The sequence below is a fragment of the Macaca nemestrina genome, chromosome 2 (genome assembly GCF_043159975.1).
Source record: "Macaca nemestrina isolate mMacNem1 chromosome 2, mMacNem.hap1, whole genome shotgun sequence".
NCBI lineage: Eukaryota > Metazoa > Chordata > Mammalia > Primates > Cercopithecidae > Macaca > Macaca nemestrina.
In genome coordinates this window covers 180,717,041-180,789,129 of record NC_092126.1, presented here as the reverse complement: position 1 = coordinate 180,789,129, position 72,089 = coordinate 180,717,041, and positions in this window count along the sequence as shown.

Sequence of the window (72,089 nt, the reverse complement as noted above, 5' to 3'; positions counted from 1 at the left end):
CCCTTCATGCTAAAAACGCTCAATAAATTCGGTATTGATGGAACGTACCTCAAAATCATAAGAGCTATTTATGACAAACCCACAGCCAATATCATACTGAATGGGCAAAAACTGGAAAAATTCCCTTTGAAAACTGGCACAAGACAGGGATGCCCTCTCTCACCACTCCTATTCAACATAGTGTTGGAAGTTCTGGCTAGGGCAATCAGGCAAGAGAAAGAAATCAAGGGTATTCAGTTAGGAAAAGAAGAAGTCAAATTGTCCCTGTTTGCAGATGACATGATTGTATATTTAGAAAACCCCATTGTCTCAGCCCAAAATCTCCTTAAGCTGATAAGCAACTTCAGCAAAGTCTCAGGATACAAAATTAATGTGCAAAAATCACAAGCATTCTTATACACCAGTAACAGACAAACAGAGAGCCAAATCAGGAATGAACTTCCATTCACAATTGCTTCAAAGAGAATCAAATACCTAGGAATCCAACTTACAAGGGATGTAAAGGACCTCTTCAAGGAGAACTACAAACCACTGCTCAGTGAAATCAAAGAGGACACAAACAAATGGAAGAACATACCATGCTCATGGATAGGAAGAATCAATATTGTGAAAATGGCCATACTGCCCAAGGTAATTTATAGATTCAATGCCATCCCCATCAAGCTACCAATGACTTTCTTCACAGAATTGGAAAAAACTACTTTAAAGTTCATATGGAACCAAAAAAGAGCCCGCATCTCCAAGACAATCCTAAGTCAAAAGAACAAAGCTGGAGGCATCACGCTACCTGACTTCAAACTCTACTACAAGGCTACAGTAACCAAAACAGCATGGTACTGGTACCAAAACAGAGATATAGACCAATGGAACAGAACAGAGCCCTCAGAAATAATACCACACATCTACAGCCATCTGATCTTTGACAAACCTGAGAGAAACAAGAAATGGGGAAAGGATTCCCTATTTAATAAATGGTGCTGGGAAAATTGGCTAGCCATAAGTAGAAAGCTGAAACTGGATCCTTTCCTTACTCCTTATACGAAAATTAATTCAAGATGGATTAGAGACTTAAATGTTAGACCTAATACCATAAAAATCCTAGAGGAAAACCTAGGTAGTACCATTCAGGACATAGGCATGGGCAAAGACTTCATGTCTAAAACACCAAAAGCAACGGCAGCAAAAGCCAAAATTGACAAATGGGATCTAATTAAACTAAAGAGCTTCTGCACAGCAAAAGACACTACCATCAGAGTGAACAGGCAACCTACAGAATGGGAGAAAAGTTTTGCAATCTACTCATCTGACAAAGGGCTAATATCCAGAACCTACAAAGAACTCCAACAAATTTACAAGAAAAAAACAAACAACCCCATCAAAAAGTGGGCAAAGGATATGAACAGACATTTCTCAAAAGAAGACATGCATACAGCCAACAGACACATGAAAAAATGCTCATCATCACTGGCCATCAGAGAAATGCAAATCAAAACCACAATGAGATACCATCTCACACCAGTTAGAATGGCAATCATTAAAAAGTCAGGAAACAACAGGTGCTGGAGAGGATGTGGAGAAATAGGAACACTTTTACACTGTTGGTGGGACTGTAAACTAGTTCAACCATTATGGAAAACAGTATGGCGATTCCTCAAGGATCTAGAACTAGATGTACCATATGACCCAGCCATCCCATTACTGGGTATATACCCAAAGGATTATAAATTATGCTACTATAAAGACACATGCACACGTATGTTTATTGCAGCACTATTCACAATAGCAAAGACTTGGAATCAACCCAAATGTCCATCAGTGACAGATTGGATTAAGAAAATGTGGCACATATACACCATGGAATACTATGCAGCCATAAAAAAGGATGAGTTTGAGTCCTTTGTAGGGACTTGGATGCAGCTGGAATCCATCATTCTTAGCAAACTATCACAAGAACAGAAAACCAAACACCGCATGTTCTCACTCATAGGTGGGAACTGAACAATGAGATCACTCGGACTCAGGAAGGGGAACATCACACACCGGGGCCTATCATGGGGAGGGGGGAGGGGGGAGGGGGGAGGGATTGCATTGGGAGTTATACCTGATGTAAATGACGCGTTGATGGGTGCAGCACAGCAACATGGCACAAGTATACATATGTAACAAACCTGCATGTTATGCACATGTACCCTACAACTTAAAGTATAATAATAATAAATAAATTTAAAAAAAAAAAAAAAAAAAAAAAAAAAAAAAAAAAAAGAAGGACATAGCCAGGATAAGCCAAAAAAAAAAAAAAAAAAAAAAAAAAAAAAAAAAAAAATGTCTCCCACAATTTATATATTGAAGTCTTAACCCTCTATGTATCCCAGAATGGGTCCACATTTAGAGATACAACCTTCAAAGATTTGTAACTTTGAACCTACAAAGATACAAACTTACAAGAGGTAAGTAGGGTAAAATGAGATTATATGAGTGAGACCTAATTCAATATGACTGCTATCCTTATTAGAAGAAGGAGAAATGCCAAGGACACCCATGCATAGAGAAAAGGCCACATGTGAGAACCCAGTGAGAAGGTGGCCATCTGTTAGCCAAGGAGAAAGGCTTCCAGTGAAACAAAACTTGCAAACACCTTCATCTTGGACTTCCAGTTTCCGGGAATGTGAGAAAGTAGATTCCTGTTGTTTCAGCCACCCAGTCTGTGGTATTCTGTTATGGCAGCATTGGCAAACTAATATGGTAAGTATGGAAGAAGGGAAGCAACTGAATAACTTACAATTAAATTCTTGTCTTTTAGTGCGTCTGATTCTATGGACTGTCATCTTCACAAATGCTTTTAGCTTTTTTTTTTTTTTTTTTTTTTTTAACTTTTTAGGTGAAAATGGAGGGCAAATAAAGATCGAGTGAGTTCAATGTCTTTCTCCAAGTGAGATATGGCCCTGGTAAAGTGTTTTACAATGAGGAGCAGGGTTTTGTTATCAAGAATGCTTTGGTTGTATTTCACAATGGTGAATATTCTCCTTTCTCTATCAGAGGATCAAAGGGTCCATCTTAGTGTGAACTTGGTGGGATTCTTAGAGGGAAAACTCAGGAAAGTGCAAGGGCTTCCTTAATACTGCTGCTTCCAGGAATTTCTCACTTCCGTGCTTTTCATAGTCAGCCTCCAACCGTTTGTCAACATCACCAGGAAGTGTCCCTACCAGTTAATGGCTCCCATGGGTTCTGTTCCAGATAGGCAGGACTTACTGTGATTCTCATGTCCCACCTGTCTCTTCAGTGTTCAGGGTGGTGGTTTTCCTCATCACTGATTTTTAGTCTATTCAGTGTTTTCTTGTGAGGAAGGGAGTGATGACTTCTAAGGTCACTATATGTCAAAGCTGAAACCAGAAATTCCCAGAGACACTTTTTAAATCCGGAAGTTGGTAATCTAAGTCCTGTGCTCCTAACAGCTTTGAGCCTAAATATGTTGATCCACTATACTTTCCAAATCAAGTCTCTGCTTTTAAGAATTGGTGTGTTGATGAGTACTTGATTCAGTTTGTGAATATGCAAATACTTAATGCATATTATATATATGAAGAATACAAATAAGCTGTAAGTACCACTGCAACATGTAGGCAACTTGCTGAACGTAGGATACAAATTCCATGAGGACAAATACTTCTGTCTTTTTATTTATTACTTTCCTTCCAGAGCATAGGACTATACTCTACAGGCATTAAGTTTTCAGTAAATATTTGCTGAATAAATAGTTATTCAAAGGAAATCCAGGATGGCGACTTGAGCATGGGTAAAAGAAAGTGATTTATTCCTAGAAGTGGCAACAGTGGGAAAAATCTTACATATTTTCAACTGTCAGGGCATAATCCCCCCAAAGTTGATCCTTTCAATCCTCTTTTCTTTTTTACACTTCACTCTTACATAATTTTGTAAAAGTACTTATTACAAAAATGTTTTATACCATACGACCTTCGCTATGTGTCTGAGCTATGAAGCATTATCTGTACCAAACACCACTACTTGTATTTCCAAATTTTTAACTTTGTAAACTCACTATTTCAGTTGCGCAGTCTTTTATTTAACACCATTATTACTCCCTTTTGGACACAGGAAAAAATATTTCTTCTTCATTACCATCATCATCTTCTTTCCCTTCTTCATCTTCTTTATTTCAGTGATTTCCTCCATACCTGGTATTAAGATGAGGAAATCTTAGACGTTATGAAGGATTCATGGGTTTGTTCTAACAGCAAAGTGTGATTCCTCCAAGGGTCATTGGATCATAATGACTGATGAAGATGTAAACTAATTTTTAAGACTATGAACTTGCAAAGTAATTTTAATTTTAGGTAATTATTTATTTTACCATTGTTGCTGATGAATTTTGGAAATGAGTTTTCAGAGACTCAGTACAGGAATGAACCATATTGATTCTCTTGTCCGTCAGTTCCAAGTTTTCTGAGTGACAGTAACAAATGAGTTCCCCTTTTTATTTTATTTTCTCCAAAATGGGGATGCTAAATATCAATATACTTCACCTAAATAATTTTGCTTCTCTGAAGACTGTATAATGCCATTTTTAAAGAAATAAACACAAAAGTCAGTGCAAAACTAGTACACATTAAATGTAACTAAGTAATCCATTGTTGCAATGAGAACCGAAATACTCTTCACAAATAAGAGACTGAAGGTGTGAAGGAAATCATAAATTGTGCAGGGAGAATGAACAAATAAGAAACGAGCTTCACTGAATACTGAGGACCAATGTAATACTTATCTTGAAAAGCAAAATTTGTAATCATTACTTTCATACTTTCCTATATAGGACATACGTTATACAATCACATAAAAAACCGGTACGTGTAATCACTGGGTTATTTTTTTAGTTCAGTTTTTAGTTCCTGCTATTGTTTCTTTTTGAAGCATGTTTTTATGATTGCAGAATCTATAAGAAGAGTACATGCAGAATCTACAAGAAGAGTACATTCTGAATTATTTGATTACTCAAATGATAAAATAGTAAAGTCTAATCTTTTGCTTTTTAAAAATATTTGACATTTTTAAAAAAGTAAATAATATACATTAAGAATTATTTCTTTATTTTTTTAACTTTTGTTCTAGGTGTAGAGGTTCATGTCCAGTCTTGTTCTGTAGGTAAACTCATGTCATGGGGGTTTGATGTACAGATTATTTTGTCACCTGAGTATTAAGCCTAGAACACAATAGTTATTTTTTCTGCTCTTTTTCCTCCTCCTACCCTCCACCCTCTTGTAAACCCTTGTGTCTCTTGTTCCCCTCTTTGTGTCTGTGTGTTCTCATCACTTAGCTCTTTCTTATTAGTAAGAACATGTGGTATTTGGTTTTCTGTTCCTGCATTAATTTGCTAAGGATAATGGTGTCTAGCTTCATTGACATTTCTGCTATGAACTTTATCTCATTCTTTTTTACAACTGCATATGTACTACATTTTCTTCATCCAGTCTTCCACTGATGGTCATTGAGGTTGATTCTATGTCTTTGCTATTGTCAGTAGTGCTGCAAGGAACATATGTGTGTATGTGTTTTTATGATAGAACAATTTATAATGCTTTGGATATATACCCAGTAATGCGATTGCTGGGTTGAATAGTTGTTCTGTTTTTAGCTCCTTGAGGAATCACCACACTGCTTTCCAAAATAGTTGAACTAATTTCTACTCCCATCTGTGGTATTTAAGCATTCTCTTATCTCCACAACCTTGTCAGCATCTGTTATTTTTTGACTTTTTAATAATAGCCATTTTAACTGGTGAGAGATGGCGTCTCATTGTGGTTTGATATGAATTTGGGAAAAGGACAGTCTAGTCAATAACTGGTGTTAGAGAAACTGAATATCCACATGCAAAAAGAATGAAATTAGACCTTTCTCTCTCACTGTATACAAAAATCAACTCAAACAGATTGGGGACCCAAATATAAGATCTGAAACTATGAAACATATGGAAGAATACATAGGAGAAAAGCTCCCTGATGTTGGTTTGGGCAATAATTTTTGAATATGACCTCAGATTCATAGGTCACAAAAGCAAAGGATACACAAATGGAATTACAGCAAACTAAAAAGATTCCTCACTGAGTGTAGAAACAACCTACAGAATGGGAGGAAATATTTGCAAAGGATACATCTAATGAGGGGTTGATATCCAAAAATACATAAAAACTCAAATAACTCGATAGCAAATAACCCAATTAAGCAATGGGCAAAAGATCTGAATAGACACTTTTCAAAAGAAGATATGCAGATGGACCAAAGGTATGTGAAAATATGTTCAGCATCACTAATCACCAGGGCAATGCAAATCAAAACCACAATGAGATATCACCTCACTTCTGTTAGAATGACTATTACAAAAAGACAAAAGATAACAAGCACAGTGAGGATGTAGAATAAAGGGAGCCCTGGTACACTATTAGGGGAAATATAAACTGATATAGTCATTATGGAAAACACCATGCAGGTTTCTAAAAATATTAAAAATAGAAGCACCATATTACCATATTATCCAGCAATCCTACTAGTGGGTATTTATCTCAAGGAAGTAAAATCAGCATGTTAAAAATGTATTTGTACTTCCATGTTTATTGTATCACTCTTCACAGTAGCCAAGATACAGAATAAACCTAAGTGTCTATCCATGGATGAATAGATAAAGAAAATGTGGCATATATACACAATGGAATACTATTCAGCCATAAAAAGAGTAAAATCCTGTCATTTGTGATAACATGGATGAACCTGGAGAACCTATGTTAAGAGAAATAAGCCAGTCATAGAAAAACAAATACTGCAGGATATCTCTCATATGTAAAATCTGAAAAAAAGTTGATATCATAGAAGTAGAGAGTAGAATGGTAGTTACCAGAGGCTGAGGCGGTTAGGTGGGAGAGGAAAATGGGGAGATGTTGACTAAAGGATGTGCGTTTAGTTACACGGGAGGAATACATTTAAGAGATTTATAGTATGGTGACTATAACTGATGACAATATATTATATTCTTGAAAAAACAGTGACTATTAAGTGCCAAGATAGTGAATATTAAGTGTTCTCACCACAAAAAATAACGTGAGGTAATGCATTTGTTAATTAAACTATTCCACAATGTATGCATACTTTAAAACATCATGCTGTACATGGTCAATACATCATTTAGTAAGGCTTTAACTTATTTACAACAAGCTTTACTGAAGATCTATATCTAGATGGAAATAGGATAAAGATAACTATATATTTTCAGTATCTTAGACAGCAAAAGCAAAAGTAATGATTCAGAATGCTACTCAGGTTTCTTAAATAAGGTAATATACTAAAATCATGGTTTTAAAAATAGTTCTGTTAAAATATTCATGCAATTTATTGATTCCTCATGTAAAAGATAAATATGTCTTAATGGTCAGATAATTGCACTCCTCTCTCAATTTGCATTGTCTAATTCACCTATTTTTTTTCATTCTGTACTATTACCTATCACAACTTCATGTGTGAGAGGTAGAAAAAAATATTAGGTAAGTGCTTAAATTCTGAAGAAACCATTTTTCCCTGTTTTGTTCTGGGAAGTTCTACAACATGAACGTTGTTACTATAAGTCACTTTAAAATATGGCCCAGTTGCTGCTTTAGATATATTCATAATGGTTACAAGTGGCTGTTTGTTCCATATCCACAACTCATGCTATTATACACTACAAGATGAGATATTATTTTAATACTTCTACAAAGACTTAAGAATGCATTCAGGAATGTTCAATCAATTAGAAATAAGTCCCCTAAGGATAGCACAAAGGATTTTTTTTTTCATTTCTAATAGTCAAAACAACTTGTTTTTGGTTAAATGTTGCAGATCAACCAACAGCCTTAAAGATTGATGGCCTCTCAAATCCCTAAAACTGGCCAGTGAGTGTGATCACTCCACGAAATTCCATCTCTTTTTTGACGAATGATTTCTTCAAAAGCATGGAAAAGAAAAAACAGTGTTTTGTTTTCTTTTAATACTTAGCACCCTTTGGAACTACAAGATCTCTGGAGAGTACAGTTTTCCCCTTCTCTCCTTCCCTTCTTCTTTTTCTTTTTCAGCAAACATACTGGGCACTTATATTGGTCACATATTCCAGGAGCCGTGCTGCATTCTGAGAATACAAGCATGAATGAGACATTGTTTCTTATCCACCAGTGTCTCATAATCTATTAAGTGAAATGAATAACTAAGAAGAAAAGCACCAGAGAGTATCACATGCTCTATGACAGATCTTACTTATTATTTAAAAAAGTTAACAAAACACTTACTTGAAAGTTTTTACCAAATATGTACCATATGTTCAATTTTGTAGAAGTTTCTACTAGATGAATGTACTGAAAAGAAAGTGGTCACTTTTACCATTTAATACTGAAGCAAGCAAACTTCTAACTACAATTGAAAACTATGTATTTTACTAATATATAATTAATGACATATTCAGTGAAAAGACCTATAATTTAAAAAAATCCTCAACCTGAAGATCTGTATTTGATGAATTAAAAGTTATAAGAATGAGACCACGTAGCAGAATATAAAAATAATTTAAATACAACAGCAGAATACTGATTGTTAAGCAAGTCAAATTTTATCCACAGCATCACTTCTATAGTCCCCCTTGTGGGGATTAAAGTGGTTTCTTGGTTATATATTTAGTTTTACATCGTATTTTTTCTGGTCCTTGTTTGTACATTATTAACTCTTACACTTCTTCCTCTTAAGTAAAAAAAAAAAAAAAATGCATCAAGATCAATGTATCATTTTAAAATGCTAGATACCAGTTATTTTTCTTCTATGGGGTTTTTCTTCAGAAAACTCTCAAATAGAAGCAGTCCTTGATTATGCACAAATCATTTAATACTTGGCCTTCCATCCGAAATTTCTAAAAATACTATTAATTAGTGTTAAAATTAGTCTGCTAATGCAAGATTTGTGAAGTGGGATAGAAAACCCATTTTAATATTATATTAATCAGTTATTGTGAAATATCTTTTAAAATTATTTCCCTGACTATGTAAACATGTAAAGTATGAAATAATCCTTATTCATAATAATAAAACTCATATTTATATTTCATCACTATTAGTGGTGAAATATAGTATTTTGGCAGAGGTATTTCTATTCTTGTATATTTCTTACGTACTTAATATCATACTATATATACATAGCTTTCATCATCCTTTTTAAATTACCGTAATAAACTTTTCTGTATCTCATGAAAATATTCAAATTTAACAGCTGTGTTATATTATATGATATGAATTTATTTCTCAGCTCTTGGATTTTTAAAGTTGAATTCACATTTCAAAATGTTAAGTATTTCCTTTTGTGATTTCGAGCTTTCTATCTATTTTCTTCTTTGCTTACTGTTATCTCAACACTGCTACAATTAAGGAAGTGCCTACTACCCTTATGAAAGGCCCGTCTTCCACTTGTGCTCCAGATCCTGTTCTTTTTCATCTTTCAAGGCCATCGTTTCTGAAATTTCTCTCTTTGGCAACAACAATTTCTCCCTCTCTCTTGTATTATCTTGATCAATATAAAACATTCTTTGGGGTCTTCCATCTGTTAAAAAATCCTGCTTTAAAAAATATAGCCACATTTTCCTATTTGTTTTACAGCACAGTTTCTTATAGTAGCTGTCAGTAGCTTCATATCCACTTCTCAACTTTCGTTTATCAAGTTCAGCCAGACTTCTGCTCCTGACCACTCCACTGTATCTGCTTTTACCCAATCATCAATGGGCTTCATATTTTCAAATACAGTGAACCCTTCTCAGCTTTCAAATTACCTCATCTCCAGGCTTATTCTATCCAGGTTGACAATTGCATTTTTGAAAACTAATATTATTCTAGGCTTCTTGTATATTGTACGGTATTGTATTTCCTTCTGACTCCCTGACTGCTCCTTCTTAGTTTTCTTTGCTGAGCTGTTTCTTTAGATCTCTGGATATTTCAGGACTTAAATTACTTTCCATTTCTTTCTGGATTTATTGCCTTTTCTAGAAAATCTTATCCATTGCGTTGGCTTTAAATATCTAAGTGATAATAACATCCCTAGTCCTGATCTTGTCCCTGAACTCCAGACTCACAACCAGCTGTTACTTTAAATCTCCACTTAAGTGTCTAATAAATATCTCAAAGCTAACTAAACTACATAAAACCTTGGTCCACAAACTCTTTTGCTTATGCAACTGTAGTACTGTTACCACCATCTACCAGTTCCTTAAGCCAAAAACAAATGAGGTGGTATTGATTCCTCTCTTATCTTAAGCTAGGCAGCCAATGTACCCCAAATCCTATCAGTTCAAACTCATCATGTTCCCAATCCCTGTAATCCTCTTCATCTCTCCTAGTGTCACTCATTGCCTAGTTTGCATGCTTGACTGCTTACAAATCACTTGCCAGAACTATTTTTAAAATCAGAAATTATTATTTTTTCACTTATCCGGTTAACTAACCCACTCTGTTTGTTTCCTGTTGTTTTTACTACAAAATCTATATTCATCACCCTGGCATTTTGGATCCTGAATTAGACCCTGCATATCCCTGTGACTTCATCTCATACAACAATCGTTGCATTGCTGATGCCAGTCTCACTGTCACTTTTCTTTTTCTTGCTGTTGCCCTAATATGCCAAGTTGTATAACCTCTATGTCTGTTTTTTACATTTGACATGTCTTTCCCTTTATAGTGGCTGGCTCCTATTATTTTATAATTTCTAAGACTAAATATCACTTTTCTACTAAGGCTTTCTCTTAGTCTCCAATAAAAAGTAGTTCCTCAGTCTCTTCATCACATTGTCTGATTTTATTTTCATCCTGGCACTGATACTTTATTATTTATTCATTTATTTATTATGCTTTTAATTTTTTTGTCTTCTCTTAAAATGTCAGCTCCACGAAGCAATCACCTTACTGTATTCTTCTCTGATTTATCTCCAGTGCCTAGAAAATGTGTGAAATAAATATTCAGTGCGTAAGTGCATTTTGTACACCTTTGCATGCATTTTTGGTATTTCTTATAACAGATCTCTATAAATAAAATAATCGGGTTCTAAGCCATTTGTTTTCTAGGAAGCTTGTACCTAAATTAGGGTGTCCAGATTTAACAAATAAGAAATATTAGACTTTTTTATCCATTCGTCTATCAATGGACACCTAGGTTGCTTCCATATCTTGGCTTTTGTGAATGCTGCTGCTATAAATATAAGAGTGCAGAAATCTTTTCAAGACACTGATCTCGTTTCTTTTGGATATATGCAGAAGTTGGATTGCTGGATCATGGTGGTTGTAATTCTCATTTTGGAAGAGGTTTCATGCAGTTTTTCATAACAGCTTTACTAATTTTAATTCCCACCAAGAGTGTACAAGCGTTCTCTTTTCTCCACATCCTTGCCAAAACTTCTCTCTGACCTGTTTGACAATAGACATCCTAACAAATGTAGGGTGATGTCTCATTGTAGTTTTGACTTGCGTTTCTCTGATGACTAAGTTGTATTGAACATTTTTTCATATCCTAATTGACCATTTATGCGTTTTCTTTTGAGAAGTGACTTAGGCGGCTTTTATAAAGAAGGACATTTTGTCATTTGCAACAACAGGATGCTGCTGCTGTACATTATGCTAAGTGAATAAGCCAGGCACAGAAAGACAAATGCTACATGATATGGTTTGGCTCTGTGTCCCCACCCAAATCTCATCTTGAATTATAATCCCCCTGTGTCCAGGGAGAGACGTGATGAGAGATGATTGGATCATAGGAGTGGTTTCCCCCATGCTGTTCTCATGATAGTGAGGGAGTTATCACAAGAACTGATGGTTTTAAAAGTGTTTGACAGTTCCCCCTTCACTCTTGCTCTCTCTTGCTGCCTTGTGAAGACGATGCCTGTTTTCCCTTCACCTTCTACCGTGATTGTAAGTTTCCTGTCTTCCCATCCATGTGGAACTCTGAGTCAATTAAATCTCTTTCCTTTATAAATTACCAAGTCTCAGGTAGTATCTTTATAGCAGTGTGAAAACAGACTAATACGCTGCATCATCTCACTTGTATGTGGAATTTAAAAAAGTAAAACTCATAGAAACAGAGAATAGAAGACCGGTTACCAGAGGTCAGAGAGTGAGGCAGATAGGCAGATGTTGGTCAAAGAGTATGAACATTCAGATACAAGATGCATAAGTTTTGGAGACGTAATGCATAGCATTGTGACTACACTTAATAATAATGTAGACTTGAAATTTGTGAGGAGAGTAGATCTTAAGTATTCTCATCACAAAAAGAAAAATTGATAATGATATAAGGTGATAGGTATGCCAGTTATAATAGTTTGGGGCTGGCAATCATTTCACAATGTGTGCATGCATAAAAATGTCACATTGTGCTCCTTAAATACAGTCATGTGCCACATTAACACATTTTGGTTGACAGTGGACCACATATACGATAGTGGTCCCATAATATTATAATACTGTGTTTTTACTGTACCTTTTATATGTTTAGATATTTAGATATACAAATACTTATCATTGTGCTACAATGGCCTATAGTGTTTAGTACAGTAATATGCTGTGCAGGTTTTAGCCTAGGAGCAATAGGCTATACCATATAACCTAGGTGTGTAGTTGGCTATATGATCTGGGTTTACAATCTAAAGTGTTCCCACAATGACATCACCTAATTATGTGTTTCTCTGAAGGCATCTCTGTTGTTAAAGAACACATGGCTGTATATATAATTTCTGACAATTATAGTTCAATAAAGCTGGAAAAAGAGAAAGGAAATATGACACTCAGTTAAATTAGATTTTTAGATAAACAATGACTATTTAGTATAAGTATGCTCTATGCCATATTTGGCACACACTTGTGCTAAAAAATTTACTTATTGTATACTGGAAATTCAAATTCAATGGAGCATCTTGTGTGTTACCTGACAACATTAACCGATATGTATTTTTAACCAAAGTTGATACAAATAATGATGACTTGTTTCCCTTTTCATCACTTATAAATATGCATTAACTGAACACATACACAGATGGACAAAGGCCATTGAGTATAAAAGAAAGATGAATATCTATACTTAGATTACAATCTATTTCACAAAGTATAACTTTTATTTCATTGACATTGTGCTTGAAGCTGTAGTCATTTTATGCGATGCCCCAGGTGCTCAATAGAAGTGTTTTTGAATCCATGTGAGTCTTAATTAGATCATGAAGTTGCTTTGATCTGATTGGACTTTGTGAACTATTATTCTCTCCAGATAAGCAATAATACTGAGGAAATCCATTTCTTGCTGGGGTGATGTGATATGCGTGTCGAAGAATAAGCAGAGGCCTGGCTCATTTGTCTGGGGAATTAAGACAACATTATGAGAATCAAAATCTTGAATGTGTTAGGTTACTGAGGATCCTCAGAAAACATTAGGAGTATCTCTGGAAAAAGAGTTTCCTAACATAAAACTTTCTAAATATTCACTTAAAACTTTGTGTCTCTGTGTTTTTATCTTTCTCTATAAAGAAATTTAATCATCTAAGTAGACATAAGATTAAGTTCTTAAAAAAATTACTAGCAAAGAAAGTTTAATGTGAAATTTAACTGTTGCTGTTGTGTTACTGTAAACTCATGTAAGAAACATGCTGACTAGAAGTGTGAGAATGATATCAAGATATATTTTTGTCATGTTTTTCTTTATTAATCCATTATAAGATTCTAACATTTTAGGAACTCAAAAAGGAAATATAAAAACCTAGGAGTCACATTAAATGAAATAGCATTGAACACTCTAAAGTAAAAATGATTCTCATTAGGGGGTCTCTGCATTTTGAAAGCCTTAAAATTAAAAATGCTGTAAGTAATTTTTATAAATAGCTGAAATTTTTGGTTTATACTAGATTAGAGACTGCATTAGGTGGTGAGAGCATCCCGTCTATTGTACTCAACCGTAAAGGTTTGACTGTTCAATTTAGAATTTTCATAAAATGTAATATTATCAGAGTTCTTACTATTATTAATTGTCAATGTCTTTTTTCATCTGTGACTTAAGTCAGCTGGGTTTGCCATTATCATGAGCAGCAGTGAGGGGAAGGAAAGTACAAAGGCACTATAGTGAGACGTCTGACCCCACCAGTCTGTAACCATTTCACCATTGTATTCAGAATTATAAAATAAATAACTGTATTTCAATCACATCATTATAAGTGGTAGCCATAGTTAATGTGAAGTGCTTACCATGGTGTGTAGAAATAGATACTGTTTGATATTTAAACCAGCATCTGAACTTTCCACCACCTATAAATGAAATTTGTCTAATAATGAATGTCTCAGACAATCCACCATGAATTTGAAAATAGAAGCTAGTGACTCATGCAGCATCACCTGTTCCCCTTTTCCTCTATGCCTTCATGCCCTCAAATGTCAGCATTCAAGTTCAAGGTATCAAGGAAAGAGCAAGTTCCCTGGTCTCAGAGGATCTAGGTTTGAACTATGTAGAGGAGAAAAGATTTCTTTCCCTACTCATTACTAGGTTCATAGCTGAGGCACCTATAACAAAAGACAGATTAACAAGCATAGACATTTATTTAATATAAGTTTTATGTAATTTGGGAGGCTTCAGAAATTAAGACCCAAATAAACAGGGAAACCTGTGTTTTTTTTATGTTTAGTTTGATGAAGAAATGGATAGTTGTAGAGAAGTGTGATTAGACAAAGGAGGTCTAATCAAATGGTAATAAACTGGAGGGAACTTAGAAGCGTCTATTTGTTCAGATTCTTCTCTGTTATCTTCAGAGATTAGGGTATTGTTTTTAATTGGGTATGGAGTGGGCATCTCTGGAATGAAGATTTTGTAAACTGCTTCAGAAGAGAAGGACCAGAAAAAGATGAGAGTGGCTTTCCTGCCTTTGTTATTTTCTCACATGCGAAAATACCATATTTTGGAGTAGCATGTCTGGAACCTCATCTACTTTATACTATTAACCACATCTCAGCAAACAACAATAACTCCATTGAATTCTAATTTGTATTTATAATAAGAATCCTTGATTATTTAATGAGGAAAAAAGTAACCTAAGAAAAGCACTTATCATCATCCTTTACATTTATAATAGGGATTCAAAAAATATTCTGTTACTCCTCCTCCCAAGTCCTAGAGTCACTATACTTTATTAATGCTTTACTCTTACTGAGTGCATATTATGTATCAGAAAATATCGAATGGCTTCATTTATGGTGTTGCTTTTTATCCTCACCATGCTTTTATGAAGTAGTTTCTATGATTTCTATTATTCCTGTTTACAGGGGAGAAAAACAAGACATCAAAGTTCAAAGATGTTAGTTACCTCTGGGTGTTTCTTTGCTCCCTTAACCACATAACTGCTTACCATTTGGGAATATAAGGTTTTGGATACATATTACACTAAATAATACTCTATATTTTTCCATTAACTATGTTTCAATTCAAGTATTCAAAGTGTATTAGTTGTCTCAGTATAATGCACTATATAGGCACTATGGAAAAATATACATCTAACTAAGAGTCTCTTATCTCAAGAAACTCAAAATTGGAAGCAATCCTTATTAGTTCCAACCTCAAATCCATTGACTGAACCATGAGTCTTATTTTATAATCACTTAGAACAAAACGAAGACAACAACCATATTGTATTCTCTTGGGCTATTAGAAATCAGAAATTACTAATATAAATTGCCAAGACATGCAGCTGAGAATTTATGCACATGCTAATGAAATCTGGTCACCAGGGCAATTTACTGAAGTTAAGGCAACTCAATTAGAAGAAAAAGAATAATGGATATGGAATTAACTCTAATGTGTAATTTTAATAGTAGATGTAAAGAGTTCAGCTTACTTTCTATACTGCAGGAGGAGATTATAAAATTTAGACATGAATTTATTGATATTTAATCCTGATTATAATAAAAACTTGAAAAAAATAAGAGCATTTAATTCTGTTTCCCATAAGCATTGGGATTTTGAAATGAGAGTTTTATTTTATTTTTAAATGAAGATCAAGTGTTCTTCTTTGGTTATAAGAGAAGCCCTAGAGTCATATTGTAATAAAATGTAATTAAAAACTGATAAATTAGTAAACTTTGTGCAGCTTAAAATAAGCCTTCTCATACAGGACAATGAACACTACACGAATGCAGTTGTCTGCTATAATCTCTATGCTGCTCAGGGCCTGAATTCCAGCATCATTTTAAATTTTGAAATAATGGAGACATTAGACAGAGTGACTTCACAATATTGAGCAGTATACTTTCAGATATAGAATGAAAAACTAATTCCATTTTTTTCAGAGCTATAATAAGAACTAGATTGTTAAGGAGGCATTTAGATTATTCATTTATTTCAAGGAGTAAGATCACTGTATTAGATTGAATGTGAAATTATTTCACTCTTTGGTTGTTGATTGGCCAACATTATCTACTGAATTTTATGTATTAATACAGACAGTGAGTTATCTATGTTTTTAACACAGAAACATTGGTTATAAATGAACAAAAATATATTGGATCTAAATATTTCTATCTGTCAAAGGCATTTCTTTGACATATTCCATTCTACCTATCAAAATACTCAAATCCTCTATTAAAATAAATACTAAAAACAGTTCCTGGCTAAATACTAACGTAATTGAATTTAAACTAAACATGTCAGAATATTATCTATCACATTAGCACTGTTTGACTCAATTTTATTATCCAAGATGTTGTGCATTTATTTCAATTTTTCTGCAGTTGCCCAAAATATTTTGTGAACTTAATTTGGAAATTATCAATAGACTTAGAAGCATGTCTATTTGAATACTCAGAATTAAACAGAAAAATGAAGTTTTGGAACTCGTCTTTTGGGAAAACAATTATATATGAATATATATATGTCTGTGCTGTGTAAAAGATTGTGGATTAATAAATACAGTATCATTAACTCTGGTTATTTCAGGAGAAGGGAGTTGAAAAATAGAAAACTTATATTTTATTTAATATTTCTTGAAATTGTTTTCATTGGAATGATGAAAATCACATATATAATTAAGGAAAAAACCAATGAAGTTATATTTGAAGATGTGTAAATACGAAAATTACAAAAAAAGAAAATGCCTTCCTCCTCATAGTGATAGGGCTCGGATGAGTGGAGAAACACCAGGGTTCTTCATCTCGATTCTAATTAGAAAAACGCCAGGGACACACGTGGAGTAGCTTTAAGGAGCAGAAAGTTTAATAGGCAAGAAAGAAGGGGAAAGAAAGAAAGAAGTTCCCCTATACAGAGACAGAGGGAGGGTGGCTCCAAAGCCGAGAGAGGTGTTATATATGAAGTTTCAGTGCCGCAAAAGAAATAGTGCTCAAATATAAAATTTTCTTCTTAATTCTCAGCAAGGCAAGTTACTTCTACAGAAGGGTGCACCCTTACAGATGGAGCAATGGTGAGCGCATACTTGGACAAGGCGGGGGAAGTGGTTCTTATCCCCAACGCACATGGCCCTGCTGCTGTGTCGCTCCCCTATTGGCTAGGGTTAGACCAGCACAGGCTAAACTGATTCCGATTGGCTAATTAAAGAGAATGAGGAAGTGAGTGCTTTGGCGGGAGTCAGAGCAGAGCAGGTAGCAGGTAATTGGAAGGAGTTAGGGTGGAGCAGGTGATTGCAATGTAGGGTGGAGCAGGTGATCAAAATGAGTCAGGGTGGAGTAGGTAATTGAAAAAGGTTGCTTTACGAGGAAGTTAAGTTTAAAAGTAGAAGGCAAAGAATTGAACATACTGACATATTAATTCTTTGAAAAGAAATTTTGAACTCACATCTAACAGAAGGAACCCCGCCTTCAGGTAATACTAGCCTGCTATATTTGATGGCTGGAAGAGAGGGTGTCTGATTTGCTTAGGGTTCGGGGGTTGGTCTGACTAGGCAGGTCACTCATGTAGCCTGTGAAAAAACTAGCCTTCCACCCTAGCCTTTTAATATGCAAATGTAGAGCACCGTGATGTTCCGCACACTTGGGGATGTGTGGGGGCCGGCATGTCGCCAGGCACATATGGGAACAAGGGCAAAAGGACAACGGTGGGAATCTCCATGTTGGGTGGACCCAGTTTCCAATGCCTTGCATTTGCATATCAAAGGTTGCCTGCCCTGCCCGGGTCTAAGACCCAGGGCTTTCATACTAGACAGGAGCTGCGAAAAATCTTCCAAGGACCCCTTTTTCCCTCTCTCTCCTAAAAGAATTTCTTAATAATTCCTACCTCAATATGGAATAAATATGTTGATTGTCATCACAGCCCTATAGGAAAAATCTTCCAAGGACCCCTTTTTTCCTCGCTCTGTCTAAAATAATTTCTTAATAACTCCTACCTCAATAGGGAATAAATATCTTGATTATCATCACAACCCTATCCTGAGAAACTGAGATGTTTAGAGTTGTTACTTTCTAAATAACACACAGCTACTAAATGTTAAGTCAAACTTTCTGATCTATGTCCAAGACCTATGTTTTTAGCCTCTATATGATACTCCTATTACTTCCCAAAAAAACCTCATTGTAATTTTTTTCTGAAATTATATATTTTTATTTGTCCTGGAGAATAAGGTAAAAATAACTTTAAAGCCTTTCTTTGATTGAGATATCTTTCTTGCTATATTGAAGATATGCGACTGCTTCATTAAGAGGTTATTCTTTGTGTCTGACTTATTTTTCTCAACATAGTGTTTTAGAAATTCATTCATGTTGTTTTTTATAGCTGCAGTTCATACCTTTTTATTTCTGGGCAGTATCTATTCCATGAATATACCACAATTTGTTTATCTCATCTCCTTTTGTGGGCATTTGGGTTGTTTCCAGGTTTTGGCTATTATACGTAATGCTGCTGTGATGATTCTTTCACAGGTGTTTTTGAGGACACATTCTCCTCACTCCGAATTTTCTCAGGTAAACACCTAGGAATGGAATTGCTGGGATACAAGGTAAGAAACTGCCAATGAGTTTTCCAGAGTTGTGCCACTCTACAGTCTCATCAGCAATGTGTAAGAGTTCCAACCTGTGTATGTCACTCATATTTTCCTCTTTCTCTCAGAAACTGTGCAGAGCTTTTTGAATAAGCAATAAGAACACAAACAGCACTTCACTCTGACTTATACAAGAGTGTAATGCAATTGAAATCGAGAGTAAAGTCAAACTTCCTTTCTATAGCATTTCCTATTAGATCATATTGTGAAATGGTTCTTAACAATGGCTGAAGTTACTACCAAAACATTCTTCATAAATAAACTAACTCATAAATGTCAGGTATAGACATGCATGAAGGGATAGATTGTCCAAAGTGGAAGAGTGTGATAGTAATGACTATTTGAATGCACATGTGAGACAGCCTTAAAGATGCCTTTGACTAGTGGGGATTGAGCACAGAGTTTTAGAAAGTCTACAGATAAAGGCTGAGCCAGCAAAATATCATTATGAATCCCTGCCACAGCATTCAAGGAAAATATTAATATCTGATTGGACTTTAATGCTGCCTGATAAAGATAGATAAACACAAGCATTTTGCATATGGCCCACACGTATACACAACTACAGAAAGTAAAATGACCCTCTCTCATAAAATCCAAAGCTTACTTCCTTACTACTTTTCTTTACAACTAGTTTTTAAGGAGTTACAGTGTCCGGTGCTGGGGGTGGGGATGAATGTCAGGATTATTATTGCAGTTGACAAGTGGGGCAGCTAAGTTTTTCTAGTAGCTTGAAAAAAAATGCTTTGTGATGCTCTTTGGTTAACTTAATAGCATAGATAAACTAAAATAAACATGTAAGCAAACAATTCTTTTGTCTTTATTATATATATTTGTTTCTTGAAATTTCCAATAATTAATCTAGAAAAGGTTACTACATAGTATTTTTGCAGAAAGATAACTTTTACAGAATAAGTACATTATTGTTACCGTAAAAGTACTACTTCAGTGATTACTCATTTCTAAGACAAACATAAAAAGTGTATGGCCTTATATTAATACACATTTTTTCCCCAAAGTGTTTATGTGGATGTTGGTTATTTGAATATGTTTAACACACATTAAATGCATGTGCTTGTTAGTCCAAACCCTGGATCTGTGTAACATCATACATTAATGCATAATAAAATCATAATATGTCCGTGTTGGAAAAAAGTCACCCTGTAATACTGTGTCTAATATTGGGACTATAGTGAAAATAATTTCAAGCTCTAATTTAGATTTCCAGGAATATATTTGCCATGCCTTGACAGCATTAGAACACATTCTCACAGATTTCCTGGGCCCTATTTACTTTGGCTCTTGTGGTGTCTCTGGCAATGGGAATGATATTAAAGTGTGATCTGGGCTTACTTACAAAGGAATAAAAGTTGTATCCCAGTCACCTATCATAATAATTCATGTCGATAAGTGGAAGAGATAATACCTTGCCAGACAAAAAGTAATATCCTATATTAAACTAATTTTAGAGAAACTTTAAAAATGCATAAGAAATTTGAGGAACAAAGTCCTTTATAAATACCTGATTTGGAATAGAGAAGATATGTGCCTGAAACAGATGATCAGATGATTTTAAGCAGTCAAGAGTTGGAAGCTATTTCTCTTGCTTCTACTTTTTCATTCCTTTTCTCTCTCTCACACATGTACACACAACACACACACACACACACACACACTTCCTATTATTGCTTGTCTTTTCCTGTTTTCACTGACTTATGCCATTATGAGAAACAGAAAAAAATCCATCATAACAGGAACTTTGTGACACACACACCAAACAATACAAAACAAACGGCACACACAAAGCAAAGCTTAAAAAACAAATGTGAAAACAATGGAATCCAGTCTATTCCTGATACTCTTGGTAGTAGGAACAGTTTGAGAGTCATGCCCAAGTTTTCTGATGGAAAATATGTGAATTCTTGTTATTTACTCTATACTTCTTTCAGTCTAAGATACAAAGTCATAGAAAGAAAATCCAGTTAACCATGTTAAGGTCACTTCACTTCTTCCAAAGTACAGAGAGAGAGCAAGATCTGAAGTGAAAGCACCAGTCACCAGAAATGGCAGCAGGAAAGATGGAGCTACTGTTTTCAAAAGGAAACCAAATGCAATTAGGATGATGAGCAGATATTGAGGACTGTAAACAAACAAAATTCTACGAAACTCTTCCAAACATATAATTCTGCCTTTATAAGCTGAAGATAAGTGGCTTTGAATCAGCTACTAATACAGATTTTTGAAAAATGACTGCCCTCACTAGGAAAAAAGCAAATTACAACAACAGCAAAACAGAAAGTAAATGTGTTGGGAATTGGGAAATACAGATTAGATATTGATAAAGAACCTCCCAACCCCATCATTCTGACCATAGTTTGAATCCTGGCTCTCTCTCTTGAATGTTTTGTGATCTGGGACATCTTACTCTCTTCTCTGATCCTCAGATTTATTATTTTTCAATGGAAAAAAATTTTACCTTCCTCAAACAGTTATACAAAATTAGCTACAATATATGAGACTACTTTGCACAGTGCCTGACATAGTCAATTATTAATATGTGATTGCTACCATAAATATATTATTACTTAATAATTATTATATAATTTATCATTAAAACAGGAATATATTATTATTTTTATTATTATAGAAAGGTTGACTGACTTCTATCAAGTATATTCTATATTTTTTCAGGCAGGAAGAAGAATTATTAATGAAAATAATTGTTTCACTTTCCTTAATGTACTTAAAAAAGTGTTATCTATCTAAAAGATGCCAACGAAGCTTTTTTCTTTTCCTGAAGGTAATATTTCCATTGGTTTCCATCAATCAATAAACAAAAAATGGAGGGCACACACAGTGGTGGATGGAATGCTCAAATACATTACAAAATGAACAAGTAAACACATAGAGGATAAAGTGAATGGATATTATCTCATCAGAGTACAATAGTTTTCTTTTGTCTTCCGTACTAACTTTTTTCAGGATCCGCATGCTAGAGAAATTTAATTGTATTCTTCTTAAAGAGTTTTTATGGAGATGCTCCTCTTCTTTTAGTCTAGTGTCTAGTCAAGTATAGCATCTTGCTAAGGAAAACTGAATGTGCGGTATTGATGATTACATGAGTCTGCTGTAGCTGCCATAATGAAGTACCACAGACTGGGTGGCTTAAACAGTAGAAATTTATTTTCTCACAGTCTGGAAGCTAGAAGTCCAAGATCAAGGTAATGCTGAGACTGATTTCCTCTGAGGCCTTACCACTTTGGCTTGCACACGTAATCTTCTTTTGTGTCTTCACGTGGTCTTTTCTTTGTGTGTCTATGTTCCAAACTCTTTTTATAAGGAACCCAATCATATTATATTAAGGCCTATCCTAGTTACCCATTTTACCTTAGTTCCCTATTTAAAGTCCTTATTTCCAAACAAAGTCACATGCTGAGGCATTAAGAATTAGGGCTTCAATGTCTACATTTTGGGAAGACACAATTCAGCTCACAAAATAAAAAAGACTTTTAAAACTCTCTAGAAATTTATTTAAGAAAACTCTGAACTGGAGTCATTTACTCCCTAGAAAAACCATTTACTACATTTCTCTCTCAAGGCTCTTAACATCACATTTTAAGTTGTGGAAAAAAAATTATTATGAAGTGTTTCAAAAAAATATACTTCTATGAATTTTTCATAATGAATAGAAATCCTAACCAGAAACTTAACACTTTTCCTATAATCATGGCTAATTTTCAAAAATGTATACAAACAGTTCATAACTACTTTTTTCTTCCCAATGTCATGGACCTTTGCTGGTGAAACTGTATTGGTTAAATATCAGACAATAAGTGTAAGCTCACTGATTTATTCATGGATCTATTGTACAAATTAGATTATGATATTATATTATTATGCTAAACACCCTAGTTATGTCCTGAAATTTAACTGTGAAATCACTTTATCAGAGGACCACAACTGACTTATAGTACATAAACTAAATTAAAATAGCTGTGCCTCCTTTCCCTTTTGATATTCTCACTTTCATAGTTATAAAATTTATAGATAATCTCTGTTAAAATCAGCCTTTTGATCTGACATTAGATGGTATTTAACTTAGTTTTGTCATATCCTAACCGAAGCTTTGTTTACTGTTGAATGATTTTTTCAGTATTGTTGATAATCGCCTACTAACACAACTCGGTTACAGCATGTGGGACTATGTGATGGAAATCTATACTTTAAAAAATCGCTCACTACTTAAATAGCAGTCATCTTGCTTTAAATCTTTTCATAATATAAAAAGTCAGTAAGGGCATATCAAGATGATATATTATCTGTTTTGGGCATTTTAAAGTTTCTCCATGCAAAAGAATTCCTTTCACAAATGCCAACTATGCTAAAATGCAAAGCATCAACCTAATAAAATAGTGCATATGGCCATTCAATTAGATTATTCTTTCTCTCTTAAAGGAGCATTGCAACTAACAGGCATAATTGCCTTTGAGAGCTTGGGACAAGTTTATTTCCACCCAAGATGTTTTATATGTCATTTAAGCAATGAGAACTTTCTGGGGGTAATGCTTTTACACTTTAATTAGAGAGTAGAACTCTGATTTTAATACTTAAACAGCCCACCAAAATGGAAATTGTAAATATTTTTGAAGAAGAAATACCAGCAGAATTGTGCTAAACACTACTCTTAAAATATTGTAAATATAACATGTGCTAGGTTTAATTAAATTCTATTATCCATCAGTAAGGCTACATACCTGGCAACAATAGTGAACAGATGTATAAATACTGTAGGAGACTCTTTTGCTGAAAATCTGTGAAGATTTTGCTCAGTCAGCATGTACAACCTCCTGCTAGAGGATGTTCTACTTTTACAAATTGTGACAAACATTCTAACTTTTTCATGGAAAGATAAATCTTGGAGCCTTTCTTCATGGGATCATATTTTCTCTCCTTAAAATTTAAATTTAGTCTACTTTTTTTGTAGTATATGTAAACAATAGTCTATGCTGCAGTGATATCAGATGAATTTAGGAAACAAAATATCTTAGAAATACACCCAAAATAAATAGGCGTCTGAGAAAAATCAAAATTTCTGTATAAACATTTGTGCCTATTAAGAATGTATAGCATGTAGCGGTGTGTATTTTATTAGTAGTGTTTAAATCTGTCTATTCCAGAAAGATTTACAGAAGAGTTACAGAGTACATACAATTTGGGGTCAGGTGTAAGAAGAAATGGTAACAGATTATATCATACTCCCCGGGAGCCTGTGGTCACTGGGTCTTGTGTAGGAAGTACAGGAAGTAGCGTGTCTCTTCTGTTCAAATTCTCATGCCTTCTGTTGCCCTTATCCCTACAGTGGGTGGGGGGCGGAGTGAAGACATCCAAAATATTTGTCACAAAAACTGTCCCCATGCCTACTCCATTTGGTAATACCAGGAATTCCTCTGATGGCACCACTCTATCCAATGATAGATCCAAGCTTCCATCCATAGTGTCTAGGCTATCTGTCATGCTTATAAACCATGATAGCAATAGCCTGCAGATGGAGAGACAGCATAAAGAGGAAACTTTTTATTCAAGAAATGCCATTCTTGGGTTTTTGGAATTACCACTTTTCCTCACTAATTGTTCTAATTAAGTCTGTAAATTCTCAGGCATCATATATTCCACAAGTGCTCCAAGGTTTCTAGAAGTAAGTGACTCACTATTACCTTGCTGTTTCTGTTCTTGGTAATCTCTGTTGAACCTTTTACCAAAAGCAAAATGGAGAAGATAGGCAAAAGATACAAATTGATGATGAAATGAGAAATAGAGAAGCAAAGAAGGGTTTGGGGGCAGAGATGAGGGTAGACAATAAGCAGAAGGAAAGAGAACAATGTGGAATTACTAAGGGATATAAAAGAAATGGCCACATGTGTGATCTCGTCCTATTTTCCTTGCCTGCACTCTAAGAACACCATACATCACCAGTGTGTGATCTATGTGTCATATATATATGCATGCATATGTGTGTGTCTGTACAAACACACATATGTTAGTCCTGAAAAATGATACAAATCTGTGTTGGTAATAGGCTCTGGGGATTTGAGAGCCCAGAATCCTATGAGAGGCTACTCAAGTAATAAGTAACTTTCCCAAGCTCTAGTTAGTCTAATTTTTCTCCTTGCAGTGTTCCCTCATTTTTAAATTTCAACAATGATGAAGTAAAAAAGGAAAAAAATTCTCCAATCCTCACCAAGTTCCAGCATTCACCAGGAGATCTCTCCTGTGGCCTGGCACAGAATTGGTTCGACAGCACTCTTTAGAGGATAGTCTAACTTGTCTCTGGGAGGGCAACACTTTCGTTTAACCTGTAACTGTGTTTAGAAAAATATTTGTAAAATTCTGATTCTGACCTGTCACCTTGGTGGGTTACTTTAAAATGGATTTCAATCGCAAGGTAAAACACAAACTCTGCAGTCTGAAATTCCATATCCTCCCCATACAATGTACTTACTGACTGCCTTTGCAAATGTATCTCCAGCTATTTCAGCAATTCCAAAAGAAATGCCTCCCCCCTCCTTTGATCTGCCTACTGAGCCATGCTAATCATTTCCACTTCTGAGCCTTTCTTCAGAGTATCCCTCTCATCTGAGCCCTCTTCTTCTCTTGGCCCATTCAAATCCCATCAACTCTTTTGAATACAATGTGTATCCCACCTTCTCTGAGATCCTATCTTCTGAATATATAGTTCAGTAATAATTTTGTAAGTTTCCATTGCCCTTCCTCAATGACCACTTACGTAGTGTTTGCATATTGGTATTGAATCTGCCATAGGTGTCTTTGGTTCCCTAAAGAAACATAAATTTTGAGATAAATGATCTTAACTTAAAGTCTTCTTTTTATTATTTGTAGAATCTGGCATGGCATGATATACATAGAATGTAAATTATTGAATGAGTACAGACTTCAAAACTCTTTTGGTTTGAATCTTGAAGATAAATATTTAGGGTAAAAATCAAGTTTAATAACCAAGTAATTGCATATTAAGAGTTTAATAAGTACTAAAACTATGCTAGTTTATAAACATATTTATGAGTTGCTCTACAAAATAAGGTAAAATAATTGATGGCAGGGAGCAGTGGCTCACGCCTGTAATCCCAGCACTTTGGGAGGCCGAAACTGGCGGATCATGAGGTCAGGAGTTCGAGACCAATCTGGCCAACATAGTGAACCCCATCTCTACTAAAAATACAAAAAATTAACCAGTTGTAGTAGTGTGTGCCTGTAATCCCAGATATTTGGGAGGCTGATGCAGGAGAATTGCATGAACCTGTGAGGCTGAGGTTGCAGCGAACCGAGATGGCGCAATTGTACTCCAGCCCCGGCGACAGTGCGAGACTCCTGCTCAGAAAAAATAAATACATAAAATAAAATAAAATAAAATCATTGATAAAATCTCAAATGTAAAATACAAATTTGTAATTGTGTATCTTGTTTGATATTTAAATACACAAAAGAAAAAATTTTAATACCCTGGGTTGAATTGCATCACTCTGTATAAGTTTCACTAGTAAAACAAAAATAGTAAAAGAAAAAATAAGTTGACTAGCAGTTAATGAACATCACTATGAGAATGTGATTTATATTCCTCACAAAAATAACAAAATTGCAAAAATAACAAAAGACATGCAACACAACCATATTTGCACATTGATGAAAGCTAAGCTTAACTTTTGTAAGGTCTAAAAGTTCTCAATTAAACTATTAAAGTAATTGGGTTTTGTTTTTAATCTCAGCATCACAGAAACTGTACATTGAGATGTTTTTCACAAATACAGAGGCAGGAAAAATTATATCTACTTATTTTGTTATTATAGTTGACATATGAAAATACACAGTAAAAATGATTCTACTATCTACAAGAAAAATGCAGCTAGATTACTTTTCCATTCCTAATAGAAACTTCGAAAAGATATCTTTTCTTTCTCTCTCTTTCTTTTAATCACAAATCCAATCTGGAACAGAAGCCAAGAATCAACTTAATCTTCTGGTGAGTTTCAGGCATTTGACAATTATATAGGTTGGCTCATCAAGTAGGCATTGATTGTTAGCATTAGCCACGAGTATATAAACACTTATAAATATTGCATGCAGAAGAGAAGCTGCACTTAGATGGATGATTAATAGTCCTGTTGTTGGTAATCTATTGTATCTTTTTTGCATGGAAAAAGCAATTAGAAACACATTTCCGACTATCCCAGACAGACTTTAGATGCTTCATAGCGGAAAATTAAAATTTTAGACATTGCGAAGAGTGTAACAAATGTATCTTCAGGCACCACATAATAATAGTACCTGGAGGACCTGGACAAGCTCATAAGACCACAATTTGACTTACCTTTCCTCCTTTTGATAATTTATTTTTATAAACCCATGAAATTATGTATTTTCATAATGGATTTGTGTGTGTGTGTGTGTGTGCATGCAGTTTATTGACTAATAAGAAATATGTGTGAATACATAAAAGGAGGGAGGGAAGGAGTGAGAGAGAGAGACTTACTCCAGAAAAATAAGTACAAATGGACAAGGAATGGTAACTCTGACAACCATACCTTACTATGCAGGTCAGGAAGCTTATACAACAGTCTGAAAATAAATTTTACTGTCAAAATCCCAAAGCTTTATTATAATATTTGAGTAAAATTGATTTTTTAATATGAAAAATATTCTTTCTAGTATTCTTAGAGTTTTTCATTGTACACACTACAAACTAGATATTATATGTCAGGTAAGTCACTGTTGGCTAAAAACTGCCATATTCGATTTCTTCCTGGAAGAGAATTTTGATTTGTATTATTATTATCATCACTTACACGAAGGAACTGCTCACATTCTAGGAAAAGTTTTAAACATCAGTTTAAGAGGAGCAGAGAGTATCGAGCTAAGTTAATGTTATTAGGAATCCATTAAAATCCTTTACAGACATTTCCTTTCCTTTCTTTTAAATGACTGTGAATACCGGGAGCCTTCTTTGCAGCAGAGAAATTGGGCTACAGAGGTCAACTACATTCAATTCCCACCAATGAGTGCATCTTTTCTTCATTATTTCATGTACCAATTTCACTATACGTGAGTAATGGAAAAAAAAAACACCAGAATTAGTATATTCTCTTAGGATTATTAGGTTAGTCTTCATCACATATTATTTTCAGAAATTTCACATATTAACTTTTAAATTTTAGCTACATACTATGATGGTAGAATTTTCTATTAACATAACAAGAACTTACTGATGACATCATAAAACTTAAAATGTATGTGGCACCACTTTCTTTCATATTCTTTTCTCTATAACCTCCAGCTCAGAAAACAAAAAGTTTTGAATCAAATGAATGAAGGTGAGTGTTGTGGGCCAATGGATACTGAAGACAGTGGATGTCTGTTCCAATGCCGTTAGTAAAACTCAACAGTGTGTTTTATTATGTATTGTTATAAAGCACCTCCGTCCTCACAATCCTAACACCTACCCGTGTTACAGTCTGTATGTGTGATAATAAGAGTGATTTTGCAGAGGGGAAAGAGATAGAAGAAAGGGAGAGAGAAGAGAAGGTACTCTTAATCATGACACACTAAAAAACACATCTGATGCAATTTGCACATAGTTAAAATCTACATTTATTTGTATATACTGAAGTATTGCTGTTTAGGAATAAAATATCTATTACATAGGATAAAGTTTTAAATTAACATTTTTTTTTCTGTTACTAGAAAATATAGGCCATAATTTTTCATTAGTCTAGATAGAATTTGAAACAAAAAAATCTGTAAAATTTTAAAAATCTATAAAATTTATTGACTAATGAGAAAGCCATATCAGGTAAACTAAAAGAGTTATGAATTCTTATGGGATTGCTCTCCTAATAACTAGTGTTAACTATCTTAATAAATGCTAGTCCTACAAATAATGCTTTTTTGGTGCAGCATTTGTGTCAGAGCTGATTGGGACTTTTCTGGATTATCCATTGTCTTTCCTTAGCTTTAGTGTTCATTGCAAAGTGCAAGAATATATAATACATCTTTTGGGTTGACTTGATTTACGTGATTTTTCAAGCCTAAGTAGACAGCCAATTTAACTGCTTCAATATGGCCAAAAAGTTCGACTCAATGACAGTTATCAGATCTCATTAGAAAAGAAGATTACTAAGACAAGGCTTCATTTGGAAAACACAGCTCTTTTCCTCTCCAGATAGAGGCTTGAGGAAGCCAGAGACATGGCTCAGGTGTTGCATCTGTGACAGTTTTGTGGCAGAGCAGTATTCCTTAATTGCCCATCTAGCTAGGAGGAAGCTTTATTAGATACATTTACCGTTCTCATTGCAAGCTGGTGTTCCACAGTATTACCCTCCAAGTCAATTGTGTGGCTATTTGTCAGGCCAGGTGAATAATGCACTACTGAAATAACTATTGGTTATTTTGATGTCGCAATAATCTAATTTTGTTGATTTTGTGGCAACCTGTTGAGAATTAACTTATATTTTAAAAAGTGAAATTAGCCTGTATACGGTTGATTTGATATGCATGGTTTAGAGTATACAGGTACACACAACAAAACCACTTGTTTTCTATAAAATTACAGTAAAACGCAATCTAATCAAAGTTTAGTCACAATTATTAAATGTGCACAAATACAAACTTACCTCTGCCTCAGCTCATTCCTCTGTGTGCTCTCCTTAGGTCATTCATAAAACAGCTTCCCTTTGGGATTCCAAGAAGGCAAACCTTTAGACCACCCCATAACTGAGAATGATTCTATCCTTAGCAGCTTCCAATCTTTTCAGTGCTATTTTTCTGAATGGTTTTGTTTTTGTTCAGTGATGTTTACAGCATACAAACCAAACTGCATGTGAAATATTGCCCACCTGCAAAAGCTCTCAAAAGGCACTAAATGAGGTAACCATGACGTACAAGAATGATTGTTTCTGGGATAAGATGGTGGAGTTACACAAAGACAATACTCTCTAGGTAAACCTGAAATGAGTCATTTGACATATTTCAAGGGCAAACTGAGCAGCTTAAAAAAGTCCTATTTAGTAACACAAAACAGTTTCCACAGCTATGCATTGGTTTACTTAGATTGGTTGACCAACCCTCGAATATTAGCTTTTTCTTTTTTTTTTTTTTCACCTTTATCTTATTTATTTATTTATTTATTTATTTATTATTATTGTACTTTAAGTTGTAGGGTACATGTGCACAACATGCAGGTTTGTTACATATGTATACTTGTGCCATGTTGGTGTGCTGCACCCATCAACTCGTCATTTACATCAGGTATAACTCCCAATGCAAACCCTCCCCACTCCCCCCTCCCCATGATAGGCCCCTGTGCGTGATGTTCCCCTGCCTGAGTCCAAGTGACCTCATTGTTCAGTTCCCACCTATGAGTGAGAACATGCGGTGTTTGGTTTTCTGTTCTTGTGATAGTTTGCTAAGAATGATGGTTTCCAGCTGCATCCATGTCCCTACAAAGGACACAAACTCATCCTTTTTTATGGCTGCATAGTATTCCATGGTGTATATGTGCCACATTTTCTTAATCCAGTCTGTCACTGATGGACATTTGGGTTGATTCCAAGTCTTTGCTATTGTGAATAGTGCTGCAATAAACATACGTGTGCATGTGTCTTTATAGCAGCATAATTTATAATCCTTTGGGTATAGACCCAGTAATGGGATGGCTGGGTCATATGGTACATCTAGTTCTAGATCCTTGAGGAATCGCCATACTGTTTTCCATAATGGTTGAACTAGTTTACAATCCCACCAACAGTGTAAAAGTGTTCCTATTTCTCCACATCCTCTCCAGCACCTGTTGTTTCCTGACTTTTTAATGATCGCCATTCTAAATGGTGTGAGATGGTATCTCATTGTGGTTTTGATTTGCATTTCTCTGATGGCCAGTGATGATGAGCATTTTTTCATGTGTCTGTTGGCTGTATGAATGTCTTCTTTTGAGAAATGTCTGTTCATATCCTTTGCCCACTTTTTGATGGGGTTGTTTGTTTTTTTCTTGTAAATTTGTTTGAGTTCTTTGTAGGTTCTGGATATTAGCCCTTTGTCAGATGAGTAGATTGCAAAACTTTTCTCCCATTCTGTAGGTTGCCTGTTCACTCTGATGGTAGTTTCTTTTGCTGTGCAGAAGCTCTTTAGTTTAATTAGATACCATTTGTCAATTTTGGCTTTTGCTGCCGTTGCTTTTGGTGTTTTAGACATGAAGTCTTTGCCCGTCCTGAATGGTACTACCTAGGTTTTCCTCTAGGATTTTTATGGTATTAGGTCTAACATTTAAGTCTCTTATCCATCTTGAATTAATTTTCGTATAAGGAGTAAGGAAAGGATCCAGTTTCAGCTTTCTACTTATGGCTAGCCAATTTTCCCAGCACCATTTATTAAATAGGGAATCCTTTCCCCATTTCTTGTTTCTCTCAGGTTTGTCAAAGATCAGATGGCTGTAGATGTGTGGTATTATTTCTGAGGACTCTGTTCTGTTCCATTGGTCTATATCTCTGTTTTGGTACCAGTACCATGCTGTTTTGGTTACTGTAGCCTTGTAGTATAGTTTGAAGTCAGGTAGCGTGATGCCTCCAGCTTTGTTCTTTTGACTTAGGATTGTCTTGGAGATGCGGGGCCTTTTTTGGTTCCATATGAACTTTAAAGCAGTTTTTTCCAATTCTGTGAAGAAACTCATTGGTAGCTTGATGGGGATGGCATTGAATCTATAAATAACCTTGGGCAGTATGGCCATTTTCACGATATTGATTCTTCCTATCCATGAGCATGGTATGTTCTTCCATTTGTTTGTGTCCTCTTTTATTTCACTGAGCAGTGGTTTGTAGTTCTCCTTGAAGAGGTCCTTGACATCCCTTGTAAGTTGGATTCCTAGGTATTTTATTCTCTTTGAAGCAATTGTGAATGGAAGTTCATTCCTGATTTGGCTCTCTGTTTGTCTGTTACTGGTGTATAAGAATGCTTGTGATTTTTGCACATTAATTTTGTATCCTGAGACTTTGCTGAAGTTGCTTATTAGCTTAAGGAGATTTTGGGCTGAGACAATGGTGTTTTCTAAATATACAATCATGTCATCTGCAAAGAGGGACAATTTGACTTCTTCTTTTCCTAACTGAATACCCTTGATTTCTTTCTCTTGCCTAATTGCCCTAGCCAGAACTTCCAACACTATGTTGAATAGGAGTGGTGAGAGAGGGCATCCCTGTCTTGTGCCAGTTTTCAAAGGGAATTTTTCCAGTTTTTGCCCATTCACTATGATATTGGCTGTGGGTTTGTCATAAATAGCTCTTATTATATTGAGGTACGTTCCATCAATACTGAATTTATTGAGCGTTTTTAGCATGAAGGGCTGTTGAATTTTGTCAAAAGCCTTTTCTGCATCTATTGAGATAATCATGTGGTTCTTGTCTTTGGTTCTGTTTATATGCTGGATTATGTTTATTGATTTGCGAATGTTGAACCAGCCTTGCATCCCAGGGATGAAGCCCACTTGATCATGGTGGATAAGCTTTTTGATGTGTTGCTGAATCCGGTTTGCCAGTATTTTATTGAGGATTTTTGCATCGATGTTCATCAGGGATATTGGTCTAAAATTCTCTTTTTTTGTTGTGTCTCTGCCAGGCTTTGGTGAATACTAGCTTTTTCTATGCATTGTGTTGGCCCTGTCTTCTCTTCCTCCCTCCCTTTGTTTGTTTCATTTTATTTCCTCAAGGAAATTTAGCAATACAACCCATTGCTCCTAAAAGCATGTGACAACTCTTCTAAGTTCACTGTGCTTTCTCTTTCCTTGAAATTACTATGATAATTATAAAGATGTTTAATTATACTTCACCTTATACTGATTGCATGTTAATTACCATAAATATTTTCTTTATGAAGTTTATCAACGGCAGAACAATATTTGTATGTGCCAATAAAAAGTGGGAAAAATTAATATCCATTATAGTTTAAATATAATCATCACCATTAATTTTAAAGCCCTTGTGTGAAATATCTCCTTATGGCTTTTCCTCAATTTCTGTTATATTGTCTTATTTTTATTTATTTGTAGGAGTTAATTTTATGAGATTATATATAACCCTTCCTCAGAAGTGTGTTGCAAAATCTTCTGTATGTAACTTAAATTAAAAAAAACCTCTTTAGAAGAAAATATATGAAGCTATCTTCACATCCTCTAGATAGAAAAAGGTTTGTTTTTAAACAAGACATAAAAGCACATACCATAAAGAAAAATATAAAGCATTTTACCTCCACTAAAACTGGTAATTTATTTTAATTAAAAAATAAAAAGAATGAAGAAAACAAAGTCATATCAAAAATAGTTGTACTTCGGTAGATATTTTATCACTATGGAGGTATTGCATTCTTTTGGGCTTTCTTTTTTCCTGTTGAGAAATAAGACTGTCATTTTTTTGTAGGTCAACTGATCGTGTTCTTGGATTGCTTTGAAGGTCTTTTCTTTGTGTTTTGTTTATTCGCCTGCTCTGCTATTTTGCCCTGGCATGGCTGTGTATTTTCTTTTTATTTATTCTGTTTGAGATTCTTTAAGTTTTCTGAATCTGAAGAATCTTATATTCTATAAAATATGGTATATTTTTTACTGTTACATCACTGACTATGGCCTTTCATTATTCTTCTGATTCTCCACTTTTGAAAATATGATTAGAGAGAGTTTGGGTATATTCACTCTGTCCTTCCTGATTATATATTTTATCTCTGTCTTCCTGAATAATTATCTATAGAACTACGTTCTACTTCACTAATGCTTTCTGAGGCAGTGTTTAATTGCTTTTAACTCAGTTTCAATTACTAAAATTAAAAATGTTAATATTAGTAGTATATTTTTATTTTTATGTCAATATTATTTGTATTAGAATTTTAATATATACAGTATATTTTTCATTTTTAGAAGTTTAATTTGTGCTAATTTCAAAATTCAGAAAAAAATTTGATGTTTTATTGTTTAACATAACTTCAATAACCTTCTTTATGTATTTACATGTAAATGTGTTTATTTTATATTTTTATATGTTGATTCCATTATCTACAGTTTGGGAATCTGATGCTTTAGTTTGACTCTTGCTTGTGCTTATTCATTGTTTTGTGATTCTTGAGGGTTTTATTTTGAATGCAGGTTGCTATTTAGAATTTTATTAATAGAAAGAATTTGAGGACTTTGTTTAAAATATTTTCCTCCAAAGAGCATTTATATATTTTTTTTCTCCGAATCCCTATGGATAAACTGACATGGGGCTGCATTAGATTAATTTTTTTTAGGCTTTTAAGACAACAACTTATATGATTTCAGGACACAAAGTTATGTGATTACAAGTTTATGCTTTAAAAATATTTTTTTCTTTTTAACTCTTTCATTCTATTCAGTCCCAATTCAAGGCTAAATCAGTCACCTATACTACTGTGGTATGTATTTGGTGATTGTTTGTTTGTTTTCCTTATTCACCTACTGAGTATGTTATCCTTTAGGAATACTGGTCTTATGTGGAGAATTCTGAGATGATACTCTGCTTAATTTTTGTCCATTTTTCTGGTATGTGACCCTTTTAACCCCTGGTGTGTGGACTTTGAAGATAGACAACTTCTAGACAAATTCTGACATTATTGCTGCATTATTCTTGTTTAATTACACTTTCTTCTCTTTCTGGCCTTCATTTTCCTTACTATACTGCTAGTGCAGGCATGATTTGACATACATATATTAAATATTGCAGGATTTTGTGTACTGTCCCAGGAGTGGCTTCTCTTGTTTGGTCTTTCTTATCTTAGTAATTTTTTTTTCCACAGGGAAGTTATAAACTTCCTTAAGGTGTGAAAATTATTACAGTTTTATATGTCTAGAGGATATATTGCTTAATGTTATGCACTTACATGGTGCTAAGTAAACTTTCTAAAATGGATTAATATTTACTCAATAAACTGAAAATCTTGTGATGAGCTGTATTCTTTATTCATGCATACTAGAGGCGCGTATCAAGTCAATGCAATCTCTGTTGAGCATTTATTACCTTACTATCTGTAAGGCATTGATTCAGTTCCTATGATTACAAAAGACAGCACCTTAATTCAACTAGTTGAAGGCATTTTAGTTTAATTAGAAGCCCCCAAAAGAGTTAGAGGAAATCTTTTATTCATTTTAATTGTAAATTTCTCATAATATCTGCTACAATCCTCAACACTGTAAACAACTGAAAAAATATATATACACATATATACATACATATATATAGCATATATGTAGCATATATATATGCTACTTGAATCTGGTTTGACATATACATATGTCAGATTCAAGTAGTATAACCAATTGAAACATAATTAGTTAATATTTTTTGACCAGTAAAATCTTCAAATACATTTTTTGTTATACTTTAAGTTCTGGGATACATGTGCAGAACATGCATGTTTCTTACATAGGTATACATGGACCATGGTGATTTGCTGCATCCATCAACCTATCATCTACATTAGGTATTTCTGCTAATGCTATCCCTCCCCTTGCCCCCCACCCCCCCAAGAGGCCTTGCTGTGTGATGTTTTCCTCCGTGTGCCCATATGTTCTAATTGTTCAACTCCCACTTATGAGTGAGAACATGCAGTGTTTGGTTTTCCGTTCCTGTGTTTGCTGAGTGTGATGGTTTCCAGCTTCAACCATGTCCCTGCAAAGGACATAAACTCATTCTTTTTTATGACTGCATCGTATTCCATAGTATATATGTGCCACATTTTCTTTACCCAGTCTATCATTGATGAGCATTTGGGTTGGTTCCAAACCTTTGCTATTGTGAATAGTGCTGCAATAAACATACATGTGCATGTGTCTTTATAGTGGAATTATTTATACTCATTTGGGTATATACCCAATAATGGGATTGCTGGGTTAAATGGTATTTCTAGTTCTAGATCCTTGAGGTATCACCACACTGTCTTCCACAATGGTTGAACTAATTTATACTACCACCAACAATGTAAAAGCATTCCTCTTTCTCCCCATCCTGTCCAGCATCTGTTGTTTCCAGACTTTTTAATAATCACCATTCCAACTGGCATGAGATAGTATCTCATTGTGGTTTTGATTTGCATTTCTGTAATGACCAGTGATGATGAACTTTTTCTCATATGTTTGTTGGTCACATAAATGTCTTCTTTTGAGAAGTGTCTGTTCATATCCTTTGCCCACTTTTTGATTTTTTTTTTCTTGTAAATTTGTTTAAGTTCTTTATAGATTCTGGATATTAGCCCTTTGTCAGATGGATAGTTTGCAAAATTGTTCTCCCATTCTGTAGGTTGCCTGTTCCCTCTGATGGCATTTTCTTTTGCTATGCAGAAGCTCTTTAGTTTAATTAGATCCCATTGTCAATTTTGGCTTTTGTTGCCATTGCTTTTGGTGTTTCAGTCATGAAGTCTTTGCCCATGCCTATGTCATGAATGGTATTGCCTAGGTTTTCTTCTAGGGTTTTTATGGGTTTAGGTCTTACGTTTAAGTCTTTAATATATCTTGAGTTACTTTTTGTATAAGGTGTAAGGAAGGGATCCAGTTTCAGTTTTCTACATATGGCTAGCCAGTTTTCCTAACACTATTTATTAAATAGAAAATACTTTCCCCATTTCTTGTTTTTGTCAGGTTTGTCAAAGATCAGATGGTTGTAGATGTGTGGTGTTATTTCTGAGGTCTCTGTACTGTCCCATTGGTCTACATATCTGTTTTGGTACCAGTGCCATGCTGTTTTGATACCAGTGCCATGCTGTTTTGATTACTGTAGCTGTGTAGTATAGTTTGAAGTCAGATAGCGTGATGCCTCCAGCTTTGTTCTTTTTGCTTAGAATTGTCTTGGCTATGTAGGCTCTTTTTGGATCCATATGAAATTGAAAGTAGTTTTTTCCAATTCTGTGAAGAAAGCCAATGGTAGCATGATGGGGATAGCATTGAATCTATAAATTACTTTGGGCAGTATGGCCATTTTCATGATATTGATTCTTCCTATCCATGAACATTGAATATTTTCCCATTTGTTTGTGCCCTCTCTATTTCTTTGAACAGTGGTTTGTAGTTCTTGAAGAGGTCCTTCACATCCCTTGTAAGTCGGATTCCTAGGTATTTTATTATCTTTGTAGCAATTGTGAATGAGAGTTCATTCATGATTTGGCTTTCTGTTTGTCTATTATTGGTGTATACGAATGCTTTTGATTTTCGCACATTGATTTTGTATCCTGAGATTTGGCTGAAGTTGCTTATCAGCTTAAGGAGATTTTGGGCTGAGACAATGGGGTTTTCTAAATATACAATCATGTCATCTGCAAAAAGGGGCAATTTGACTTCCTATTTTCCTATTTGAATACCCTTTATTTCTTTCTCTTGCCTGATTGCCCTGGGCAGTACTTCCAATACTTTGTTGAATAAGAGTGGTGAGAGAGGGCATCCTTGTCTTATGCCACTTTTCAAAGGGAGTGCTTCCAACTTTTGCCCATTCAGTATGATATTGGTTGTGGGTTTGTCATGAATAGCTCTTATTATTTTGAGATATATTCCATCAATACGTAGTTTATTGAGAATTTTTAGCCTGAAGGGGTCTTGAATTTTATTAAAGGCCTTTTTGCGTCTATTGAGTTAGAAATGGGCTTTTTTCTCATTGGTTCTGTTTATGTGATGGATTACTATTGATTTGTGTATGTTGAACCAGATTTGCATTCCAGGGATGAAGCCGATTTGATCTTGGTGGATAAGATTTTTAGCGTGCTGCTTGATTTGTTTTGCAGTATTTTATTGAGAATTTTCGTATCAACGTTCATCAGGGATATTGGCCTGAAATTTCCTTTTCTTTTGTTGTGTCTCTGCCAGGTTTTGGTATGAGGATGATGCTGGCCTCATAAAATGAGTTGGGGAGGATTCCCTCTTTTTCTCTTGTTTGGAATAGTTTCAGAAGGAATGGTACGAGCTCCTCTTTGTACCTCTGGTAGAATTCAGCTGTGAATCCATCTGGTCCTGGACCTTTTTTGGTTGGTAGGCTATTAATTACTGCCTCAATTTCAGAAGCTGTTATTGGTCTATTCAGGGATTCAACTTCTTCCTGGTTTGGTCTTGGGAGGGTTATGGGTCCAGGAATTTATCCATTTCTTCTAGATTTTCTAGTTTATTTGCACAGAGGTGTTTAGAGTATTATCTGATGGTAGTTTGTATTGCTGTGGGATCAGTGGTGGTACCCCTTTTATCATTTTTTATTGTGTCTATTTGATTCTTCTCTCTTTTCTTCTTTATTAGTCTAGCTCGTGGTCTATTTTGTTAATCTTTTCAAAACCCAGATCCTGATTTCATTGATTTTTTTTTTTTTTTGAAGGGCTTTTTGTGTCTCTGTCTCTTTCAGTTCTGCCCTAATCTTAGTTATTTCTTGTCTTCTGCTAGCTTTTGAATTTGTTTGTTCTGGTTTCTCTAGTTCTTTTAATTGTCATGTTGGGGTGTTGATTTTAGATCTTTCCCTCTTTCTCTTGTGGGCATGTAGTGCTATAAATTTCCCTCTAAACACTGCTTTGCTGTGTCCCAGAGATTCTGGTACATTGTGTCTTTGTTGTCACTGATTTCGAAGAACTTATTTATTTCCACTTATTTCATTAAGTTGTTCTTCAATCTCTGATATCCCTTCTTCCACTTGATCAATTCGGGTATTGAAACTTGTGTATGCTTCACGGAGCTATGTCATATAATTCTCATTAATTTTCTGCCTGCTTTGTCTACCAATTACTTACATAGGAATGTTTATGTCTCCAACTATGGTAGTGAATATAGTTATTTCTATTTTTTTTTTATGTTTCAGGTGTTTTGATGCCTTGTTTATAGGTGCATAAAAGTTTAGAATTGTTATGACATTTTATAAAATGGACCCCTTTATTATTTATCTTATCTTTATCTGGGAAAATATTTGTTGTACTGAAGTTTGCTTTTCCTTATATTAAAATAGCTACTATAGGTTTCTTTTGATTATTATTAATATCGTATATGTTTCTCCATCCCTTTATTTTAACCTATGTGAAACTTTGTATTTAAGGTGTGTTTTGTTTCTTTTGGGCAGCATATAGTTATGTTAAGTTTTCATTTAATTTGATAATCTGTCTCTTAACTAATGTACTTAGACCATGTGGATTAAGAGTGATTACTGAGACAATAAATTAATATCTACACTTTTAATAAAAGTATTCATTTCAGGCCGGGCAGGTTGCTAATGCCTATAATCCCAGAACTTTGGGAGGCCAAGGAGGGCGGATCAAGAGGTTAGGAGTTTGAGACTAGCCTGGCCAACATAGTGAAACACCGTCTCTACTAAAAATACAAAAATTAGCCAGGCATGGTGATGCATGCCTGTAGTTCCAGCTACTCGGGAGGCTGAGGCAGGAGAATCACTTGAACCCGGGAGCAGAGGTTGTGGTGAGCTGAGATCACGCCACTACACTCCAGCCTGGGCAAAAGAGTGAGACTTCTTTTTGTTTTTAATTTTTTATTTTTTTTAAACAGTATTCATTTCATTAATACTTTGTAACATTTTTCCATCATTTTTTGCCTTTTTGTAATGAATTTGGCATCATAAGTGGTCCATCTTATCTCTTTTCTTTATCTATAATATATGCTTTTAAAAAATATTTCATTCTACTTTCTTTTTGTTTGCATGGTTTCTGATGAGAAGTTTATTTCAATTCTTACCCTCGATTTTCTGTACATAAGTTTTCCCCCTGTTCTGGTATTTATAAAGATATTCTTTTTTAAGTTTTTCTGTAGTTTGAATATAATATGTCTTTAAAAAGTTATCTTGTTTGGTGTTTTCTCAGTTTCCTGAGTGTGTGGTTTGTTGTGTATCATTAATTTTGGCCATTTTTGCTTCAAATATTAATCATGTGGGTTTTTTTGCCTTTTTATATTCCAGTTACACATACATTACACTATTTAATATTGTCCCAGAGTCTTAAATATTCTGTTTTTTCAATTATTTTTCTTTTCTCTCTTTATGTTTTAGTTTGGAGTTTCCATTTATCTGTCTTCAAGTTATTGATTTTATTCTTTCCTCAGTTATGCAGAGTTTAGTGATGAGCCCATCAATCTGTTCTTCATTTATTTAACTGTGTGTTTAGTTTTAGCAGTTTTTTTTTTGAGTCTGTCATAGAATTTCCATCTCTCTAATAACATTATACATCTGGTCTTACGTGTTGCCTATTGTTCTTATTTGATAATTTCAACAGCTGTGTCATATCTGGGTCTAGATATGATGTTTCTATTGTCTCTTCAGACTCTGCTTTTTGTTGGCTTTAGAATGACTTGTAATTTTTGTTCAAAGCCAGTAATGTTATTTCAGGTAAATAGGCCTTCATTGTGAAGATTTAAGTCAATCTGGCTAGGATTTTGGCTGTTTTTATGAATTGTTATAGCTCTAGGAACCAGAAGAAATTCCTCCAGTGTCTTCTTTTTTGTCTCCTGTCTAGGCTTTGGGACTTCTGTTTGTAGTGCTCCTTAGAGTCTGTGTCTTGCAGCTTTCCAGCTTTAATCCACTGTTATTATTGTTAAAAGAAAAACAGCCAAATTAAATTTAAAAGAGTTGTATTGAGCAATGAATAATTTGTGAATTGGGCGGCCCCCAGAATCACAGCAGATTCAGAGAGACTCCAGGGTTGCCTCATGATCAGAACACATTTATAGACCAAAAAAAAAAAAAAAAAGTAAATTGATGTACAGAAATTGGAAGTGAGGTAAAGAAACAGCTGGATTTTTTACAGCTCCACGTTTGCCTTATTTGAACATTGTGAACACTCAGCAGTGTATGACTGGTTGAAGTAAGGCTGCTGGAATTGGATAAGACTCAGCGATTGTTACAAGCACATACTCCTAAATTAGGTTTTCAATCTTGACTACCTATTAAATTAGGTTGCAGTTCATCTACAAGGACTCAAATATAGAAGTACAGAGTCCTTCTCAGGTCATATTTAGTTTGCTTTAGCATTACATTGAGGACTTATTGGTGTGGTGCTATTGGGTATTTGGGGGGTACTGCTGTGCAATCTTCTGATATGTTTCAGTCTTTTAGTAAGTCTACATCTTATTGGAAGGGCATTTATAAATGTTTCTGTCTCTACTTCATGGTTATAGCTTTCCTTCTTCTGTCCCTTATTTCATTCACTGTGTGCAGCTTTTTGTATCTATTCACTTGACCCCCTGCCCTTGTTCACTTTGTTATTAATATTGTAAATATTTACCTTAACAATACCTTAGAAAAAAAGGCTGGAATCGGAGTAGAATTTCCTTCTCCTACCTGAGATAAAGTTTTAGAATTGCTCTTTCTCCTACAGTTCAGGTGTTTGCTAGGAAAATTAGTCTGGGTGAGATTCATAATAGATGGTCTTCCTTTCTCCAAGTTAGTGTTATGAACATTTAACAGATTTGCACTGTAAGATCACAGTGGGATTCCTAGAGTGAATGCCTTTGTAAATGTACGAGGGCCCTTTTGAATGCAGCTCCCATGAATTGCTCACTCTCAAGCAATTCTACACTCAGTCTGCAGCAATTGATAAAACAACCATCTGAATATTCCTACCAGATAATGGATTCCAATGGTTTCTGCTCTAGGTAAGAAAATATTAGCAGCTTTATTTCTCTAGATACATACATCTCTAGATTTCAGAGTAATAGTTTACTGTGTCACCTTGGTTCTCTGATGCATCAAAGAAAAGTTGTCGATTTGTATTGTCTTTAGCTTTTACATACTTTAAGATGGGAATGATGACTTCTAAGCTCTTTACATGTTGGAACTGAAACCAGGAGTATTTGATTTTGGTTTTTGTTTTTTCCATTCAGACACTGTGAAGTCACAATTAGATAATAAATAAAATTGTGAGATACGCCATCAATCATCAGGACCTCAATACAGCACAATTATGTGCTTGATTGTCATTCCCATCCTAAATAGTAGTGTTAGAATGATTTTTTAACATATTTCTCATATATTATTATAAGCAAAAGATAAATCATCCAAAGCAAGTACTCTTAAAAAATGAGCAATAATTTATTCATAACATCACCTTTTCTCATTGACTATAGAAAGGGCAACAGCATTCTGACCTTTTGGTTTTAGAAATACCATGTATCTTAATGTCTTTCTAAAATTGAAGAATTGAAATGATTGTAAATTATCTGCAAAATGTTATTATAAGTGAATTACTGACCTGGTATAACAGGAAATAATCTGCCAACATGAAATTAAAAAAAAAAAATTGGAACTTGGGTGACCAGGCTAGCTTTTATTCGAAGTAAATGCTCAGTGCTGCCAAGTGAAACCAGTACTCAGGCAAACATCTTCTCAGCAAGGCAATTTACTTCTGCAGAAGGGTGCTGTTTGCATCAATCACAATTGCAAGAGCACATTGAATAAAGGAGGGAAAGGGTTTTTATTTCTAACGCAGGGTCCCTACCTCTGTGTCACTCCCCCATGGGCAGGGGTCAGACCACACAACATAAACTGACCCGATGGGTTATTGGTGAATATGTTCCCAAATAAGTAAGGAAAGGGGGATGTGTGAGTCACAATGGTGGGACGTGTGGTTTTGAAGGGTGGTATAGGTGCAGAGTGGGTAACCAAGGGAACAGATGTGAGTTATTGATTAGAGCTGACAGGAAGGTTGTTAACAGTAACTAGAGGCAAGGAGGCATGGAGAACAAGAAAGCTGAGTTTGAGAACAAAGAACAATGAAGTTAACAGGCTGAACCTTTGAAGAGAAATTTAGAGAAATTCATTGTGTCTTACACCTTCGTTTGGAGGATTTCCTTTGAGTTCTGGAGATCAGCATCCACTTTGATGGTGAAAGGAAGTACAGAAAAAGATTAAGCTTAATCTCCAATTGGTGGACACTGTATTGTACAAGGCAAACCCCTTATCCATTGAAGAATTAAGTTGTCGAAGCTGCTAGAGTGTTGTCAATAGATAATCATAACCTGTACAAGCTTCAAGGATTGCCTCAGCAGCATGGAAGATGACTAGTGACATTCAATATCCAGTGTCATCCTGTAGCTATTTAATTCCGTAGGATGAAAATCTCTCTTGGTCCCTTAGAACTTCCCTGAGAAGCATTTTAGATTCACTATTGAAAGTTTGACTTGACCTGCATCACATATTAACTTACCCCTCTGCACAATTGTTTTCTTCCTCTTCCTTCTAAAACATATGTTCCCAAGGCTATTTTCTTATTTAACATCTTGCCCATTAATGTCTGTCTCAGAATCTAGACTTCAGTAAAATATTTTCAAAACTCATATATAATATTTTGGAGTTTGCATTCTTCACTGAATATTATGTTAATGAAATCAAACTATGCTGTTGTTTTCACTGATGTGTAATATTCATTGTGTACAGATATCACATATGAAAAATCTATTCACTTCTATATAAACATTGAGCATATTTCCTGTTATTTGCTATTATGAACAGGCCTGCCATTAACATTTTGTATATATATCTTGTTATATGTGTTCAAGCATTTCTCTTGAATATATATCTCAGATAGTTTAAGATGGATATTGTGGGGTTACAGGTATGACATAATTTTATTCTATACCACAACATTTTTGAGAGGTAAAAATATTATTAGTATAGGCATGTACCTACACTGTCCCACACTAACTTGACTATGTGGTCATTCCAGTTGTAAGACATTTTTTCTTCATTTACCTATTTAAGTGTATCAGTTCTAATCAAAATATGATAGTTAAAAATAGCAGCTATTTTATTTGCTTCTGGTTTTATGGGTCTACAATTGACTTGAACTCAGCTGTTCAGCTCTTTTGCTCTTCTTACACCTAGTGTTGCAACTTAGGCTGGATGTATTCAGAAGATCCCTCGACCTGGTGTTTAGGGCTCTAGTTGTGATCTTTCTATGTGATCTTTCTAGTTATGATCTCTCTATGTGATCTTTCATCCCCAAGAAGAACAGACATGGTACTTTAAATAGTGGTATTGGAATAACAAGTGATGTCAAACCTTAGTGCATATCTGCTTTTCCAGTTTCTTGCTTGCCCCATGGTTGTCAGTGTCCCAGTGGTCAAAACAAATCACATAGTTGCATGAACAAACATAGCGGCAAGACTAGCAAAATTAATTCCAGTGCATGAAAGGAGAAAGCAGAGCATACAGAGGGAAGGGAGGGGATAAGAGGCCACTAAATAATATATCACAGTGTATGAATGTTAAACTTTACAAGATAACATCAAATAGTTTTCCTAAGTATATTTTAACTAACTAGAAGTTGCCTTCACAATGTATAAGTTTCTATATTACTGCATTGATCTATACTATCTGCTATTTGAAATTGTCTGATCATTAATGTTATGTCTCATTTTAGTATTGATTTACATTTTCAAATTATTCATTTTGAGCTCATTTCATATATTTGCTGTCCATGTATTTTTTTTTCTTTTATGAAATAACTTTCTGAACTATTGGGTTATTTGCCTTTTTTTTCCTTACTAATTTTTAGTCATTTTATATTTTATAAAATATTTTGTCAATAATTTGTGTTGCAAATATTTACTTCAAGCATGTAGCATAGTTTTTGACTTTTAAGATTGGAACTGATAAAGAGACATTCTTAATCTTTATGCAAAGCAATATATCAATTATTAACTTTTATCTTAGAGATTTTATTGTCTTGCTTAGGAAATCCTTTCTTACCCTGGGATTAGAAAAAAATTCACTTATATTTTTTAAAGTTTCAAAAGTTAGCTTTCACATTTAAATTCTGAATTTATCTATAATTGATTTTCTTTCTTTTTCTTATCTTTCATTCATTCATTCTTTTTTATTATACAAAGGACCTACATATTCAATTTTAATTTTTCATGTGAAAGACCATTTTTTTTCTGGCACATTTTCTCTCTGATCTGCCATTCTATCTTGGTCAGATACTACAAATCTGTATGCATATGTTTTAAGTAATTAGCCTATTCTGTTCCATTTATTAATTTATCTATGCTCTGCCATGCATTGTATTTAATATAGTTTTATAATCATCTTCATACATGGGTTATTTACTCTTCCATATAAACTTCAGAACAAATTGTATATAATTAAAACCCTGCTAAATGGTTCTGACTGACATTTCAGTAAAGCCTTGCATCTATTTGGGTAGAATTGCCATCTTAACATTATAAAGTCTGCCTAACCATGCCCATGTAATAACTTCATTATTTTATCCCTATTATACTGATGTTCATTGATGTTTCATAATATTCTGAATGTAGATCTGGCATTTTTTTTCTGTATTTTTTATGGATTAAAAAAAAACTGAAAATATTTTAAATGTTTTTTAGAATCTTTTCTTTTTAAATCTTTGCTGGTACATGGAAATTCAATTTAATTTTGTACATTGATTTTTACTTAGTATTTTGCACATACTATTATTATTTATAATAATTTCTAAAATATTTTTCTTCTCTATGTAGATATTTCTGTCATTTGAAAATGATAACCAATTGATTTCCTCCTTTCCAATCATTTTGTATTTAATTTATTTTTCTTATTTTATCACACTGGCAATACAATAGTGAACAGACAAGGTGAGAATTGTATTCTTTATATTATTTTAAATCATTTGTATACAATATTAAATGTGATCAGAGAGCATCCAAATGTAATTCCCAAGGATGTTTCAGAAACAACAATTGTTGCTACCAATTTAGCTTTTCTGTACACACCAGTATAGAAGAAACAATACTGTTTTGAGGTGACGCAATTCTTGGTTCCAATGTTAGTTCTACCACTCATTGGATACTAACTTTGGGATTTTCTCATAGAATTTAAAATGGGCCTACTACATGTCTCTTAAAGTTGAAGGGAAGAGTCAATCAGAGAGTAGGTTAATATGGGAAAGGTTTATGTAGATAAATAGCTACAAGATCAGTTAGACCCAGTGTCACCAGATCTTACTGAACTGTAGACACAAAAAAGGAAAAGTTAATATACTTCAATAATAACTGAATTCCTCTGCTTGTCACCCACAATGAATATTTCTGAAAGTTCTCAGAGGAGACTGGCATGTATTTCCTTATTACAACCAGTTTCCCACAGGACTCATGCTCCTCTGAGGAGTACCTCTTTCTGTAGGTGGCTATTGTCTGGTGTGTGGTCACCACTGGTCTTTTAAATATGGTGACAGCTGCTGCTAATTGGTGCTATTTTCCCCAGATGATTTAGCAGAATTCTTGTCCTGGTCAGAGCCAGACTCTCTTGACTGTCTCTGTGTCTCAGAAAGGCCAAGTTGAATTCTGGTCTGTATCAATGTGACAAAAAACAGCTCCTGCCTATTTGTATACATCCCAAGATAAGGATCATATGGTAGCATTGTCTGTACCTGACAAGAAATAACTGCTTTATTTTTATTTTTAGTTATTACATTCTTTCTCTCTTGGACTTGAATATGGGACTAGGAATTAGGGATAAAAATGGATTTGAAAACCAGACAAATCCTTGAACTCAGAATCACTCTGCTATAAATAACTAAGACTTTTTGTGGCTTCAGTTCAATCCTGGGAACTGAGATTTCTTCTCATGGACAAGGTAGATGATCTAGCAGAGACACACGTGTAGACAGGTTTCTAATAGGCCCTCTGCCATCAATTTGAAACACATGCCCAGATAAATCTGAACCACAGCAGTAGATGACACAGCCTGAGGAGGAATCTTTCCTATACAAGGTAACAATATGCATTTGAAAACAGGATTCCTGTTGGATTTGTCTTTATATCATAAGAGCATATCGCAGTCCAAATAGCATTGACCGTGGAGCAAATTGGGTCAGATGTGAATCTTATTTTCTCAGTTTATTTAGTTTGCAATGCAGTTTAGGATGAATTGTTTACCAATTCTGGGTCTAACTTTCTTGTGAGAGAGAATTTTAATATCTACTTTACAGTTTCTTTTAATATCAATTAAATATTGTGGGAATAATTGTTTAGGAAGACCTTTGAATTTAGCATATTTCTATTTTGAGATATAATTCTTAGATTAAATGTATACAATAACATAGTTAAATGAGCTGTTATGACTTTGAAACAACAGATCACATTTATAATAAAACAGGTGAAAACCAATTTTTTAATGTTGTTCTTTGTAGATAAGACAGTCCATGGATTGATATTTTTCACTTTTCAATCAAAGATGAGTAGTTCAACTCAATCTAAGATTTTTAGAGTATACATCATTAGTGACATTTATATCACTGAGTTTGCATCCATAATTCTTACTTATGTGATTTTTGACATTGTGGCATGTGCTATGTATAATAAGAAAGCCAGGTGCAACAACTGCTTATCCAAGAATATTTAAAAATCTGACTTCTGTAGAATCCAAATAAGAGTCTTAGAATTTCTTAAATATTTTAGTGTTTAAAATAAGCATAGTTTATTTAGATTTGTAAATATATTCCATGGTATGTTTTTGCAAATAATATTAATTTGAAAACATATTATCTTCATTTCATAAAACAGAATACAAGAGAATTGCATTTCTTTAATTAATCTGTCAAGTATGCATAAAGACTATTTGGCAAGAGATGCTCTTTCAGATTATTGGTCTACTGGATTTAAATTCATGGAAATTATTGAAATATCTGATATCTGACAATTTATGGGCCATGGAATATATGACTCTCTTTAAAGATAAGGGAAGTAACAATTTTTGTATAATATCCTTTGAGATAGCAATTCTTGCATTCTGGAGGTAGTTGTTAAATTATAGATGGTTGTTTTTTATATTTGCTTATACTATTTCCACAAGCCATAAAAAGTAATCAGAAATATCTTGTATAAGTTAACATTTTAGGTGTTTTTGTTATAGCAAATCTGTATATAGGATTTGGGAGCTACACCTCTAGCATGTGACTTGAATTTCTCTGATTTGATAAGTCAGCTACCAAGTAAGGCTATCAATTAGAGAGATTTTTCAGAAGTTCTAGCAAGAGAACTTATAACACAATGATAGAAAAGCCAATAATTGAGCCAATATTTATTATTGGCAAATGCTTGGTCGAGTTTCATTTTACTTTCACTGATCAAAGCATTCCCTGGTTTACCTGTTTAACAAAGAACTAATATTTCCTTTCATATTTAAGTAACTGGATGTGTTATTTTTATGCCAATTGCTATTTTTTAAATATCTATTTAAAATATAGTAATTGTTCCACAAATAAATCCAATAGGCTGAGTTAAGCCATGATATCAAATAGAGAGAGAGATGATAAGTAATCTATGGTCAGATGAACACTTAAGGCCTGTGAGCTACATAATTTGTCCCATAATAATCTCATTGTCTTATAGATGGAAAATGTAGTCTAAAGACAGGAGGGGACTTCCCCTGTGTCATGCATGTGGATATAAGCAGAGTAAGGCCTAGATGGTGGGCATTTCCAGATTGGATTTGTCTGGCATGGAATTCAGAAAGAAGACTAACTCTGAGAAGCAGAAAGTGATGAAAATATATGTTATGTTGGTCATATTAGTGCATGAGTCCTGGAGGTATGAATGCAAGAAAGGATGGGGTCTTTTCTCAGTAATACTTTAAGGTCTTTGTGAGTCATACTGAAGTGGCTAAATTAAAGAACAGCACCCACTGAAAAACAGCCCCATTTCGCATGAAGAGCAGCACCCACTGAAGATGAAAAGGATGAGAGGAGAATCTTTTCTGGAACCAGAAAGAATGGAAGGTAGAGGCTAATGAGGGTCGAAGAGTGAGAGAATAAGATCCTATCTTTATCCCAAATGTGGGACCAGAGGAAGAATTTCTCGAACTGTAGCATGATTCAGAGGACTCTGAGAAGAGAAGCTGTGAGTTTCATCATTTATAAATACTGGAGAGAATGTACAGACAGCTCATTTTATTGTGCTTCACTTTGTTGAATATTTTACAAATTGAAAGTTTGTGGCAACCCTGCATCAAGCGAGGCTGTTGGCACAATTTTTGCAACAGCATCTGCTCACTTTGTGATGCTGTGTCACATTTTGGTATTTTCAAACTTTTTCTTTAATATTATATCTTTTATGGCGATCTGTAGATCAGCGGTCTTTGATGTTACTATTTAAATGTTTTGATGTGTCAGGAACTATACTTATAGGACAGCAAACTTAATTGCTAAATGTTGTTTACATCTGAATGCTGCGCTGATCAGCTGATCCCCTGTCTCTCTCCCTCTTCCTGACCTCTCTATTTTGAAACAGAACAATATTGAAATTTCGCCAGTCACCACACAATGGTCTCTAAGTGTTCAAGTAAAAGGAATAGTCACATGTCACTCACTTTAAACTGAAAGCTAGAAACGATTAAGCTTAGGGAGGAAGACATATCGAAAATCAGAATAGGCTAAAAGCTAGATCTTTTGCAACAGTTAGTCAAATTGTGAATGCAAAAGGAAAGTTCTTGGAAATTGAAAGTGTTACGCCAGTGAGCACACAAATAATAAGAAAGCCAAAGAAGCCTTATTGTTGATATAGTGAAAGTTTTAATGGTCTGCATAGAAGATCAAACCAGTCACAACATTATCTTAAGCGAAAACTTAATCCTGAGCAAGGTTCTAAACTGTCTTCAATTCTGTGAAGGTGGAGAGAAGTGAGAAAGCTGCAGAAGAAAAGTTTAAAGCTAGCAGAAGTTAGTTTATGAGGTTTAAGGAAAGAAACTGTCTCCAAATCTTAAAATTGCAATGTGAAGTAGTAAGTGCTGATGTAGAAGCTGCAGGAAGTTATCCAGAAGACGTAGCTAAGATCATTGGTGAAGGTGGCTACATTAACAGCAGATTTTCAATGTAGACAAAACAGCCTTGTACTGGAAGAAGATGCCATGTAAGACTTCCATAGCTAGAGCAGAGAAGTTAATGTCTGGTTTCAAAGGATGGGCTGACTCTCTTGTTATGGTCTAATAGAGCTGGTGACTTTAAGTTAAATCCAATTCTAATTTTCCATATTCAAAATCATAGAGCTCTTAAAATGGGCTAAATATACACTGCCTGTGCTCTAGAAATGAAACAACAAAGCCTAGATGACAGTATATCTGCTTGCTGCATGGTTCACTGAGAATTTGAAGCCCACTGTTGAGACCTACTGCTCAAAAAAAAAAGACTCCTTTCAAATACTGCTCCCCATTGACAATTGCATCTTGTTACCTAAGAGCTCTCATAGACACATACAATATAATTTGAGTTGTTTTAATGCTTGCTAGCACAACATCCACTTGGTAGCTCATGAATCAAAGAGTAATTTCAAATTTCAAATTTTATTATTTCCTAACTACATTTTGTCAGGTTATAACTTGCATAGATCATTATTCTTGTGATTGATCTTGGCAAAGCAAATTGACAACCTTCTGGAAAAGATTTACCATTCTAGATGCCATTAAGAATATTTGTGACTCATGGGTTGGTGGGGAGTGGTAAAAAATACCTACATTAATAGGAGTTTGGAAGAAGTTGATTCCAACCCTCTTGGATGACTTTAAGGGGTTCAAGGGTTCAGTAGAGGAAGTAACTGCAGATATGGTGGAAATTGCAAGAGAACTAGAATTAGAAGTGGAGGCTGAAGATGTGACTGAATTGCTGCAATCTCATGATAAAACTTGAGCAGGTGAGGAGTTGCTTCTTAAGGATGAGCAAATAAAGTGGTTTCCTGAGATGGAATCTGCTCCTGGTAAAGATGCTGTGGAAATTGTTGAAATGATAACAAAATATTTAGATTAATTGCATAAACTTAATTGATAAGGCAGCAGAAGGGTTTGAGATAATTAATCACAATTCTTTGGGAGGCCGAGACGGGCGGATCACGAGGTCAGGAGATCAAGATCATCCTGGCTAACATGGTGAAACCCCATCTCTACTAAAAAATACAAAAAACTAGCCAGGTGAGGTGGCGGACGCCTGTAGTCCCAGCTACTCGGGAGGCTGAGGCAGGAGAATGGCAAAAACCCGGGAGGCGGAGCTTGCAGTGAGCTGAGATCCGGCCACTGCACTCCAGCCTGGACGACAGAGCCAGACTCTGTCTCAAAAAAAAAAAAAAAAAGAAAGAAAGAAGTTACATTGTAAAATTTGATCAAACAGCATCATTGCTATAAAGGAAGAGTCAATAGTTGCAGTTAATTTTACTGTTGTCTTATTACAAGAAATTGCCAGTCTCCTCCACCTTCAGCAACCACCATTCTTACCAGTCAGGAGCCATCAACATCGAATCTTTCATCAGCAAAAGGACTGCAACTCACTGAAGGCTCAGATGATTGTTAGCCTTTAAGAATAAATTATTTTTTAAGGCATGTGCATTATATTTTAGACATTGTTCTATTGCTATTGCACACTTAATAGATTACAATATAGTGTAAACATAACTTTTAAATGCACTGGGAAACTAAAAAGTTCATGTGACTCAGTTTGTGTCGATATTTGCTTGATTTTGGTAGCCTAAAATCGAATTATTTTAGGCTACCAAATAATCGAATAATGCAACGATAAATGCATTATCTCTGACGTATGCCTGTATAGTAATCTCATAAATATAAATATTACTAAACACATTTTATTATGTTTATAATAAAATTCATATGATTAAAATCAGAACTATAATTCAAACAGAAGTATAAAATATTAAGAATCACCATGAGGTCATATTTCACAAAGAAACAACACAATGAACCAACTTCAGAATTGGCATATGTAATGGCAGAATTTGTTCTAAGCTTCAGCAATAAAATCAGACACTTGTGGTATTATTCTTTTGATAATTTGGGGGGACTTTCATTATTTGCTTGGAACACACATTTTACCTCTTATTTAAGATTAGACACAAGCCTGGGCACAGTGGCTCATTCTTGTAATCATAGCACTTTGGGAGGCTGAAGTTGGAGGTTCACTTGAGTTCAGGAGTTCAAGACCAGCCTGGGAAACCTAGTGAGACCTTGTCTCTACTAAAAAGTTTAAAAAATTATCTGGGTGTAGTGACATGTGCCTATAGTCCCAGCTTGGGAGGCTGAGGCAGGAGGATAGCTTGAGCCCAGCAGGTTGAGGCTGAGTGAGCTCTGATTCTGCCATTGCACTCTAGCCTGAGTGACAGAGTGAGAGCCTGTCTCAAAAAGTAAATTAATTAACTAAACAAATTGTTTTATAAAATATTTTCTCTACGTATTCTGGAAATGATAATTTTATATAAAGAAAGATCATGATTACTTATATACAACAAAATGATAAAACAAATCTAGGAGTAATTTATCACATAAAAACCATATTCTTCACCTACATCATGGCAAAATTAACTTTTGGAAGTATATTCACTGTCATGCTTTTGTAAACTACATAAAATTGACCAATAGTTCTTTGGTTATGTCTACATAGGTCAATGAAAATGGAAAGTTGAGATAATTTGAAGTTTTTCTTTGTTTGTTTTAAATAGTATTATGACACTTGAGTAAAGCATAGATTTGGGCATTGTGATCTCTACATATTTCACCTTATGAGGTAAATTTCTTAGATGTATACCCAACCCTATTCTTTGTTTTCTTTGTATAAATTTGGCCAAAATTTTAAGGGCAAAGATTTACATAATCTTTGTAATGGCCCTTTGTAATATTATTCTATAGAATTATAAAATGAGAAAACAAGTAGTATTTCAACTCTCTAATTGTCTAAAAATAGGCCATTTCATGTTTAAGTTTGGACATTAATGAGCTGTCTACATTCCTGTGGCAAGCCTTCCTACCACAGCAACAGCAAAACGTTCTCATTTAAGGAAGATCAATAGCTGTACACATTTTTTCTTTTATTGCAGTCCAGTTTACAACTCACTTTTAATATCATTTAAAAGTACGTAAGCAAATCCTACATGACATTTTTATTACCATTGTAATATCTCAGGTTTAATTTTTGGCAGTAAATATAGTCTTGTACAAACTTAGAAGCAAAAAGAAAAAAAAGAAACTGGAGTTTAAGTATATTTTTATTTATATAGTACTTTTACTTCTGGGAGTGAATGTCCTTGTACAAAACACCTGTTCATATGATGAATTTGAAAAAGTTTGATATTCAAATAACCTCCAAAAGTTTTATTTTGTTTTCAACCTACATTACATTTTAGGAAGCCTTCCAAAGTTTATAATTATATGTTTGAAAGGTTTCACATGGAGTTATCATTGGTATATCAGTAGACTTTAATTTACCCAGTCTACTAATTTACATTTTTTAAACCCCCACATTAATTGTAGAGTACAGGGAACAAAATATAGAAATATAGTTATTTTACCTTTGAAGGCATGCTTAATCACTAATATAGATATTTAGAATCTACCAGATAAGGAGAAAAACAAGTTTAAAGTCAGAACTCTGGGATCACGCATGCTTTGGATTTTACTTTTTGAACTGCCTCTTAATATTTGGCCAGTCTGAGCAGGGCAATTTATTTTCTCCATGGTTCAATTTCTTTATCCGTAAAAGAGGGTGAAAAATAGTCTTTCCCTCACAGAATTACTATAAGAATAATTATAATTATATTTTCAAAAGTTATTCACTTTTGAAACATGATAAAATATATGTTCATGTAAGATTCACAAGGATAATGACTGAGCGAGCGGTAAGTGAACAAGTTACTGGATTTGTCTTGCCTCTTTATTAATACTGGACAATGATGTTGTCTTTTTTGTTGTTATTCCATTTTATCTCTCGTTTTTGTGCTGCAGATGAAAGCATGTAGGTAAAAACTCTTGACACCGTTGAATAAAGCAAGAAAATAATGGAAATATTATTATTGCTATTGCTTTTCTTTATAGAAAAGACTCAAGACAGACATAGAAATAATTGCTGTGTTATGTATGTGCATTTAAAAGAATTGACTGTTTTCAATGGTCTGATAGTCTAATGTATTTTACTTTTCTTCTTTTTGTGTTCGGAAAAACTGTGGATTTCTGAAATAGTTCCATTTTGTAGTTCATTTTGACCATTATGTATTTTAGTAATCCAATCAGTAAAGCTTTTAATTTCTCGCTGTGTTTGGAAGCTGCTTTGGCCAAGGATTTGATATCCGGCAGGGTGGCGTACACTTGCTCTTGGCATCTAGTAAAGAATGACTGAACAGCACGCTCAGGGTATATCATTAGTACTATGTAAAAACCTTATGATTTACTGAATGGCATTTCTATGCCCCATATTTTATTATTTTCAAATGGTGTCACGCCATGTCTGTTTCAAATCATGTCCTCTTAAAACTTTTTGGTTTCTTCGTGTTATCAATTTAGGATACTTTAAAAATAAATTGTTAAAGCACATTTCAGTTTTCAGTGCTATATTAAAACATTTTTATTGTGCAGTAAAATTGGTTATGTGGAATATTTACATTTAAAATTAAATAAGTAAAGATGTCTTAAGGAAATGAACAAAATGGCTGCACCATTGAGTTCAATGAGACGATGTGGAAAGAATGCTACACTATTGTACTGCTTAATATTTCACAGTAGAATCTAAAGTAACTATATTAATTTTGTGAGGTCATCTTTCATTCTGTTATTCATGCTGCTATCACCTATTTTTCCCATTATGACCAAAGTGTCCGGTAGAGGGAAGTAGTCTGAAAAATATCAAAAATTTGTTTGCCTAAATTGACATGTTTTCCTTGCATATCATCTGAAGACGAGGAGGATGCTTTCACAAAATACTACACAGATAACGATCGGCATACTAAAATGTTTATTACCCTGGCACCCACCTCCAAAAAGGCTCTGCAAAAGAGTTGTCATTTCATGTACGCATGATAAATGTATACTTTTTCTGACTCACACATACTTCTCATTAAAATGTCATTTCTTAAAACTGAAATCTATATAAATATAGCATCAATTACATGAAAGCTGATGCTCATTAATTTTTTTTATTTTAGGTAGTAAAAATTAATAACACTAATTTCAAGTTTGCATTTAAGGATTTGTACCATCTTTTCTTGCTATTTCCATGTATTTACTGTTAGAATTTCACATACGGAAATTATGAGCATGGGTATTGGTGTTAAGGAAAATCTTTCTTCACTGCAGAGTAGTCCAAAAATTAGAAATAGAAGGAAAATTGACTTTTGGAATATTAACACAATATTTTCCATATTTTAAATTTATATTTTGACAACTTACAGTAGATTTTGCTATGTGGATTTTGCAAAACTATGTGGTTAACTTTAACATATGAAGAAGACCAGCCTGACCAACATGGAGAAACCCCATCTCTACTAAAAATATAAAATTAGCCAGGCATGGTGGTGCATGCCTGTAATCCCAGCTACTCGAGAAACTGAAGCAGAAGAATTGTTTGAACCCAGGAGGTGGAGGTTGCGGTGAGCCAAGATTGTGTTGTTGCACTCCAGCCTGGGCAACAATAGAGAAACTCCATCTCAAAAACAAAACAAAACAAAACAAAACAAAACCTACAATTACATTAGTAAAAGACCAACACCTAAAATAAAAAGAGAATATTTGGGAATAAGCATCTCATATAAAACAGGAAAAAAAATAACCCTTAAAGTAACAGAACTAGGCTAATTCTTACATATGATAGCCCAAAAAATGCAAAGCAAAACTATATGTATGTACAGTTTATGGTGTTTAAGTATATATATTTCTATACACACATATATGGTGTTTGAGTATATATATATATATATATATATATAAACACACACACACACACACACAAAGTGTGGCTATATTGAACACAACTATAAACAAAGTTGGTTCTTTGATTCCATAACTTTATTTCTTTAGATATAAAGTAGTCTACAGATACATTTCACACAAGTGAAAAAAATATGTAAATATATATTCATTTTAGCATTGTTTAAATACTACAGATTGATAACAACCTACATACCTGTCATTAGACTACTTAAATATAGTACAGTAATAAGAAAAAGAAACTTTTGTGCTGTCATAGAAATATCTCAAAATTTATTGTAGAGTGTAAAAGAACATATAATAGTGCTTACTAGTACGTCTATAAAATAACTATGGATGCATAAGACAAATTAATAACAATGGTTACCTGTGTTGGTGGACAAATGGGTGATTGCAACCAAAAAGTTTCCAATGTACAGTTTTGTTTACCTTTCAATTTTGGAATCATGTGACTGTACTATCTGATTTGGTTTGGCTGTGTCCCCACCCTAATCTCACCTTTAATTGTAATAATGCCCCCATGTCAAGGGCAGGACCAGGTGGATATAATTGAATTATGGGGCCGATTTCCCCCATAATCTTCCATGGTAGTAAGTAAGCCTTACCAGATCTGATGGTTTTATAAATGGGAGTTCCCCTGCACAAGCTCTCTTGCCTGCCACCATGTAAGATGTGCTTTTGCTTCTCCTTTGCCTTCCACCATGATTGTGAGCTCTCCCAGCCATGCCGAACTGTGAGCCCATTAAACCACTTTCCTTTATAAATAACCCAGGCTCAGGCGTGTCTTTATTAGCAGCATGAGAACAGACTAATACATTATCTATGCAAAAATGTGTTATGACATTAAAATTTAAAAACAGCATAGGCCGGGCACGGTGGCTCAAGCCTGTAAACCCAGCACTTTGGAAGGCCGAGACGGGCAGATCACGAGGTCAGGAGATCAAGACCATCCTGGCTAACACGGTGAAACCCCGTCTCTACTAAAAAAAAAAAATACAAAAAACTAGCCGGGCGTGGTGGCTGGCGCCTGTAGTCCCAGCTACTCGGGAGGCTGAGGCAGGAGAATGGCGTAAACCTGGGAGGCGGAGCTTGCAGTGAGCTGAGATCCGGCCACTGTACTCCAGCCTGGGCAACAGAGCGAGACTCTGTCTCAAAAAAAAAAAAAAAAAAAAAAAAAAAAGAAAGAAACAGCATAGAGATGCAATTAAATTAGCTGAGGTAGTCTTCTTTCCAAATAATTATCCTCTGTAGATGTAAAATGAACATTGATACCTGTGTAAAATGATTACTTTATAAATTATACATAGAAAGTGTATTGAGGAAACAAGGATACTGATAGGTAGCAGTAGATTTACAATTGACTAAAGAGTATGGTTGCTAAGATTCATATGCTTGATAATTCGCATTTCTGTGCCTTTGCATAGGCTTTCTGTTGTGCAAGTAATTTCCTTCTCTTCTGTTTTCTGTTTTCCTCTTTGAGGAACGCTACTCATTCGCTAAGGCCTGGTTTGAATATTATTTTTTAAAACGTAAACAGATACCTCTAGTATAATTAGCCTCTTTCTTTGGTCTTTCTTAAGAACTCTAATTATATATCTATTATAGCACTTATACGCCTTCTTTTCTTGAACTTTCCCTTAATATACTGTAAACTGCATGACAGCAGGGATGGTATCTTATTCTGTTTGTATTATATTTTCAGAATTTCAGACTGTTTGGCACATCATAGGAGACCAAAAAGTGTTTTGAGAATAATTGAAAAAATATAAAATGCATGAGGCAGCCAAAATGGTTGCATGAAGATAAAGTATTTTAAGAAAAAATCTAAGAGTATAAAATGACTTCCTAAATGAACTATGGTATAAGTGAGCGTGAAAGAAGCACAGCTAAAGGGGCACAGCAGTAACATTAAATTTTGAACAATATTCTCAGACCTTTGCATTATTCTAGTTTTGCGTGTGAATTAACTGAGGTGAATAAAAGTTATTACTTTTCCCCAGATAAGACAATTAAAAAATTGATCACTTGGATATTTAAATGTAGTCTGTATTTCCTTCAAATCTGTACTCTCTGCACTACAATTCACAGATACACTAAACCAGAAAGATGACAACAATGACTAAAGAATGTCAACTCCAGAAACTACCTAAAGACACATCCACATTGATTTATTTATCCAGTTGGAGACTGTTGGACCACTGAGGAAAGGAAGGGATATAGAGTGTTGATTAGTATAGTACTTTTTAGTTATTTCTAGCTGCTTATTAACTATTCTCAATGTTCGTGAAGGATATGGGAAATGGCAGGATAAACTCAAAAACTGTGAATTTTATTTCAGGTTATCTTTCGTGAGACTGCAACACTGGCAAGGGTAACTCTCAGAGTTTGTGCATTCACCTTATGAGTTAGTCCTTTTAAGATAGTGTGTTTATCTGGTGGCTACAATGGTTTAGATTTGTTTCTATCAAAAGTTAGGATGGTGAGCTCCTGAAATTCTGTCTTTCAATTCCTTTACTTACTCAGCATTCTGACTGCTGAAGTAATAAAGAATTCAGCTTTAGGTCTCAGTATCCATATTACTTTATCCCCATTTATCTCTAGCCTTTAAGGTTGTCTTAGTCATACATATCGAAGCTAATATTGTTTATGTATCTTGCCTAGGATCATTCAGTTAAATTACTCCTGCATTATTTAATTGGCTTACATGTGCTCAAGAATTGTTTATACTTAATACACATCAGTGGAAATGCCATCACTTGTTCAAAAACAAAAATAATAAAAAGAGTAACTAAACTCTCAAGAAATAGACTCAAACTTGATTAGAGAAATCACTCTGTGTATTCTGTTTAGTTACTCTGATGCATTCAGCTTATCTTTTCTTTCTATGAGTTTAAGATTCCATAAAACTGAAGATAAAAAATAATGAAAAATGACTACTATTTCCTAATTAATATATGGGTCATCTTTGGTTATTCTGTGTTCTTTAAAATTGGCAAAATTGTTATATGTATTAAATTATAGAAATGATATGAAAGTCCATTGATTTTTATTAACTAGTTTTATATAATAGAACATAGAAAATACAGAGACTTACATTTATGACCCATGTACATGATTTACATTTATGAGTTTTCAGATGCTTGACATATGTTTACTCTAAAAAAGTCATGAATTCCCCTTTGACCTTGAAAAGCCAAGATAAGAACTTTTCAGATAATGACCTTTTCAATATATTAAAATAGATCACTCAAGGGTGTATCAAACAGTCAGCCACATTCTGTGTTCTCAGAAGGTCCATTTTTTACTGAAATTTATTTTTATGGTTATATATGAATTCATCAGAACTCAAGGAAAGGGAAGAAAAAATAATGCCATTATTTATTTCAACAGCCTCACATAATGTATTATTCTTAAAAATCTAGCCACAGACCATGAAGTAGCTAAACTTTAGTTTGATATATTCAATGACAAGTTAAGCAGAAAAAGAAATAGATAAATTTATGAGGGAAGCAGAGCAGGAATAATTTCTATTTCCATAGTACATCTCTTTGAAGGAGCTCAAGGCAAGTGATGAAAAAGATATGACACAATATATAAACTAATTTTCTCTCAGAGACTGTATCTAAGAACAAGAAATATAAAATATTCACTGGCACATTGTATAGTGTGCTGAAGAATCTTTATAGGCCATTTGTTAACCTGTGATCTGATCCTGACAATGCAATGGTAAGGCAAGATTTGCACATTTCTCTGTTGATCCAAAACTCATTTGTTTTTCAAGGATTGCTCAGGCCTTTTCCTCCCTGAAACCCTCTTGCAATGCCCAACTCAAGCTACTCTCTTCTATCTTAGGAGTCCTGTTGGATTTATAATCAGTTCAAGCCTGATGTTTTACAATGTATTATCAGCCGGTTTGCTACTGTAAGTATCAAAGCAGTAGTTCATTTAAGGGAAATCCCAACTTTTGTTATGATTGCATTTTGCTTGGGAGTGTTTCCCTCCAAAGGTGTAGTGTGTTTTTTCTTTCTTCTTTTTTTTTTTTTTTATTTAAGTTCTAGGGTACATGTGCACAATGTACGGGTTTGTTACTTAAGTATACATGTGCCATGTTGGTGTGCTGCACCCATTAACTTGTCATTTACATTAAGTATATTTCCTAATGCTATCCCTCCCCGCCGCCCCCCCCCCCGCACAATAGGACCCAGTGTGTGATGTTCCCCTTCCTGTGTCCAAGTGATCTCATTGTTCAATTCCCACCGGTGGGAATGCCAATTAGAATGCCAGACTTTGTTAAATGAGATCAATGGAAAGTGATCTTTTCAAAAGAATAAGCTCTGGAAGAGAGAGACAGAGAGAGAGACGTAGCGAAGAAAGGAGGAATAATCAATGCCATTTATTTTAGGCTGCTTCATCAAAAATCTCATACTGACTTTGTCCAGAATAAATTAAGACTAATGCTTCAGTGTGTTTGTGGATCACTAAGGAATTATGGAAATAAAACCAGTTTAGCTCAGATATTCAATAGTCACTAAATGAACCAACATTCATCCAAACACATAATCTAAAAGTAAAGAACAAATATGTTTTTGCATCCTCTCTGCAACCCTAAATGACAGCTCTCCCTTCACTTCTTCCCTAATTCTTTCTTAAAAAAAGAAATAAGGGAAGTATTTAAAAATGTAGATACTCCTTTATACTTCTCTATGTTACAGGATCCCTATCTTTTAAATATGTGACAAATGGAGAGAAACAGAGCATTAATGGACATCTGTGAAAAGATGAATCTCAAGATTAAGACTAAAAATGAAATAACGAGTGGCCGGGTGAGGTGGCTCATGCCTGTAATTGGGAGGCTGAGGTGGGAGGATCACGAGGTCAAGAGATCGAGACCATCCTGGCCACCATGGTGAAACCCTGTCTCTACTAAAACATGAAAATTAGTCAGACATGGTGGTGGGTGTCTGTAGTCTCAGCTACTTAGGAGATTGAGGCAGGAGAATCGCTTGAACCCAGAAGGTGGAAGTTGCAGTGAGTCAAGATGATGCCACTGCACTCTAGCCTGGCAATAGAGCAAGACTCCATCTCAAAAAAAAAAAAAAAAAAAAAAAGAAATAGAGAATATTGTCATTCATAAATACATTTTCTTATCCACAACTAACAATGTTACCTTACAAATCTCTCACTTTTTATGGCCGCTAATTATTATTCTATCCCTATGTTTATGACTTTGACCAACAGTATTAAACCTGGACTTTTCATACCTCTGTGGGAGACTCAACTTTTTTCAAGATCTGTGGAGAGATGGAAAATTTTAAGGAAATGATATTATCATTTTTGCCCAACTTCAATACTGATCTATCTGTCTGAGAAGCCAGGAGTCTTTGAGGGAAGGTTTAATACTTTCCCTTTCTGCCCTTTACCAAGCTCTCTTCTCCCACTTTACAAAAGAATCATTAATCTAAACCATCTTGAAACTTATTACAGTGCATTGCCTCCTGACAGTCCACTGAATAAAATAGTGTCATAGTGTTTTTAATCAAGTCACCAAAACTGCTCTGCTATCATCTACATCTCAAAGATGTGCATTTACAATAACTTTTTTGCATAATTATTTGTCAAAGTTTATCATTCTGTTGTTTTGAACAGTTGTATATTAGTTATGATTTTGCACTGGCAATCACTGTAACACTAACTTAAGATAAAGCAAATACAACATGATAAAGACATTTGGATTTTTATTTTATGAGATATGTTATAGTGATGAATAAAAACTCTTTAGAGAAAACAAATATTTTGTTAGGATAAAATTTTCTGTTTTAACTTAAGATCATAGAGGACTTAAAATTTGAGGCTGCTAGGGAAGAACTTGCTCATATTCGTTGTTGAATAGATGATTATAAGTATTAAACCGTGATAATATTTATGGCCCATTTTCTATTGGATGTATTTAACAGTAATGCACACCTAAAATTCAGATTATGTCCTCTAACTACAATTCCCCACTAAAAAGAAGTAGAATTCCTTTAATGAATGGCTGCCTTCAGGTCTGAGACAGAAAATATGTATAATAATACAAGAGCAGCTTTCTACGTGTGACAGAAAGCAAGCAACCTATTAAAAATACAAAAGCAAACAAAAGAAATGCAATGCACCATGTCAAAAAGAAGTAGCTTTCAATGGCCAAAAATGAGAATATCAAAAATAATGGAGAATATATTTCAGAATACTGAAAAAAATTAATTGTTCAAAATACTATCCAAATCAAGAGAAAGCCAGCAACAACAACAACAAAGTCTCAAAATAAACTCTTTTAATTATCTTGGAACTAACTGGTGTGATAATAGCTTATTCTGGTATTTGGATTTTTGAAGAATATTCTGGTATTTGGATATTTAGAGGAAATTATTAATTATTCATCCTGAATATCTTATACAAATTATATTTTAGGTTTACTCAGCCATAAATGTTAAAGGAAGCTGCTTCTTTACAGCAGGATTCTAGCTAACGAATATGGATGGAATTGTATAAACCATTATTGGATAGCCTCTAACTTTTTCATATTATAATCATCAATAGATGACATTATAAGGGTAAAGAATCATAAGAGACTTTACAGTAGAAGGGACTGGCTGTCATCGCCTACACCCACTGAAATCTTTGTCTACCTAAAACTTGTAGAATCACTCATTGTCTTTCTCTTAATAGTATGCAATGTAAAGCCACTGGTATGCCCTTATAGGCATTTTTGTCAAAATACTTTTACCTTATTATAGCTTGGTTAAATTTATGGGAAATGTAGGGGGTAAAAAATCAAGTTAATAACATTTCAAAGAAACAAATGGACAAACACAGAATGTACACCATTCCAGAGAGTAACTCATTCTGCTTCTGTAAAGAATTAATACCACACAAAATGAAAAGGAAGGAGAAACACCTGTAGTTTTACAAAATGTAAGCTATGTAATAACAAAGTGGGATATGTGGCCTTCAGGTGTGTCTTGTCTTGAATAAATAACTTTAAAAAGTTGTTCCTAAGAGGAAGAGAAAATTTGAATATGAACTGGCCACAGATTTATCATTAATTTGGTCAGGTGTGATAACGGTTATAATGGAAAAATGTATATTATTTAGAAAGGCACACTGAGGAAGAATAAAATGACATGATTTCTGGGATTTGTTTTATAGTACTTCCAAATAGGGAATAAACAAGGTTAGATGAAGCAAAATCCAAAGAATTGTTGAATCTGCATAATTTGTTTAGAGTACCCAAAGAATTTTGAATAATTTGGTCTAAATAGACCAACAAACATATCAAGTAGTACAGAATCTGATCTTGAATTTGCTTCTGGTATCTACGAGCCATTCAAATACTAGACCATTAAAAACTAGTTAATATGGTGGCAAAAATGCCATGGTTGTGTATTTATTTATTTGCTTACTTTATTTATTTATTTTTTGAGATGGTGTCTTGCTCTGTTGCCCAGGCTGGATCTGGTGCAATCTCGGCCCACTGCAACTTCTGCGTCCCAGGTTCAAACAATTCTCCCTGCCTCAGCCTCCTGAGTAGCTGGGACTACAGGTGCCTACCACCACACCCGGCTAACTTTTGTAATTTTTTAGTAGAAACAGAGTTTTGCCATATTGACCAGGTTGGTCTCGAACTCCTGCCATCAGGTGATCTGCCTGTCTTAGCCTCCCAAAGTGCTGGGATTACAGGCATGAGCCACCGCGCCCAGCCTATTTACTTACATATTGATAAAGTGATTGATTCAACATCCAGAGTTTCGCTCCTGGGATCTAAGATAGAACTCTTTATCTGTCCTCATTCTCAGCACAGATCTCCTCTACTGAGTGTTCCCTTATCTCTTTGCACCTAAATGCTGGCATTTAATAAATCCTTTTTAGGTTCTCTGTATAGACTTGAACGTAACATTGCAAATTCCCTGATTCCTAAAGTGCAAAATACAAATCATACTCGTCACTTTCAAGTGGATATTGGGGTTATGGGTTTTCAATTTATTTGTAAGATCTCCCTTTTACCAATAGAAGAAAAGATATCTCTGAATATATTATACATTTGGACAAATTAGATGAGAAAATACTATACTTTCAAGAGCTTTCCCTTAAACATCTCTTTCTGAGTAGGTGTCATACATGAAATGGTAAGTAACTACTTGATTGGCTAGCAGATGGCAAGACACAGTGCTAGTTACAGATATAGGTTCCAAGCTGTGTTGCAATGAAATGCCATTTCATGGACAGCAAATGCAAGTAAATTTGCGTGTTAAGCAACCAAATTCTAAGACCAAAATATTGAGAGTGGAATGGATTTGTAATTGCAGTTATAACATACAGCCTTTACCAGAAATCTTTCACTTGAATAGGGCACAGCTGCCTCTATATGAAGTCATTTTGGTAGTATGAAAGAGAAAAATTCAGTAAAAGATGTGTGTGCCATTATTTCACGTTGAAAATGTTTTTTATTGTAACACTTTTGAAAGGATTTGCTACTTAAGAAATGCATCATGGTAAACCTGGAGGATGGCGGGCTCGTATATGCTTTTTCTATCTTATTAAAGAGCCATGAGAAAATGCAGTTAAGAAAGGGAGGTGGGTCCTTTAACACACCGGCCTCACACTGGCACTTTGACTGAATCAGTGCCTGGGACTTGCATTTCTTATTGTACAATCTTTTGAAAGCAAATGTTTAAATAAAGCCTCAGAAACAGCAGAAGTGGGAGGTAAAAGAGAGTGCCGATGCTTTCATAAAGCCCTTTCTACTGTGCTCATGTCAGATCTACACAACGCCCATATGGGAAGAGCGAAAGTTCACAAACTCAGACGGTAGAGTGCTCTACTGCCATCTGGAAGCTTTAAGACTGAGAGGGCCCAGTTGGGCTTAAAAGAAGCATCAATTTCTCATAGGAGCCTTTCATCCCCAGAAACTGTACAGCTGAGTCTCAATTTGGATGTAGCTGTTAAATGGGGCTAACAAAAGACTTTGAGCAGAGAACATACCATTAGAGTGCGGCTTATCTATAGGTGAAGTAGGTAGTTTCTTCAGAGTGTGAATTAGAGGGTTTTTAAAGGACTCTTAACCCCAAAATGTCTTTTTCTTGCTGTACACTCATGTCCTACTTTCCTCCTCTCTACTAACACATACATGGGGTTGTTGAAGTCCCTTGCACACATCATAATTGTTCATGCCTTTATAATTTAACTTTTCTTTCTCCTTGTAATGCCATTTTTCCTTTTTCTCATTTGATATCCATCCCAATTATTATTTAAATTTTTATTTCTACATAATCTACTATAGGACTGTTTTGCATGATAATCATACTGTCCTCAATATCCTACCTCCCTCTTTAACTTTCTCCCTTTTCCACAAAATACCAGAGTGAGATTTTTGTAGTTTCTCCTTCCCAATATTACACTTTTTAATCTTCACACTCTTCCATTCAAAGGAAAATATGCCTCAAAGCAAATCTCTAGATGAGCAATGATTTTATCTTAAACTATCTCTAAGGAGATGCTATTCTCCTAAATGACCCTCTCCCTCTCCTATTTCTTTAAATTCCCCTCTCCACTAACAATTCTTTCCAGCATATATAAACAAGTAAATCACTCCTATCTTAAAACAAAACAAATCTCTGTTGATTTCCATATCCATTTAGCTTTTAGGCAGTGCTCTTCTATCTTCTAAGATAAGATGATTGATTTTATAAGAAGTCCTACACCAATTCTGTATGTCGTATTTACTAAAATCTTGCTTCGGCCCTGTTTCTCTTGTGAAGCTCAATACAGCTGATAGTTTCTATGGTCTGCAAAGATTCTGCATATTGGACACACACCAATATGTGTGTCCTACTTTGATTCTCTTCTGAAGATCCTATAAATTCCAGTGTCCCTGTCTACCTCTGATTACATTTCATTAAATATGTTTGTGTCTCTTCCATTAAGCCTTTAGATTGATAAAGAAATCATGTTTTGATCTTATTTTTATCCTTCTTAATTGTAGAGTAGGGTATTTAATATTGGATGAGGATTTTTAGGAGGCAATGCTCACTCAGAGGTATGGAAAGATAAATGAGAAAAGGTAGGTACACGTGTACATTTGGAAGTGACAGAAGAATAACCAACCCAATCTATACTAAATGTTGCTGCAGAGATATTTCCATGTGAAATAATGCATTCGGAGGGCTCAGTGCATTGTTATCACATCTTCATGACCATTGCTCTCATGAGCTCTTTAAAAAAATTATTGTTTTGCTTGTCACCCAATCATGTCCTATAATTAAACAGGAATGGATCCATCAGATATGCATTAAGTGAAAAGGAAGAGGAGAATATCTGGGTAGGCACAGTTGCGCATCAGATGTGCAACATCCAGAGGCTATTCATTAAATGTTCCCTTTTCATGTATGCATCAAACAGAAATGCATATCTAAATTAAATTTCATTCGATTTAAATAGACTCTCCGGTTATTCAGGTACCCACTGGAAAAATGTTGTCAGTAAGCAGAACATTTCAATGTCCAAATAGTTTTTGTCTGTTCTCCCTTCTTTTCTGAGCCCAAGGAGAGCCAGGTGAGATCCAGATTTGCTTCTTGTTCCCACTCTGTGCTCATTTTCCAAAACTGTATTCTTTGTCTGCTATTTAAAAAAATTCAAAATAAGGGAATTTTATGGCAACTCCGGAAGACTCTTTGAGTTAACAGATGTGGCATTTTGGGTCCTCCAAGATGTTAATGCCCAGATTAGATGTACAAGAGAATTCCTCAGAGAGGCATCTGTGATGGATAAACCATCCAGTGTAATGATCTGCAGAATAATAAACATAAATATATGTGAAAATTTTACCTTTCACCCCAAGAAATAATTCCATTATTCTATACACGAATGTATAATTTGAAGAAGAGGAAGATTACAAAAGAGAAAAACAGTAAGGAGCACCAAAAATGTGGTTCAGGTGTAAAGAATGGTGAAAATTGAAAGACATCTTTAGTCCTCCAAGTTGAAATGTACCTTTTCCGTTTCTGTGACATTTAACACATTTTGACACCTCTAAAATTAATTTTATCTGTGTATATTTCTTAATCTCCTTGGCACATCACAGCTACTTGGGAAAAGCCATGGGATCTTATCAAAATTTGGATTCCCTATAATACTTAGCACAGCATTTTAACTTAATTGAATAGAAATATTGGAATGAAAGAATGAAACATGTCAGTTGATATCAAATATCACAGGAGTATTAAATCACTTAAAGTAAAATAATACATAATGATATTCAGGTAGGTTTTTATATTATGATACAGAAAGAAAAGGTGCAGAAATTACACAAGGGAGGGCTGACATAATGTACATATTTGGAGTGTCTATTATGTCTCTATTATCCTTCTTTTTTTTTTTTTTTTTTTTTTTGAGACGGAGTCTGGCTCTATCGTCCAGGCTGGAGTGCAGTGGCCAGATCTCAGCTCACTGCAAGCTCCGCCTCCCGGGTTTACGCCATTCTCCTGCCTCAGCCTCCAGAGTAGCTGGGACTACAGGCGCCGGCCACCTCGCCTGGCTGGTTTTTAACTAGACTCTCTAACCACGCCTTCAATTTAACAGGCGCAGGTCATAGCAGCCTTATTTTTTCAGGATGACCAAAATTCACAGTTACAATTGGCAAGACCTCGCTCATGCTTCTCCAATTAAAATTTCTTCTGTTAGGAGAGGGACTGAGAAATAACCATGTATCTCATGTTTCTGAGCCCAGGACATGTACCATGAGAGCTTACCAGCCATGTTTAGCTGTGCATACTATGAATAGAGAAAGTCTATCTGTATAGATATAACATAAACCCAGAGATGAGTAGATAGTGGCAGAGAAGAGACACAGAGGATATTACCAAGGACCATATTGGCTTTTCACTTAAGTTTGGACTCTGAATTTCGAAAGTTATGTCTACATTATTGCAATACATTATTCTTTCTTTTTAGGGTTTTAAGTTACTTTCTGTTACTTATAAACAAGGCAAGTATACTCACTCAGGTAATGAAGAGGCTTGCTAAGTCATTTCTTAATATATTATTATTCTGTTTTGCCTCTAACTGGTGGCTTGTTCTACATATTTATATATTATATTTAATTTTAAACCTATTTTTTTCTGGGACTCCGACACATTCATTTTCTTTTTTCTTTTTGTAATAAAAAAATTCTTTCTTCGGCTGGGCGCAGTGGCTCACGCCTGAATCCCAGCACGTTGGGAGGCCAGGGCGGGTGGATCACAAGGTCAGGAGATTGAGACCATCCTGGCCAACATGGTGAAACCCGGTCTCTACTAAAAATACAAAAATTTTTTTAACTGGGCGTGGTGGAGAGGGTGCCTGTAATCCCAGCTATTTGGGAGGTGAGCCAGGAGAATGGCTTGAACCTGGGAGGCAGAGGTTACAGTGAGTCAAGATCATGCCACTGCACTCCAGCCTGGTAACAGAGGAAGACTGTCTCCAAAAAAAAAAAAAAAAAAAAGCAACTCTTTTTTCTTTTTGTTATTTATTTATTTTTGAGACAGAGTGCTGCTGTTTTACCCAGACTGTAGTGGAGTGGCACAATCTTGACTCACCACAACCTCCACTTTCTGGGTTCAGGTGATTCTCCTGCCTCAGCCTCCTGAGTAGCTGAGACTACAGTTGTGATTTTTTTGTAGAGACAGTGTTTCACCTTGTTATCTAGGCTGGTCATGAACTCCTGAGCTCAAAGCGATCTGCTTGCCTCAGACTCTCAAAGTGCTGGGATGATTACAGGCATGAGCCACCATGCCCGGCCATATTCGTTTTCTTAATGTCAACAATTCAGGTTGGTTACGTGAAGCGGAAAATAATAGTTGGCAAAATTAAATGGAGAATAATATTTTTCTTATTTCACAGATAAAAGTATTTCATTATTTTTATCATAAAAATTTTTAAATAAGGAGGACTGATAGACAAAGAGAACTAGAATCATATGTATTACATGGAATACTTTGCTCATTTTGTAAAAGAACCTATGGCCACAGTTTTTCTTCTTGGTCAGTTTCAGTTTAAACATTAGTATTTGGTTAAATGCTAGACATTAGATGTTTACTTTAGCTCCAAACCTTGCCTAGCCTGTCTACTCAATCCTATTATCAATGATATATATTGATTTGCACAGCACTTTTATTTAATAAGATTGAAACCCATTCACAGAATTAACGGCTATATGCAAAGGCATAATAAAATGGCTACTTTGTTTACTGCTGAACTGTCTTGCTAGTAGAAAACAGCAACTAGCATAATGGAGAAGTGCTCTTCAGCAAATTAGAAGCAAATAAATAGCTCATCCAATTATAGAAAAAGGTGAAATTTAGGTGTAATGAATGTAATATTTGAGATGAAGCATTTGGCAGGGTACTTGAGAAGCACAATGGAACTGAGTGATGATAGTATTCTCATAGACAGAATACAAAAAGACGGCTGCTGAAATTCCTTTTGGCTCACAGGTGAAAGATAATTGTGCTGGATATACAATTACAGAAGAGGAAATGTCCCCACGTCGGCATTATGGGAAGACAGCCAGCTGCCTTTTTCAGTCTATAAGAAGATTAGAATATTAGGAATGTGGTATAACATAACTAGGTTTTTTTGTTTATTTGTTTTCTTTTTTACTTTCATTTTTTGTTTTCTTAATATTTCACTTCCTTTCTAAAACTTCTCTCCTACCTTCTCGTCTTTATTATTCATTTCTTCTGGTTCTCCAACTTCTTTCTTCTAATAATTTTTTAAAAATTTTTCAAAGTGCAGCTATTTTTAGGCAGGGTTTGCTGTCCAGTTAATTAATTCAATTTACACCACGACACAAAATACTGCTAAGCATTTCTCCCTGCATTTATTCCTTTAGCAATCAATTACTAAATTTCTACCATATGACTGACACTGGGAGTTACTGAGACTCAGAGTCTGGCTCTTTGTGTAGATCCCAATAGCAAGTATGGAAAAGGAAACCTGCTCTGAACAATTGGTTGTTTTTTTAGATGTATTCGCATGTTAAGCAAATACACAAATTGGACTGTAGTTAATTCTAGCTGGGAGTAGAGGTCAGAACATTTGATTGTTAAAACTGTAAAGAGGAATTTGTTGCCTGTGTAGAGGGAGGAGTACTTTCTAGATAAAAGGAATATTTGAACCCAATTTTGGAGATAGCAAACACTCCAAGATTGTTGGCACATAATTTACTTTGGCTTAAGCCTAGAGCGTGCAAACAGGGGGAAATTATATATATATAAAATTATATAGAGAGAGACATTACAGAGAGAGAGAAAACATTGTTTAATTACAGAAGATTTTGTATAACATGAAAATGTATTTCAACTTTACAGTCTAGGCAAAAGAAACTATGACAGATTTTTAAGCCGTGGAGCAGAAACACAGGGTATATAGGCAGAGTATGATTTATACTGGGGAGTCATGGAAGACACCTTTAGGAAAGTGATCTTCTATAAGGGAATTACCAAAAAGGCAAAAGCCTGACTCCCACAGAAATATGTATGTATTTAAAAAAAAAAACACATGTTAAAGATTTTAAGTCATAAGAGATGTTTTGCAGATGTTATAACTGAATGAGAGACAGAATATACAGATGGACAATGACCAGATCATATATGACAATGGTACTCTGATTCACGACTTCTGCAGCAACCAGTCCAGGAATTTAAACTGCAATCTCTATAGAGATCAGCCCGAAAGGGTTCAAGGCTTGATAAATTACTGGCATCTTCCCTAATTTCAACCCTTGCTTTTAATTCAAGGTCAACTGGATAAAGTCAAATATGCTCCCTGCTATGGCCAGAATGTTTGTGTCCCTGCAAAATCCATATGTTGAACCTAGTATCCAATATAATAGTAGTAAGGCATGGAGCCTTTTGAAAAGTGATTAAATCATGAGGACTCCTACTTCATGAATGGAATTAGTGCCCTTATAAAAGTGGATAAAGGGAGGGTCCTAGTCCCATCCACCCCTCCACCAACTGAGAACACAGAAGTAGCCATTTTTGAAATAGGGAGCCCTCACCATATATATACCTCACCATATATCATATATATAGCACCATATATCAGGTCTGCTAGTGCCTTGGTCTTGGATTTTTCAGCCTCCAGAATTGTGAGCAATACGTCTCTATTATTTATAAAATAGTCTGCAGTATTTTTTACAGCAGTCTGAACAGACTAAGATACTTTCCGAACCAATCGGTAATTTATTCCTACTTCTTGGTAGCCAGGTTTCATCTTTGCTAGGCCTACACTTCACTCTCCAATCAGAGAATACCTGAGTCTTCCCAACTCCCCAGCCTGCATTTAAGTCTCTTCCAAAAGCAAGTAATGGTGTCTGACTCTGCTATAACAAGCTCTGAATAGTTTCTGTTCTAATTTGTTCCTTTGTGCCTTTGTGCCTTTGTTCATTTCCAAAGTTTTCTTGGAAATTCCACTAACATATAATCGTACTGCTGTTACTATAGAACCTAGCCTTTGACCACGTTTGGTACCCACACAATCCTCTTGTGTCTTCCTACTCATGGCTTGTTAAGCTCATGTCAATTTAATAAGTCTGCATTTGGTCTAAACTCCTCTTTCTTTGCATTGAGTTCCTTACTTCTTAGTCGCAGTTTCAGTACCTCGGTTTTGTCATCAGTTTTCATTTTTGTTTTGACATCCTTGCTGGAATCAGATCATTCTTTGTCATCCAGTTTTATTCTCATGCTTCCTTTTGTGTTGTATCATCTAAAAGCATTGTTTGACATAAGAAAGAAAATTCCAGAGTAGATAACAAGCATAGAGACTAATAACCTATTGCTTAGGCTGGCTTCACAGACTGGTGAGTTTGGGATTTTCATTTGGACAGATTTTGCTGTGGATCATTAGTAAAACAAGATGAAATTTTCCTATAATCTTGATTTTTGTTGTTGTTGTTGTTGGAAAAAGTTGGCTTTGATCCAGAGCGATCTCTGGTTGTCTACCTGCCAGGAGAGGAAAGATGTATAGATTGTAGGCTGTACTTTTGGAGGCAGCTGATCATCAGATTGAGTGAACAAAACACAAAAACCAAAATGTCACATTCCTATTAACTGTTTCCAGGTCTCATCAGGACATGAAGTCTAAATCCTCTCTTCCTCCAGGAAAAAAGATACTCTGATTTTTAAATATATATGCCTATAAACCTAGTCCTTATATATATATCTTTATATGGCATAACTCCACCAAAGATGG